The sequence below is a fragment of the Galleria mellonella genome, unplaced genomic scaffold, assembly GCF_026898425.1.
Source record: "Galleria mellonella isolate WM207_F2 unplaced genomic scaffold, CSIRO_AGI_GalMel_v1 utg150, whole genome shotgun sequence".
NCBI classification, from domain to species: domain Eukaryota; kingdom Metazoa; phylum Arthropoda; class Insecta; order Lepidoptera; family Pyralidae; genus Galleria; species Galleria mellonella.
In genome coordinates this window covers 2,574,354-2,646,442 of record NW_026442002.1, presented here as the reverse complement: position 1 = coordinate 2,646,442, position 72,089 = coordinate 2,574,354, and the positions used below count along the sequence as shown (strand labels likewise).

The following is a 72,089-nucleotide window of genomic DNA, read 5'->3' as shown; positions in this document are numbered from 1 at the left end:
TTAGTAACTATAGACAATACTGACAACTGATGGGAAAATATAACACACAATATCATTCTGTTTCTATTTCTGTAGTCTGAAATATCAATGATAATTTTCACAATCAACTGTAAATTTAAAATGACTACAGCTTCCATTATTTACTTAAACCAACAACACAAGTTCAAATTTAGAAAACTGCAATGACTATTTTTTTTTTTATTAAAGCATTTTAGACAGACAATATAGCAAAGTTTAAATATAGAACTTTAATTTTGTAATCAATCAATTATTTACAAATTCAAAATTAGAACAATCTTATAGACGATCCAACTACACATAGATTTATAACTCGACATTAACTTGTTTTTCACACATCAGTCTGATATTAAACTCCACATTGACAAATATATTCCTGTTTGAGCCATAAAGTTGTATATATTTTAATTTGTTTAGAATTGTAAATAGTAATGACTCAGAATGAATGGTCAAATGTTTAAATTTTCTAAGTTTTATTGTTTGCAGATTTATGAACTAATCAACTTTGATTTTTTATTGTCAATATTTTTAAAAGGAAATGAAGAGTACAGCCTGCTCATCTGCTGTAAGACATCACAAGACCACCTAAATTTCGGTAACCAACTAATAAACAAATTGACCAAAAAGTTGAGATTGTAAAAAAAAAACATAATAGATTTCTTGATACAATTACAATGTTTTTATTTTCATATATATTTTTTTTATTTATAGATTAATGTCACCAGCCTACTCACTAACAAAAAGATTAATTGCATGTATTAAAACCAGTTAAGACGTTAAGTTACTGACCCATAGTCCCTTACAGGAAACACACATCAATTTTATATTGTAAAAAGTAGTTAACTCCAATAAAAAATAAAACAAGCCTTAGTGAAACGGATAATTATTTTGGCGGGTAATATTTTGTCATTACGCATGCTTCACAAATGGAATGTGCTATAGCAAATATTGAGGTTATTTTTCCTAAGACATAATGAAAACTAAACATGACCTTTTATAATTAATTTAAAGCGATATAACGGGAATAAAAACCAAAATTAAGAAAATTCCCAAATGGACAAACAATAGAGAAAACTATACTTTGAAGTCATAATTGAAAAATTAAGTTAAAATAAACCACAAATTGATAATATAGTATTTCTTCGCCACTATGTTGATAATGAAACAAAAACAACCTAGCAAAATATAAAAATAAAAACCTTGGAAAATTACAAAATCCAACAAGTAAAAAGCAAAGTAAGCAATTAAAGTAAGGCAAAAATGGCCATTTTGTATATTTACTTTTTTTTTACCGATTTTTACGGCTTTAGAAACATTTTTTTGGAAACATTTCGTTTCCGATAGACATGTGCTAAATCGAAAAATAATTCGAAATAATAAATCGAGTTATTCGTGTAAAAATTGAAACATCTCAAATAAACAAATGAGATTATTTAAAATTATAGGTACTCTGTGTGTTGTAGCATGGTAAAGGTTATAAATAATATTTTAATTTTTACTGTAACGAACTACACTGATTACGATCTGTTGCATGGTCAAATAAGAAAATCATTTACTTGGAACAAATTTGAATAACACAGATTATAAAGACTATGTCCAAAAATGTAATTGAAAAGTTGAATGGCCTATGAGTGTACGTATTACGTAAAATAATGTTAGTAGACTTATGATTCACCTTTATTTGACTGTTAATTTTTGTCAGTGAATATACATACAATTTATATATATTATATATATGTATGTATATATATATACATACATACATATATATATATATATATATATATATATATATATATCCATCAATTTGTCTTTCGAATGCCATATCATTTTTATAATTGACATTTGTCGTTTTAGTAAAATCATATATGCGCCGGGCGAAGATTGAATCGATTTGGTTGCTCGTGAGTGTAGCTAAATATTTAGTTATTTAGATACGGTATTACTTATATGCTATACTTCCAAAACCCATACAATTGAAGTCAAAGGTAAAAACTAATTAAGTAATAAAACAATATCTACAAGAAGTTTAGAAGTGTCTTTAAGAAGACAGTAAATACACTACACAGACTACCTATAAAATTTGAATTTCATATATGTTATGGTATTTAATAAGGTCAAAATTTGAGGGATACGGATATAAGTACTGATCTCTTTTTTTGAATATCGCAGATACAGATTTGGATATCCGGCACATCACTGTTATATGATAAACCTAAGAACAAGGAATTACATAGAACGAACGATAAAATAAAAACTGTAAATCATATGGTTGCACTCTTTTGCAAATATAGTAAATAAAAAGAGAACGAAAGATATACCATCACTTTTCGCCATTTTCCTTAATTTATAGCAGGTTAGTATATAGAAAATGTTTGATATATCAATTATTTGTCAATAATTAATTTACCATTACTAGATTACGCGTTATTTTTTTCTTTTCTGTAATTATGAGTATTAATAAACAATTAAAAGTTTATGAATTAATAAATAAATATTTAAAATAAATTATATAAGTATTTAATTTTTTAATATACGTGTAGTTAGAAAAATAAAATTTATTTTTTCATAAAATCTAAATTTCTATATGTAATAAAATAACAAAAATTAATTACTTGTATTAACCAGTCAACAATATTTTTTCTGTTTTTTACTTAAAAGATTTGACTGTAATGATTACTTGCAGAAAACGATGATTTCAAATTTTTTAAATAAAAAATATTTAAAATCCTCACAACGCATTATCTATGTTTACATCAAAATATTTCTTTTCATTTAAACATTTTCATTGATACAACACGTAATCGTTAAATGTGTATGGAGATAGAAAAAGGCGGAAAATATTAAAATTGGCGGTATTCTTAAAAAGGAAACTGAAATTTAAATATTTGAAGCTGGCAGAAACGTTCGTAAAAATAACGACCGATTGCCATTGAAGAAAAGAAGAAGAAAAAATTAGTCAATAATATATATTACAAAATATTACTTAGCTTAAAAAGTACGCTTCTACAGCCGTATTCTCAATCTTCGCTCATTCATATGTCAAAATTATTGCTTCATTGAATTGAAAACTTTTGTTTTATATTAAATAAAATACTTGTTGTTTATCTTAATTTTTGACTGTACAACAACTTTTTATTCTCTAAATAACATTCAATTAGATTACTTTTACCATAATTTGCTCAATGACATACAAATAGTGACTATCATGGTGCTATGAAGTTTACACCATAACCAAATGTGTTCTATAAATTGCTATGAGTTAAAACCTATTGTTTAACTAATAATGCAAAAGAACTGTCACAGTAAATAACGTTCAATTTTATAACTTATTTCATGTAAGTATAATTCACTATAATGTAAATGAAATTTGCGTAATATGTTTGTCTTCATTTTGAGATATCAGAGTGGGAAAGAATAGAATAAATATAATATAAATGTATGACAAAATTGAGCAAATACAAAAATCAACAATTATTTTAGATCTGTGTCAACTCAAATTGAAGAATTATGGCCGTTTTATTGTTCATTTGAACTACAACCAACCAGTAATTTATATTTGTATGAAATTAAACTTATTTCTAACATAATATGTTTGTAAGTAGGTACTGAGTATCCTTAGATTTTAATAATTTTATATTTGTTCCATTCTATGTTAATTTTATAATTATTGGTGGTATTATTTTCATAATTAATTTAGAAATTAATTTATTATTTAATATAATAATAATTTATACAATTAATTAATTTCAAAATTTAATTTAGAAATAAATAGTGTTTAAATAAGTAAATATTGGGGTCAATTCTGTGATAGCATTTTTTAAACTATATCTAAAAAATTTCAGTTTGATACTGATGCAAAATCTTTATTCTATGGAACAATATATATATATATATATATATATATATATATATATATATATATATATATATATATATATATATGCCAATATTGTTAATTTTTAATAGATTTAATAGCCCCTTAACATCTTAATCATTATAACTATTGAATCAAAATATTAGCTTATGATAGACAGACAGACATTAAATTTATTTGCATTATTTACAGCACACAAATAACAACAAACATAGATAGACATGTACAAGATTTATAAGAGGTTTATTTATTTGATTTTATTTATTTGATGCACGTAACAGAAGTTTACAAATACAAACTTAAAACATAGATTGCAAATACATTAACACTAAACCTACCAAGTGTGGTTTCATGATCATTTTTGAAATTTTGTTTAAAATTTTTCATGTATAACGTTACTGTATCACCATGTAACTTATTGACTTTTCCTATAATATACATACAAGCCATTTTTCAATATTTACAACTTACTATTATTTACTTGTTTACTATCCAATTGGCTAAAATCTCTTTCTATATTAAGATACATACCTTTATTTTAAAATGGTCATTTGACTGCTCATGGTAGGATTAGGTAAATATGAAATGTCTATAGGTTTAGTGTTAATACATTGTTCAGGTAAACTTGAACAACATGATCCAGAGGGGGGGAAAGGGATTGTTAGTAATGTAGTCTGAAAATCCCATTGCTAGCAATATACCCAACCAGGTCAACCTCCTCGCGGTTCTCCCTGGAAACTATCATGGTTAATTCCTGACGAATTCATCATGATGGGCTAACTGGCCTGTTTTCATTCTCATCTAACCACCCTTCACTGGTGCTCCGCTAGCATATCCTGTTAGCGCAGGCAACAGTTACCATACCATTTTCACCCATAAAAAAATCATTTGACTACTAAGTTCATCCAACTAGCAGATAAAATTAGTAATTAATTACATATATTGTATAACTGAAGGTAGTTGACTTTTTTTGTTTCTCACTCAGTACAGGATTGGATACAGGGAAAGGACATTGTTCTGATCGGTTATTAGTTATATCATTCAAATATGAAAATTCACAGTGGTCAATATTATTTTTTTTTAATTTTTAGCTTTTTCCTGGGTTACAACATAATAAAAGTTGAGAAATAATGATGTAAAGATACTCAATGTTGGTTTAAATAATAAAATCATTTTTATTTTACTGTAATATGGCAAATATTTAAAACTAGTATAAAGGTGTATATATATATATATATATATATATATATATATATATATATATATATATATGCCCATGGTCACCCACAACACCTACGGCATTCCAGGTGCTATATATATAGCATATGCTCTTTTCTTAAAGGTTATGTTGTCATATCATTTCGGAAATATATATAATATTATTTCCTCTAAAAGTTTTAAGTAGTAAATAACAATAACAATAGAAAATATACAATAGTTTATCATCGCCATATCTGTTACTGTCCATTGTTGAACATAGATCTTTCCCCATAATTTTGCCAGTAGTTGCGACGCTTGTCAGACGGGTTAGCAACCGCCGTCAGGCTTTGGCCATGTTTTAAAAGGGGACGCCACTGCCCATTCATCGACCATTAAGTTCTCTTAGTCGCCTCTTACGACACCCACGGGGTAAGAATAATTCATATTTACATTTATTTATTAATATATTTTCCAGCCATTCTGCAACATAGAGTACAAATAAAAAAATGGAGGTAGTACAAAATCAAGGAACGAAAGTGAATAATGGCACAGAAACAAGACAGGATGCATTGAACAACGAAGTCTCCTCGACATCAAGCGACGAGCATTCCCATCGAGGTGTTGTGAGGAAATATAAAAACCTTCACAAGTCCCATTACGCGGAAACCGCTGTGTCGGACAACGAGATCTCCGGGCCCCAAAATAGGTTAGTACAGTCCAGGAGTCACTATAAAAGCATGGGGAACATCAACGATAACTACAGAACGAGAGATTACAACAAAAACATAAACAAGGTACAAAATAGTATAAGCACCATTGACCTCAGTCTACATAGGGAAGAAATTAAGAAATTCGAATCCTTACAAATACCAATAGTGGGTTACGAAGTGATGGAGGAAAGAGCCAAGTTTACAATATATAAACTCAAAGTGGAAGATGATAAAAGGGACCAGTCCTGGCTCGTATTTCGTAGATACACGGACTTTGTTAGACTTTACTCTAGGATAAAAAACGAATTGCCCACCATCATACTTCCTTTGCCTGGGAAGAGGTGGTTTAGGGATAATTTTGATACGGCCTTCTTAGAAGAAAGAGTACAAGGTTTACAGGTATTCGTGAATGCTATATTAAATAAACTGCCAAACCATCCGACCGTTAGGGAATTCTTTTGCTTAGACGAGCCGCCGCAGGTGTTCAGTTACCAGCCAGAGGTGCAAGCCGTGTACGGGGCCCTAGAGGACTCGATAACGACGTTAAAAATTAAATTGAAACAAAAAGATGCGACGATTGTTCATTTGCAAAATTACATAGCTCAGTTAGAGTTACAGGCGAAGAACTGTCCAAATTGTAGTACAAACTCTAATTCAAATCGTGTATAAGTAATTTGTGATAACAAATTGTAAATTTCTTTTTGTATATATAGGGAATTACACATTCTGATAAGAGGGTAGGTTACACAGGAATAACACCTGAGTACTCAGAAATGGCAACGCATATGGGTTATCATGGGTGCAACAGTATAGTCTGTTATGTGCATGGTACTGCTCATGTGTATAGGCGACGGTTACCACTTTCCATCAAGTGGACGGTCAGCTTGTTTGCCATTCTAAGTTGCATAGAAAAGGGCTTTCTCGCAACGTCCCGATCTCGTATTAAATTTTATTTATTTAGTTATTTAATCTTTATTGTATTGTACACATTGATAATTTGATGGAAAGTAAATGTACAAAGGTGAGCCTAACTTTCACCACAAAACTAGACATGGCCTGTTATATTAACGCTAAATATCCAAAGATTTGTTATTATTGAAATAGTATCATAATATGATAATGAAAAACTTCAAATTATGATACGAGATCTGGTCATTGCGAGATCGAATCTTTGACAAGGAACACATAAATGAGTTTAAAAGCAAATATTTTTATTCATAACTTATTTGTAAATAAGGAATCCGCAAAATGAGTCTCAGATTAGTAATTGACAAGTACCTGAAAGTTGAAAGCTGTAGCTACAATTTTTAGGTTATCGTTTATAATAGTCTCGTCTTTGGTCGGTATTAAAAAAAAAATTCTACAGAATTTTAAATACAGAATGACATTCTCTCTCTACAATTAATTCAAGATGGATTTCTTTATAGACATATATATATATATATATATATATATATATATATATATATATATATATATATATATGATATTGGCTTGAAAATGTTACGTTTTATTGACCAAAAATGTATATTTACTCTATTATTGATTAATTTTAAATATTTTTATTGCATAATGTAGTAATAAGTTTTAATATAAAAATTATATTAGATATAATGTATCTATATTTTATATTGGCAATAGATAAACAAGGTTTTGTATAGAAAAAAATAAATTACGTATTAGTTGATCAAGAATTGACATTATAACCCCCTTATCTACAAAAGCGTCTTAAAAACTTATTTTAGTTATTGTTTTGTTTTTCCTTTTGTGCTAAACTCTCAATATGAAAGAAAGTGACAAAACATTAGCTTTGTAGGTAGTTTTAATTCTTTTAAATAAGGGGTTTAAGATTAGATTAAGGCGTATTCTAATACCCATATCATAGACAGCCTCTCTCCCCATTAGAAGTGTTGATAAGCGCCCGGAATACTTGCTAACCTAATAGAAAATAACGTTGTCATAAGTGGAGAGTTAACCCTTCTTTGCATAATGGTGGAAATTTCCATAAAAATATTGAATGCCTAAAAATTATATAAAAGACCCAAGTTCACTTTAAGTTGATCGTGTCTGTATACCTTTTTAACGTCCATTGCAGAAAAAAAAAACATAGCTGTAAATTTTTTTTTACCATTTTTCCTTCAATTTTGAACATGAATATATATCTATCACCTTACACACTATGAATATATATATATATCACCTTGATTATATCACCAATAAAAAAAAACATGCAAAAAAGGGTTAAATATCTAACTCAATTTTTGTAGTTTCTAAATGTCATTTAATGACATTACAAAGTATCGAGAATGGCAACGCATGAGAGATATCATGGGCAACACAGTATACTTTATTAAGTCGATAGTACTGCTTATGTCTACAGGCGATGGTTACCACTTTCCATCAGATGGACCGTCAGATTGTCATTCTAAGTTGCATAAAAAAAAAGGGGTAGCCTGAGCTCTGAAATGAGGCACATATGTACTCTCAAACATATCTGCGAAATTCCATTTGCCCTTTCTTTACACCCCCCCCCCCCCCCCTCGTAAATAAGCCTATGTTTCTAGCAGTTTCCATTATGTACAAATTAGTCAGTCAATAAACTAGTTAGTCTCTATACATTTAATTAACCTGGGTGCTATCCATGTCACAGTTTTAGCATTTAAATGTAGGCAGATATACATTTACACGAGCTAGAGAAGATCAGTAGTCATATATAATTATAAAAAATTCCTTCTCTTTACATTTAAAATTAAACCTTGTCTTTAAAGGAACAAAAACTGTTATTTGTTTAGATCACTGATTGAAATAAATTCACATCTTGTAAGCCAGAATTTAGCTTTGACCACCCAATATGTTAGAACTCATAAACGTTAAGTATGTTATATATTTTAAAATAGTTTTATATTTAATTTTTTTTTCTGTCTGTACTAATATGAAATGTTTGTGTACCTGTAATGTTTTATAAAATCTTTCTCTGAACATTAAATGTATTCCTATATTTTTTATCATAATTGTCAGACTAGTATTTACACAGATCTAATTAAATTTATAATGTAATGGTGAAACCAATTTTCGAATAAGACAATTTATTGAGGAAAACACGTGTAGTTTATGCAGTTATCAAACACATAAAATTAATTGACCTAATAACAATAAAATTGACTTGAGATCAAACAAAATGCCTAAATTTTTCAAAAACATTTAACCCACAGATTAAGGACACTACGTTACCAAATACTTTTTCTGTGGCATGGTACAATTAATAGACAATCTTGTCATTTTTTAAAATATTGTATAAAAAAACAAGTAGCTATAACATAATGCATTTTTGTCGTTACATGAAAACATGTCATTACTTTTTTATAAATTACTATTAAACTAAAAAAGACATGCTAAAATTTTTTACTAAATATGCCTAGTATAATAAAAAATGTTTTAAAACTAGCTATTTTTATCGGAAATATATTATCGTAAGGTGAATAGATTTCAGATAATTTAACATAGAACCTGAGGTATGAATCGATTTTTATCCATGTACAATTTCATATATATTTAATGATATTTTGTACAAGCAATATCAAATGTGCCTTATTATACACAGTTGTAAACAGCGAGATAGAACAATGAAGTTGTTCTTGGGCAGATTGGATTTTTTTTTGGCGCTTAGTTTAAAAGCGTACAATCATAAAGTTATGGGCTCTGTAGACGATCAAGCATACAAATTATGCTGCATATAAAATAAAATGGAGCATCTTTATCTCTAAATTGGAAATTTTAAAATTGTCTGCAACCGTTTGACGGTTATCGGATACCTTTTTCAAAGATGAGTGTAGACGATATACCAAAAAGAATCCAATAGGCATCTATCAATTATTTTATAGTGAATATCTTTATATCTTTGAACAAATTTAGCCTATGGTACAATATAGCTATGACCTCACACTAGGCAAAGCCTGTCTCGTAGAAATCAAGTGTATGGAGGCAAAGGAATAAAAAATTTAGAAACCGCTGTTCTAACGGTTTCTTGTAAATGATTCAAACCCGAGTAATTCCATCTATCTATCTACAATAATTAGGTACAGATCATTATCGGACCCTTCTCCTTGGGGGGATTTGCCAGTAGTTGTCACTCTTGGCAGGCGGATTCGCAACCGCAATTGCCTTTGGAGATGTTTTAAGAGGGATGCTGTTTCTCATCCCTTGCCCTCCCTTAGTCGCCTCTTACTACACTCACGAGTAAGGAAGGGATGGCCTGTTCTATGCCGGGGCCACACAGCTACTATAGATGGTTGGGGGGAAAGGGATTGTTAGTAATGGAGACTGAGAATCCCATTGCTAACAATATACCCAACCAGGTCGACCTCCACGCGGTTCCCCCTGGAAACTATCATGGTTAATTCCTGATGAATTCATCATGATGAGCTAACTGGCCTGTTTTCATTCTCATCTATCACCCTTCACTGGTACTCCGCCAGCGTATCCCGTTAGCGCAGGCGGGGTTACCATACCATTTTCACTCATCAAAAAAAAAACTATAGATGGTTACTTCAAATCGATTAGAAAATCAGAATGGTTGAACTCGAAGCTTTTTAATGTGTTTAAAAAGTAAACTAACTGTCCATTGTAAACTTTAAAATTGTTCTATGTCGCTGTATTTTTATGCATTTATTTAAGTGATCCATTAAATAATATGTAATTAATTTGTTCGTTCCACGATTTCTAATTGGTAATTTCGTCATAGTCGTAGAATACTGACGGATCTGACGAATATTACGTATAAAGATCCGTCAGTATTCTACGACTATGACGATTTGTGATATTTACTTAAACATTTAATTTTTTTTTATTTTATCTCAATACATAGGCTATAAGTCTAAAATTGTATAAGTTTGTATTTTGTGATTTTATTCATTGTATTAAATTGGAATGCATTGATTTTTTTAAGTTTAATAATTTAGAAAATTTTTTGAAAAATTAAGCCTTAGATAGCTAAGTTGCACGCAGTGTATTGTACTCTTATAGATTATATGATTGATTATATGTTATAGACAAAACTCAGAGTAACGGTAACCACTTACCATCAGGTGGGCCGTATGCTTGTTTGCCACCTCAGTGGTATAAAAAAAAGAGTAGGGACTTAACGCGTAGAATTTTTTTTACAGGTAAATAGTACAAAACATACCTGCTTCTGTATTGTCGACGTTTCGACGTGGATTGCACCACGTCGTGTTCACGACAGGACGACAGGTTTACTTCGCTTCGTTTTATAGGTTTACACGCATGGGAAATCTGAGACTCCGCACTCCTTAGCTTCTTTCTACCTAAAGCATGCGAAAATTGTCTATGGGTACGTTCGTTTCCCACATGCCTAGGTACCTGATGTTTAGGCAAAATAAAAAAAAAAACTGGATCGTGCGTGGTGTTCCGACAAATAAGGAACCTTTTCAGTTCAGGGTACTATAGGATCCAGAGGATCCCAATATATAGGTAGAATCACGACGATGGGCTAACTGGCCTACCCTTTAATTCTCGCCTATCATCCCTCACCGATACTCTGCCAGTATATACGATTAGCTCAGACGGGATTTTTTTTTTAATAAGTGATAATGGAATGGTAAACCCGGCCGCGCATTGGGTATACACCGACGAGGCACCACTGGAAGGTAATAGGTATAGAATGAATGCAGGTCAGTTGGCTCACCATGATGAATTCGACAAGAATTAACTATGATGGTGTCTAGGGGAAACCGCGTGGAGGTCTACCTGAGAGGGTATATTGTTTGCAATGGGTTTTTTTTATACAACTTAGAATGGCAAACAAGCTGACGGCCCACATGATGGAAAATGTTAACCATCGCCTATAGACATGAGCAGTACCATGGACATAACAGAGTATACTGATTCGCCCATGATAGCCCCCATGCGTTGCCATTCCTAAGGACTCAGGTGTTATTCCTCAGTACCCTGTAAATTGACGCCATATCCCACCCTTCAAACCGAAATATAGCTATGTAAACAACTGCTTCACGGTAGAAACACGAATGGGACAGGTTGGGTACCTCGGTAGCAATCGACTTTTGTACAAAGTCTCCCTCTGGTCTCTAGACCTCATTACTAACAATCCCTTTCCCCCCGCGCAGGTGGGGTTACCATTCCATTAATCTTCCCATTACTAATAATCCCCCCACCCTCTTCCCTATAAATGACTATTGCTTAGCCACTTTCCCGTAGCTTTGCTTAATTTCCCTATTGTTGCAAAATTTACAAGCTCTAGAATTTTGTCTGTAACATATACAGTGGAACATGATATTAGGCTAAGATTAAGTGGATTTATAACACGCAATATGTCGTACCTATATCGAAATTTGTAAGCGTTATTAATAAAATATATGTTATTTTAAAATGTATTTTACTTTCACGATTTTTTTTTTAATATTAAATTAACAGATTTGTTTTTGCAACCTGAGTATGATTGTTTGATTTCTAAGATAGTGCTTAGTACTGGTAAGTTAGCTATTTTTTTATACAAGTTTTAAGGGACAATTTTTTTTTAATGGATGATAATGAAAGGGTAACCTCACCCGCGATATCGGTATACACCGGCGGGCCACCAGTAAGGGATGATAGGTAAGGAAGAAGCAGGTCAGTTAGCCCATCGTGACGAATTCAACAATAAACCAATCAAGATGGTTTCCAGGGGGAACCTCGAGGAGGTCGACCTGATAGAGTTTATTGCTAGCAATGGGATTGGTAATCCCCATTACTAACAACCCCTTCTCCCCCTTTAAGGGGCAGGTTAGCAAAAACTAAATGTTTTCAGACCATTCTGAATTGAAAACCAGTGTTTTTCCCTGTTTTATTCTTTCATTTATAATTATGTAATCTACGATATGTCATAATATAAAAAATAATAATAATATTTTATAAAGAAATACTATAAAATACCAAAAATCAGCAATGTAATATACTTGGGGTACCTCTGTCCCATTCGTGTTTCAACCGTAAAGCAGTTGTGTTTGCATGACTATGTTTCGGTTTGAACGGTGGAATATGGCGTGAATTTACAAGGTACAAAGGAATAACAACTGAGTCCTCTGGAATGGCAACGTATGGAGGGTATCATGAGCGAAACAAAGAAAAACTCTGTTAAATGTAAAGTGGTAACCGTCGCCTATAGACATGAGCAGTACCATGGACATAACAGAGTATACTGTTTCGCCCATGATACCTCCATGCGTTGTCATTCCTGAGGACTCAGGTGTTATTCCTCTGTACCCAGTAAATTCACGCCATATCCCACCCTTCAAACCGAAACGCAGACATGCAAACACAACTGCTTCACGGTTGAAACACGAATGGGACAGAGGTACCAAGCAATCGACTTTTATACAAAGTCTCCCTCTGGTGAGTAACTACCAACTAACTACTACCAATAACTACCAACCTTACATAAAGTGATAATCATCTTAAATAGATATGGACATCCTGCATGTATTATATTTTTTGGCCAATAAGCAATATAATGTGATACATCTTATTTTGTGGCATTTTTAAGAAATAAGAAATTACACCTTTCAACCCAGTAATTTTATTTTTTTTGTTAATGTTATATTTCACCTATTAAACCTAACATATTTTCAATCAAAACTCTTGACAGCAGAAACACGAAGCTGAACACCTGTCTATTAGTTCACGTATCTTCTGTCCACTAATAATATTGTAAGTACTGGCCAGTAAACGTACACAGATATAATAATGAAATAATTCGTTATTATATTGTCTGTGTAAACTAAAGATTTTTTTACTGTAAATATATAAAGATGAATAGAATACTAAAAGGTTTTTCTTATTTTGCAATATGTTGTTACAAATTAAAAAAAAAATGGCAGTATGAAGCAGAAGTCTTTGCTTGATTGTTGTTATATGCTGATAGTAACTTTGACGTTGAAAAAAAAAGCGCGGGAAACGTTTAAAAAAGCGGGAGTGTTTTTTGATCTTCTTTAAATTAATTTTATTTTTAATTATATAAGGATTAGTCTTATTTATATATTGTGTATTAGATTGTATATATAATTGTATATTTTGTAGTAATAGTGTTTGTTGCTGTAAATATTGGTAAGTAAATTACCTATATTAATTAGACATTATGGATCCACCTATAGACCCTGGGGGGACAACCCCCAGGTGTCTGCAAATATAACTATCCCATTTAATAATAGTTTTGATATATTGGGTGAATCTAGTATGGACACAGATGGTTCTAGCGTTGCAAGTTCTAAACGTAAGCGAGTACGTGGCGAACGTCGCATTTGCAAACATTGCAATAAAAAACGAAGGAGGCACACCAAAGGTCTCGAATCTAAAATTAAAGATAGTGATTGTCAATGTATTGAGGATGAGAATCAAACTCTAGTATCAATACCAGTTGTAAATAATACCGAGTCTGTTAAACCTGCTTCTCCACCCAGTACTTTAAGCAGAACTTTGTACAATGCCGAGGATGTAGCTCCTTATGTCGTTCATGTACAAAAAAATGAAACACATCCTAATGATAACACTACATTACATCCTATTGCATTTGGTCGCTTTTTACACACTAATAAGATAAATAATATAGTGAATGGTAGCCTCAAAAGAATAGGAAGAAACCGTTTATCGCTTTCTTTCTCAAATTTTGAAAATGCAAATGCATTTTTAAATAATAGTCACTTAGAAACACATAATTTTAAGGCATTTATACCTTCTTTCCATGTAACCCGTATGGGAATTGTGAGGGGTATTCCTAAAGATTGGACAGAAGAGGAAGTAATCCAAAATATATCAGTACCTATAGGTTGTGGGAGAATTCTAAAAACCAGAAGAATTAAGAAAAAGACCATTAATGAAGGACAACCAAGTTTTATTAATACTGAAACCATTGTTATTACTTTTGATGGACAAATATTACCAAAAAGAGTATTTATGTTTTACACATCATTAACTGTAGATTTGTACATTTACCCCACTATCCAATGCTATAACTGCTGTAGGTTCGGACATGTCAAGATGCAGTGTCGTTCAAATCCTCGGTGTTATAAATGCAGGCAAAATCATACAGGTGATAAATGTGAAGTAGATGAGGAAAATGTTTCTTGTATCTTGTGTAATGGTTCTCATTCAGCAATTAGTAAGAAATGTCCTGAATATGCACGTCAGAAAGCCATTAAAGAAACAATGGCCCACAGTTGTGTTTCTTATGCTGAAGCATCAAAATTTCATCCTCCCACTTCTAAACTATATTCAGATGTATTAACATCATCATCTCCGTCCAATAAATCTCATTTTCAATCTTCTTTCCTCAAAGAGAAATCATCATTACCACATATTCAATCATCACATAAAAAAACAGTTACGCTTAAACCACGCTCTCCTCAAAAAGCACAACAAGGATATGATCGTTCTGCCCATGAAGCCATAGTTAAGGAATATAATATTCCTGCTCCCTCTAATGGTTGTGCATTATCATCAAATAATATTGACAATAATCAATCCATCTTTGATATTATTCTCATGCTTATTAAAGTGTTATCGCAATCGAAAATGATACAAACAACTTTACCACCGTCCAACGATGCCATTTACAATGTATTTTCTCAATTATTAACTTCTCACAATGGATTACAAAGTCCTAATAATTCAGTGGAACTGTCGTAGCATAACAAACAAGAAATCAGACTTATTTTATTTGATTAATAAATATAATCCTTTTATAATAGCTCTCCAAGAGACTTGGTTAAAGCCAGGATATCCTTTTAGGATTTCAGGCTTTACAAGTCTCCGTGATGATAGAGCTGACGGATATGGCGGTGTTGCCATATTGGTCAAAAACTCCCTTCCTTTTTCTTCTTTTTCGCTTCCTGTATATAGCGGCATTAATGCAGCTGCTATAATTATAAATGGTATCTGTTTTGTTACTTTATATATTCCTGATCCTACATGCCAAATATATTCACAACTAGAACAATTATTTTCAATTTTACCTAAACCTTTTCTCGTAATGGGCGATTTTAATGCTCAACACCAATCGTGGGGCAGTTCTACTTCTAATTTTTATGGTGGAAAACTCCTGACGATAATTGACACTTACAACTTATGTATTATTAACTCAGATGTACCAACACGTAGAACTGCACCGAATGAAGGGTTTAGTGCTCCTGACATTTCAATATGTTCTTCTGATTTAGCTTCTTCACTGTCGTGGTATCCTCATTCCTCTACTTTCGGAAGCGATCACTTTCCCCTCATTCTTTCTTTTCCAATTTCCATTCCCTCAAGTCGAAAGAGTGGTCCTCGGCTTAAATATAATTTATCAAATGTAGACTGGAATATTTACAAACAATATTTAGATAATAAAATATCGGAGTTACCTATTGTTTACCATGGAAATGAACATCAATGTTGTAATGACTTGATGATAAATATGAAGGAGGTTGCTGATTTATTATTTCCTGTTAAAAATAGTGCTTCAGGGAAAATTCCCTCGCCACCTTGGTGGGACAAAGATTGTACGGAAGCAATTAAAAATCGTAAAGAGGCTGAAAAAAATTATAATAATTACATGACACCAGAAAATTTTGAAATTTACACCGCAGTTTCACGTTCTACTCGAAAACTACTGAAAAAAAAGAAATTAGAAGGCTGGAGAAGATTTTGTTCTTCTATCTGTCCAGAAGTTAATTCATCAGTCGTTTGGAATAATATTAAAAGATTCAGATCTGCCTTTAGTGATCATACATCACGTTCTGCACTCGATTTAACTTTAGCGAATAAATTTTTAGATCGTCTTGCTCCTAGTTATGTGCCGGAATGCCTTTACAATATTTCTCTATCCGTCTCTGACGAATTATTCGAACTTGACTCTCCTTTTACTCTAGTAGAACTTAAAGGTGTTCTAGCTTCTATTAAAGACTCTGCACCGGGAGAAGACGGTATACCGTATTCCTTTTTTAAAAATGCTAGCGATGCGACATTAATTTACTTTTTAAATATAATTAATTCCATAATTATTTCGGGAAATATACCTACTTCATGGAAGTCTCAGATTATTATACCATTTCTAAAGCCTCATAAACCACCTTCTGAACCATCTTCATACCGCCCTGTTGCACTTTCCTCTGTCTTACTAAAGCTAGCTGAACATTTAGTGAAAAACCGTCTAGAATGGTTTTTAGAAAGTAATAACTTACTATCCCCGAACCAGTTTGGTTTTAGGAAAGGTAAGAGCACCTTAGATAATGTGAGCATTCTTATTTCAGATATTCATATAGCTTTCTCACAAAATTTGTCAATCCTCTCAGCCTTTTTAGATATAAATTCTGCCTATGATAATGTAATAATTTCTATTTTAAAAACTAAATTACAAGCTCTAAATGTACCGGTAATGCTTTCTAATTTCATTATTAATATTTTATCAGAAAGAACAATATATATGAATTTAGATGAAGATACCAAATTATCTAGAACAGTATGGAAAGGCCTTCCACAAGGATCTGTTCTCAGTCCAATCTTATTTAACATATACACATACGATCTAGAATTATTCCTTGATAAATCCGTCAAAATTTTACAATATGCTGATGATCTTTTATTATATTTTATTGCGAAGTCCATAGAATCTGCTTCTGCCAAATTATCTGATTCATTAGATTTGTTAAAAACGTGGTTAGATGCAAATGGTCTTAATCTTTCTGTAACCAAGAGTAGTGTAGTTTTGTTTTCAAGAATGAGATCACCGCAACAAATTAAGGTGCTTTATGATAACTCATACATTCCTATAAAGACTGAAATTAAATTTTTAGGTATCGTGCTAGATAATAAATTAACAGGTCTGTCCCACTGTAATTATATTTCTACGAAATGTGAGCGTAACCTCAACATTCTTAGGTGCCTTGCTGGAGTTTGGTGGGGAGCACATCCCGTTTCACTAAAACTTGCTTATAATGGTCTTATAAGGAGTGTCATTGATTATGGAACTTTTTTGTTAGCTCCAGGAAGTTCATTTGCTTTTAAGAAATTGGATTTAATTCAATCAAAGGCCTTGAGGATTATCTCTGGAGCAATGAAATCAAGTCCAATCAATGCTTTACAGCTCGAAGTCGGTGATCCACCTTTGGTTTTAAGAAGACAATATCTATCTGATCGCTTCTTTTTTCGTTGTTTACAATTATCTGATCATCCGCTTATTCAAAAGTTATCTCAACTACATATCTTTATTTCGTCTTCATCTTATTGGAAACATAAAAAACCTCCATGTTTAATACAAAGTTATGAAAAATATAAATCCATAGAATCTCCCACTTTTACATCGTCCTGTTTTCCCATTTATAAATGCTCATATCAATCTTTAGTTTTATCTCCTAATATTAAATATGATTTTGGGTTATTAAAAAATGATTCAGAATTGAATGCCAAATTTATGTTTATAACTGACATTGAATGGAATGAATGGCACTACATCTTTACTGATGCATCAAAACCAGACAATAGCGGTTGTGTAGGTGTGGGTGTGTTTCATTCACAATTTAATATCGTTCAAAAAATTAAACTTCCACCGGAGTCTTCAGTTTTTACCGGGGAATGTTATGGTATTTTAAAAGCTGTAGAATATATACTTTTAATGAAATTACATAAGGCAATAGTTTTCACTGACTCTATGAGCTCTTTGCAAGCTCTAGCCAAATATCCGTTTAAATCAAAACCAGTTTATCCCATTATTTGTGACATAAGACAAAGTCTTTATCTTTGCATGTTGAGAGGTTATTCCGTTTCTTTTGCCTGGTTACCAGGACACAGTGGTATTAGCGGCAATGACAAAGCTGACCTTATTGCAAGAGAGGCTGTAACTTGTGGTGATATGTATCCGTATCATAATTACTGTAGTGACCTAGCTTGTCTCCCAAAAATATATTTAAGGTATGCCTGGAAGGAATATTGGGAAAAAACAAGTACAATAAAAGGAAGATTTTATCGCCTTATACAACCCGATATTCCTTTCAAACCATGGTTTTGTAAATTAAAGCTTGGAAAGACCGCAACAACTATTATAACTCGTATGCGTCTAGGTCACGTATGCACACCTTCTCATTTATACAAGCTTGGTATTGTACAAAGTTCGTCGTGTAATTGCGGTGCTGAAGTGGCGGACTTGAATCATATATTCTTCTCATGTTCTAAATTTGACCACACCTCCCTTTTTAATCATCTCCGATCCATCCGTGTTCCATTCCCAACTTCTATTCTTACTCTACTTTCTTCCAATGATCCTATTATCTATAAAATACTATCTTCATATATATATGATAACAATATTAAGATTTAGTTATATTACATGAATACATTTATAGTTGCATCAATTGCTTTTCCTATATATTTATAAGTATATTCTCATATGTACAAGTATATCCTTCATATCCTATAAATATCCTAGACCTAATCCTTATCCTTTCTAAATTCGTTTGTGTTAGGTATTTTTATTACTATTATCGTTTCCCCGTTTTGTTCTTGGCAAAATACCCTAATATCGGGGTGAACGCCACAAAAAAAGAAAAAAAAAAAAAAAAAAAACTTTGACGTTTGTGAAATGACATTTAAATTTTCTATTCGCCGAAAAAAAAAACAAACAAGACTATAAAAATATTATTCATAAAAAATATATATTATTTATACAAAAAATAAAATTTTGTAATATAAATGGAGCAAAGGATTTGTCCCATCTGTTTAAGCAATGACAGAGAATTGCAACAACCTACAAAAGCATTATGTATTACATTAAAAATGTTAACTCCAGGTTTGGTTAGTACAAAATTGTGTACAGTGTCTTTGTAATAAGCAGCAGAATATGCTGCTTTCATACTCTGAGATTTTTTTTGATGGATGAAAATGGAATGGTACCTTACCTGCGCTAACGGGATACGCTGGCGGAGCACCAGTGAAGGGTGATAGATGAGAATGAAAACAGGCCAGTTAGCCCATCATAATGAATTCATCAGGAATTAACCATGATAGTTTCCAGGAGGAACCGCGAGGAGGTCGACCTGGTTGGGTATATTGCTAGCAATGAGATTCTCAGCTTCATCACTAACAATCCCTTTCCCCCCCATACTCTGTGATTTCACTGCTATATCCCACCCTTCAAACTGAAACACTGCCCTCCAAGTACAGTTGCTTCATGCAGGAACGTGTGGATTAGAGGTACCTAAACATATGCCTTTTCTACAAAGTTTGCCTCTGAGATGAAAGAGATTGAAGTAGCTGGAGGTCTTAATATACACTGTATTGGGTCCCTCACAAGAGTTTATCTATTTATTGACATTTTATTACTCCATAAAAAAAATACAGTGATTTTAATGAGAAATGATACAAAAGGCGGCCTTATTGCTAAGCAAACTCTTTCAGACAGCCTATGAGTAGAGGGCATTAGGAAAAATTACAAAGGGTAGGTAGCACACTATTGTATAAATGCTAATAAAATATACAAACAGGGGAGGGAAAGGATTTTTAATAATGGTGGTTAGTAGCCCCATTGTTAGTATTATACCCTGTCAAGTCAACCTCCTCACGGTTCCCCCTGGAAACCATAGTGTTGTAATTCCAAATTAATTCGTCATGATGTGCTAACTGATGTGTCTTTTCATTCGCACCTATCATCCCTCACTGGTGTTCTGCCAGCATATACTGTTAGCACAGGTGGAGTTACCATTCCGTAATCATCCATTAAAAAAAATATGTACAAACATGTGTTACATATATTATTTGTTGTATGTAACATAACAACAAATAACAATCAACAAACAAAGGCTTTGAATAGAAATACATATACACACACACACACACATACTTAATAGCACACACATAACAGCAGAGAATAAAAATGGAAGATTAAAAGACAACACAGGAAAATAGTACTTATAATTTTTTTTTTAATTATGAACTAATCTCAGAGAGATGTAACATGTAGTGTAGTGGATACACAGCCTCACCTTCCATGGTTGCAGGTTCGGTCCCAGCTCAATACAAAACTTTCAAATGTTTCAGGACATACAAAGACTATGTTGGGAGTGTATGGCTCGTTTAAAACATGCAAACGTATTAATGTTCAATGCAGTAGAAGCTAAACATAATTTGGATGAATATACTAAGGTTGGTTTATTATTAAATATCATTTTTTTTTTTGATGGGTGAAAATGGTATGGTAGCCCCGCCTGCGCTAACGGGATACGCTGGTGGAGCACCAGTGAAGCGTGATAGATGAGAATGAAAACAGGCCAGTTAGCCCATCGTGATGAATTCATCAGGAATTAACCATGATAGTTTCCAGGGGGAACCGCGAGGACGTCGACCTGGTTGGGTATATTGCTAATCATCTTATAATCCAGCGATTGCAGGTTCAATTCCTGCACAATACTAACATTTGCAGTATAATATAATATAAACATGTATGTTTTTAAAAATATCTATCAGTTACCAGAGGGAGACTTTGTACAAAAGTCATTTACTTGGTACCTCTGTCCCATTCGTGTTTCAACCGTGAAGCAGTTGTGTTTACATGGCTGTGTTTTGGTTTGAATATGGCATGAATTTACAGGGTACAGAGGAATAACACCTGAGTCCTCAGGAATGGCAACGCATGGGGAGTATCATGGGCGAAACAGTATACTCTGTTATGTCCATGGTACTCTCCATCAGGTGGGCCGTCAGCTTGTTTACCATTCTAAGTTGTATAAAAAAAAAGGAATACTCCTGTAAAATGTTCCTAGTAAATGTTAACAAGCATTTTGAAACATTACAGGGACCTAACTACAGTAATGTAGGATTTAAATCAAATTTAAACTTTTCAAATATATTGACATTTTGTCTACCTGGTGAAAGCTTACAAATATGTGACATACATACAAATATTGTATCAAAATCCAAATTTACAAACTCTATAACACATATAAAGAAAGTACAACATTCAAGATTGAATGCTATTAAAATGTCAGATAATTGTGTAAAATTTTTAGAGAACAATAACATAAGAGAAAAGAGAAATATTACAGAGATAGAATTAGTGAAAGATAAAAAAAGAAATGTGATGCCTAAAAAGATAACGTGTAAACGAAGAAATAGGTTAAGGATGGCCAAAAATGAATATAAATGCAAGGAATGTAGTAAAATTTTTGAGTAAGTATAATATATGTATTTATTACTAGTATTTACTCACGACTTTGTCTGTATGATTGAGGTATTTTCACTGAATGGGAGAAAGTGTAACTTATTCATCTATCTCCAGAGGGAGACTTTGTACAAAAGTCGATTGCTTAGGTGCCTCTGTCCCATTCGCGTTTCTACTGTGAAGCAGTTGTGTTTGCATGGCTGTGTTTCGGTTTGATGGGTGGGATACGGCGTGAATTTACAGGGTACAGAGGAATAACATCTAAGTCCTCAGGAATGGCAACGCATGGGGGATATCATGGGTGTAACAGTATACTCTGTTATGTCCATGGTACTGCTCATGTTTATAGGCGACGATTACCACTTTCCATCAGGTGGGCCGTCAGCTTGTTTGCAATTCTAAGTTGTAGATAGATACTCGTTTATTGTTTCCTCCAAAAGATTACAATAGTAAACTTATTGTAGATACAAACAATTACAAGAAATAATCACAGTGAGAAAACAATGGGTGACCTTATCGCTGCGATCTCTTCCAGACAACCTTTGGATGGAAAGGAGTAATTATAAACAGTTTAATCGAAGGCACGATGATATTTCTATTAATTCTCAATATGGAGATGTAATAATGTAAATATATATCCCGGGCGAAAGGGGTTATTAGTAATGGAGACTAAAAATCCCATTGCTAGCAATATACCCAACCAGGTCGACCTCATCGCGGTTCCCCCTGGAAACTATCATGGTTAATTCCTGATGAATTCATCATGATGGGCTAACTGGCCTGTTTTCATTCTCATCTATCACCCTTCACTGGTGCTCCGCCAGCGTATACCGTTAGCGTAGGCGAGATTACAATACCATTTTCATCCATCAAAAAAATATTTTTAACAAATCTATATTTCTAATTTTAAAAGTAAATAATTATTAAGTATTGACAACGACTGTTTACAACGCAGAAGCCGAGGTAAATATGAGTATCACAGACAGAAGCACCGCGGCGGGGCGCAGTGTCCAACATGCTCGTGCGTGCTCGCGAGCAACGCAGCGCTCGTCGCGCATCGCCGGGCGAAGCATGCACGGTTACCACAGCGCGAGGATGCCAAGTTTGTATTAATTCAATTCTATTCAATTTATTCTATAACAGTGTTTCCCAAATCTTTTTTGTGTCATGCCCCATTTGAACATTTCTAAAATTTTTACGCCCCCATACATAATTTTTCCCGATAAAGTTTACTTGACGACTCTAATCGCCCAGTTGATATTTCGGTAACGTCAAACTATTTTTAATTTACTTTTTGTTTTTTTGTTAAATTTGGCACCGATATCTACTCGTAGCATTGCATTTAAATGGGCCGGGGCAAGAGGGTTAAAATCGCTCCGAATCCATTTTTTAATTGCCCCTCCTTAACTGTCAAATTGCCCCCCTGTGGGGCGTGGGCCCCACGATGGGAAACACCGTTCTATAGGGGGCAAAGGGATTGTTAGCCCAACCAGGTCGACCTCCTCGCGGTTCTCCCTGGAAAAAGGTATATTGCTAGCAATGGGATTCTCAGTCTCCATTACTAACAATCCCTTTCCCCCGGAAACAGTATATTAACTATGCTATGTGTAAAGTTAGAATATGACGTAATGTTATTTATTAATATTATTATATTTGCCATGTGGTCCCAGCGTAGAATAGGCTACCCCTTCCTTTCCCGTGGATGTCTTAAGAGGCGAGTAAGGGAGGGCGAGGGATGGGCAGCAGTGTCCCTCTAAAAACACCTCCAAAGCCTAACTGATTTTACCAATCCGCCTGCCAAACGTGACAAATACTAGCAAACCCCCCCAAGGGGGAGGCTTATGTTCAGCAGTGGACGGTTAAAGGATGGTATGATGGTGATGAATATATCAGCCTTTAACTGTTCACTGCTGAACATAAGCCTTCCCCTTGGGGGGGTTTGCCAGTAGTTGCCACACGTGGCAGGTGGACTGGCAACTTATGCTACTTCCCTCTGTGGAAACTGGCCTGCTGCCATCTTCTATCGTCTCTCATTAGTGCGCTGTCAGTAGTGTCATTGTTAGTAATGATGTTTAACAGACCCACTGCTAACACCCTATCAGGTCGACCTCCACGCGGTGCCCCCTGGAAACCATAGTGACTAATTTTTGATCAATTGGTCACTATGGGCCAACTGACCTGACTTCATCCTCACCTGTTACCCTTCACTGGTGCCCCGCCAGCGTATACCGAGTTCCCTTAGTCGCCTATTACGACATCTAGAAAGGAAGGGGGTGGCCCGTTCTATGGCGGGACTAGATGGCACACAAGGAAGGGATTGTTAGTAATGCACTATTGCTAGCTATATACATTATCAGGTCGACCTCCACGTGTTCCCCCCTGGAAACCATCGTGCTGAATTCCAGGTGTATTTATCACGATGAGCTAACTGGCCTGCCTTTTCATTCTCACCTATCATCCCTCACTGGTGCCCCGCCAACGTATACCGATAGCGCAGGCGGAGTTACCAATCCATCTACACCCATAAAGAAATATCCATTAATATATAATCGTGCAGTGTACTTATGTGAATTTTTTTTTTATTTCAGTTTTTATTGTCAACCGTGCGGGAAATTTTTCAAAACAAGCTGCAGTTATAGGAAACACCAGCGCACAGCTAACAAACATCTCGACGTTAGCACGTTGAAGTAAGTTTTATGTATATTTTACAGTACATTTGATTATATAGATATGTTAAATTGAAAATGTTTGAATCTTGAATTGTGTCTAGTGTATTTTTCTATGCCATATGCACGCCTCGCCCAATCCCCAAACTCGGGTTTCTCGAAACCTATGTTTACGCAAATAATTTTTTTTTTAATGGATGATAATGAAATGGTAACCCCACCCGCGCTATCGGTATACACCGGCGGGGCACCAGTAAAGTATGATAGGTGAGAGTGAAGCAGGTCAGTTAGCACATCGTGACGAATTCAACAATAAACCAATCAAGATGGTTTCCAGGGGGAACCGCGAGGAGGTCGACCTGATAGAGTTTATTGCTAGCAATGGTATTGGTAATACCCATTGCTAACAATCCCTTCCCCCCCCTGCAAATAAATTATTGACTGTATTTAAGTTGAATGATGATGATGGTATTAGCTGTTAACTGTCCACTGCTGGATATAGGTCTGCCCCATAACCAAACCTCCCGGTCATTAGTTGCCACGCTTGGCAGGTGGGTTGGCAAACACAGGCTTTTGCTGATGTTTTAAGGGGGATACTGCTGCCTATCCCTCGACCATTTAGTACCCTTAGTCGCCTCTTCCGATACCCACGGGAAAGGAAAGGGCCCATTCTATGCCGGGACCATACGGTAAATTGAAGTTAAATAAATTTACCAGAGGGAGACTTTGTACAAAAGTCGTTTGCTTGGGTACCTCTGTCTCATTCGTGTTTCAACCGTGAAGCAGTTGTGTTTGCATGGCTGTGTTTCGGTTTGAAGGGTGGGATATGGCAGTGAATTTACAGGGTACAGAGGAATAACACCTGAGTCCTCAGGAATGGCAACGCATGGTGGCGTATCATGGGTGAAACAGTATACTCTGTTATGTCCACGGTACTGCTCATGTCTATAGGCGACGGTTCCATTTTCCATCAGGTGGGCCGTCAGCTTGTTTGCCATTCTAAGTTGCATTAAAAATCATTTTATGGTCGATGACTGAAAATCGACGTCAATATGACGAATAATTGATACCTGGACTAGGAGTCTGTCTGATTGGGTTCCTATATTTTCTAAAATTCAGATGGTTAGTAAATAAATAATTTTAGGTACCCATGTCCTAACTGCGACAAGCGTTTCACGAGCACCTTAAAAGCGAAGCTCCACAACGAGACAGTACATCTACGTATGAATTTGTTCATGTGTGAAGTTTGCAACAAGCGGTACTGCAGCGAGCGAGCACTGAGCGGACACAAACGACGCAAGCATTCGACCGACACGCGCACTAGATGTTTCATTTGTGAGACCTGCGGGAGTAGACTCAAGGTATGTTTTTTATTTGATAGGTGATAATGGTATGGTAACCCCGCCTGCGCTAAATGGAATACGCTGGCGAGGCACCAGTGAAGGGTGATAGATGAGAATGAAAACAGGCCAGTTAGCCCATCATGATGAATTCATCAGGAATTAACCATGATAGTTTCCAGGGGGAACCGCGAGGAGGTCGACTTGGTTGGGTATATTGCTAGCAATGGGATTCTCAGTCTCCATTGCTAACAATCCCTTTCTCCCCAGTTGTTTATAGTTAAAAATTGTAAAACACTTGACCTCATTTTTTATCACAAACTAGTTATTTTAACTGTAACAAAACTGCTAAATCGTTTTTGATGAAATTTCTATGGTACCGATCTGTAAGTATTTCCTTTCAGATAAAACAATAATTTTCCTAATAAATTTGAAACTAACAGAGTTATTAGGTAACAAGGATAAAGAAATTCAAGTGAATTGAGTACCTTCTTTTTTTAAGTCGGATGAAAATTGGCAAACTTCATTCGCATCAGCATTTCTCCTTAATCCTTTGTTGTTTATTTTTTGTAATATTTTAATATTTATTTGTTACAGACGTACCAAATACTGAAGCGCCATCTACAGACACATCTCAAAGAGCAAGACAAAAGTAAAGGACTAAATAAAATATGATGTCGAAATTCTTTTTTTTTATTTGTACTATAACCAAAATTACATGACCAAAAAATGATATTTTTTTTTTATACAACTTAGAATGGAAAACAAGCTGACGGCCCACCTGATGGAAAGTGGTAACTGTCGCCTATATACATGAGCAGTACCATGTTCATAACAGAATATACTGTTTCGTCCATGATACCCCCATGCGTTGCCATTCCTGAGGACTGGCAACGAGGGAGGGAGGGAGGTTGATTTTGGAGGAGATACAATTTTATTTAGAGACAAGGGTAAATGACATCAACACGACAAAGATTTCTTTGGCATTTTTAAGTAAATATGAGTAAAAATCAACGGCACTAAAGGGGCTAAAATAAAAAAGGGATTTCATGTCATAAGTATGAATGAAATTATTAAAAAAAAAAACTTCATTGCATGTAAATGGTCCTTATAACTAACAAAAAAATAAAAAAATCCAATTTAATTTAATACAATACATTTTATTTATATAATAATAAATTTATTTTAAATAATACAAATTAAAAATAGCTTAATTTAGTACAGATTTTTTACAATACAATATTTACACTAAGACACTAAGGTGATTTTGTAAACGCAATTGTTTGTCGCCATTGTGGTTATGTCTTGCGGTAACGTAAGACAGAGGAGAGGGGGGGGGGGAAGGGAGTGTTAGTAATGCGAACTGCCAGTCCCATTGCCAGCAATATGCCCTGGGAGCATAGCCTCCACGTGGTCCCCCTGGGAACTTGTGCTGAATTCCAGGTGTATTCGTCACAATGGGCTAACTGATCTGTCTTTTCATTCTCACCTATCACTCCTGACTGGTGCCCCGCCAGCGTATACCAGCGTATAGCGCAGGCGGGGTTACCATTCCATTATCATCCACAATAAAAACCGCCTATGCTATCGACGTACGCTGACGGGGCACCAGTGAGGAATGATAGGTGAAGATGGAAACAGATTGTCCTATCTTGACGAATTTAATAATAAATTAACCAAGATGGTTTCCAGTGGGAACCGCGTGGAGGTCGACTTGGCAAGTCGATGTCTGTCCCCCCCCCCACCGCAAGCAGCGTTACCATTACACGAGTCCCATTATTGTTCTTGTTTTGCGGTATCCATAAACTCGATAACGCGTTTGGCCGGAAACACTTTGTGGACCCGTTTCCGATGCGTATACAGCGACGCCTTCTGTTTGAATGTCTGTTGGCAGATGTCGCATGATAGAGGGCGCTCGCCGGAGTGAATAACCTCGTGCTGGTTTAGAGCTTTCTTGTCCTGGGAAACAGGAAATTTATATCAAATTGTGATCGCGGCGAAAATATTTTATATTATATAGTTAATTTGGAAATATAACTAAATATATTTACACGCTAGGCATGAGTAATATGGATACCGATCCAATATCTATTATTGGGTTACTCTTGTCTATGATGGCGGAAAAAGATATTATTGGGGAAACAAAATAAAGGAGAACATAACTGTCGATAGTTTCTGATCCTCAATATATTTTACTTATGTGTGTATGTATATGTATGAATGTATATGGATAAATGTGTGTGTGTGTGTGTGTGTGTGTGTGTGTGTGTGTGTGTGTGTGTGTGTGTGTGTGTGCGTGTGCGTGTGCGTGCGCGCGTGCGTGCGCGCGTGCGTGTGCGCGTGCGCGTGCGTGTGTTTTAATTGGTATATTTGAGAAATAATTCTTGTAAGAAGCAATTTACAGTGGCACCCTGCACTTTGGTTATGCGCTTCATCGTGAACAATTCTTGTTGAATTCGTCATGATGTGCTAACTGAGCTGCTTCATCCTCACCTATCATCCTTCACTGGGGCCCCGCCGATGTATACCGATAGCACGGGTGGGGTTACGATTCTATTATCACCCATTAAAAAAATAGTTTAACACATATAATAACCCAATGGTTGACTGGTAGAGAACACCGTCCGCCATATGTTAATTCATGCCATTAAGTCCGCCATATGTACATAGAATTTTACTGCGCGTTAAAGTTTAAATAAATAAATATACTGGTACATGTGGGTAAAATGACCCGTATGGTCCCGGCATAGAATAGGCCACCGCTTCCGTTCCCGTGGGTGTCGTAGCAGGCGACTAAGGGAGGGCGAGGGATGGACAGCAGAGTACCTCTTATAACATGTCTAAAAACTTAAATGCGGTTGCCAACCCGCCTGCCAAACGTAGCAACTACTGACAAAATTCCCCTTATGAGGGAGACTTACGTCCAGCAGTGATTTTTTTTTAATAAAACTTAGAATGGCAAACAAGCTGACAGCCCACGTGATGGAAAGTGGTAACCGTCGCCTTTAGACATGTGCAGTACCATGGACATAACAGAGTATACTGTTTCGCCCATGATACCCCCTATGCGTTGCCATTCCTGAGGACTCAGGTGTTATTCCTCTGTACCCAGTAAATTCACGCCATATCCCACCCTTCAAACCGAAACACAGCCATGCAAACACAACTGCTTCAAGGTTGAAACACGAATGGGACAGAGGAGCCCAAGCAACCGACTTTTGTACAAAGTCTCCCTCTGGTAAGTAGGTAATTAACGGCTGAAATAATGCGAGTAAAGCCGCAAGTAACAGCTAGTAAAGAATACACACCGTGAACGCCTTCCCACAAGTCTGGCACACGTGGTTCCTCGGCTTCTCCTTCTTCTCAGAGTGGACACGCATCATATGTTTCTCCACATATGCTCGGGACGCGATCGGCTGAAATCGGGGAAAATAATAATTTTATGCTTGGGTACTTATGTCCCACTCATGTAATTACTGAAACGACACTAAACAAACACACAAAAACATTTAACACTAGACTCCGAGTAGAGATCTAATAATTTGCCTGAAGATGCTTCGTTCAGAGGTGAAACACGTGTCACAAAATGTGCGTGGACGAAATGGCAGTCGGAGATTAACAATATGGAAGGTTGTGGACCATTAAATGAAGTTTAATTAGTGAAACTAATACGAAATTGATTATAATGGCAATTTTAGATAAATAGATAGATATATACTCTTTATTGTTTCCTCCGAAAGATTACAATAGTAAACTTATTATAAATATAAACAATTACAAGAAATAATCACAGTGAGAAAACAATGGGCGACCTTATCGCTAAAAGCGATCTCTTGCAGCCAACCTTTGGATGGAGAGGAGTAATTATAAACAATTTGATACTGCTCATGTCTATAGGCGACGGTTACCACTTTACAACAGGTGGGCTGTCAGCTTGTTTGCCATTAAAATACAGGGGTTGATCGTAAATTGATGAAAATTTAAAGTTGTATGTATTTTTCAATGCTAAATCATATTTAAAACACAATTAAAAATTTTGTCAAAGAAATATAAAAAAAAATTTTAGGGGTGGGTCACCCTATATATATATATATATATATATATATATATATATATATTAACCCCTGTGTGGGTGTAGTCGCATATTTCTGTAGTATAAAGTTTCTTTCTCTCTCTCTGTCTCTCTTTCTTTCTAATAAAATAAAACGCTTCTAGACAGCTTACCTTCTCACATATCGGACACTTGTGCGCCGTTTTCCCTAGATGCTGATAGTTGAAATGGTCCTGCATAGCCTCCTTTGTGGGGTACCCTTTGTTGCACATGGGGCATGGGAATCTGTGAAAGAGATACCATAGTTACTCTGGGGTATTGTTCGGATTGATACCTGAGGGCCTACCATGAAATAGATAGATAATTTATTTACATTGCTTACAGAACACAAATTTCAATAAAAAAATATTATTATTAAGCTCCATTTACTGAGTCGATTTAAGTACGAACAAAAACACGAAATTGAGCGCGAAAATTCGGAATTTCATCTCATGGTAGGTGCTGCCCCCTGTTGCTGACTTTCACCGTCGCACAACCCGTCACAAACTAAAGTTCCATCCCAACCATGTGGATTAGTGGCGATTCTCCACCAGGCGTTTTACAAGGTATTTTGGTGATGTTTTGAGAGGGACGCTGTTGCCCATTCTTCGACCATAAGCTCCCTTAGTCACCTGGCAAGACTAAAGGAGGAGGCCAGTGTTCAGCATTGGATAGTTGAAAGCTGATATGATAGCGGTACTCACTTGAAAACCAGGGGAAAGGGATTGTTAGTAACGTGGTCTAATAGCTCCATTGCTAGCAATATACTCTCTCAGGACCTCCACGCGGTTCCTTCTGGACACTATCATGGTTAATTCTTGTCCAAGTGATCATGGTGGACCAACTGACCTGCATTCATTCTCAAAAGGGGGGTAAAGAGGTTTCTTCAGGGTCGGCAACGCGTGTGTAATACCTCTGGTATTGCAGGTGTTCGTAGGCTACGCTAACCGCTTACCATCAGGTGGGCCGTATGCTTGTTTGCCACCTCAGTGGTATAAAAAAAATCATTCTCAGCTATCATCTTCCACTGGTGCCTCGTCAGTGTATACTAATAGCGCGGGCGGGGTTACCCCATTTTCACCCTTTAAAAAAACTCACTTGAAAACTTGGTCGGACGCATGCGCTCTGCTGAACTTGAGGTGCGCCTGGTACGTGGTGAGGTGGGAGAACACCTTGTCGCAGTCGGTACACTTGTATCGGCTCTTGTTCTCGTGTCTCCTTATGTGGTACTTGAGCTGGATCACGCGGACCATCTTGTGGCAGATGGGACACTCGGACCGCGGCAGGGGACCCTCGTGTAACCTGGAAATAAGGTGGAATTATTAGTAATGCGGAGTACCAGTCTCATTGCTAGCAATATACCTTGTCAGGTCGACCTCCACGTTGGTCCGCCCTGGAAACCATCGTGCTGAATTCTAGGTGTATTCATCGTTATTATTTTGCGGTCAATTATATGATCACCAACCTCAGATGCGTGGCGAGCGTGGTACGATTCACGAAGCGTTTCTTACAGTGGTCGCACTGCAGACCTTCGCGGTGGAACCTCGCCACGTGATTCTTGCGCGATCGGGAGTTTCTGGAGCAAAAACAAAACATTACTCAATTGTACCGTCGAATGTACTTAATAATTCCTTGCCGTGTGGCACTAGTCCAGACATAGAATAGGCCACCCCCTTCCTTTCCCGTAGGCGTCGTAAGAGGCGACTAAGGGAAATTAATGGGCGAGGAATGGGCAGCAGCGTCCCTCTTAAAATATTACGAAAGCCTAACCGAGTGGTCAGTGTAATAGTTGCCCAAGTGTCCGAGTGTCCAGTGGTCCGATGTCTGAATATCCAGTGTTCCAGGATCTGAGTGTCCGATGTTCTTGTGTCTGAGTGTCCATTGTCCGAGCGTCCAAGCATCCAAGTGGACAGTGTGCGAATGTTCAAAGATACAAATGTCAAGTGTTCAAGAGTCCAGTGTCCAATGTCTGAGTGTCCGAGAGTCCAGAATCGCAATGTCCGAGTGTCCAGTGTCCTAGTATCTGAATATCCAATGTTCCAGGCCCTGAGTGTCCAATGTTCTCGTGTCCGAGTGCCCAGTGTCCGATTGTCCAAGCGTCCGAGTGAACACTCACCGAGAGTCCAAGCGTCCAAGTCGGATAGTGTTCGAGTGTCAAGTGTCACATAGAAATCTCATCAAAATTGGTTCAACAGTTTAGTTTTTTAACCATAACCCCTGGCTTTGAAGTCGTTTTTTTATGAAACACAACCTTATCATATGACATTAAGGTCGCCATTTGTACAAAGTTTTATTGTGCAATAAATAATAAATAAATAAATCTTAAACTTTCATCGCTAAAAGAACTACTCACTTATATTCGCATATGGGGTCAGCTAAGCTGTTGCACGTGGACCCATTGAGATCTTTTGTGCTTCCCCCTGCCTTATACCATCATTTCATAGATCCTTTGTGTTACCTTGACGATATCCCGCGGTTTAAGATATCTGTAGTCCCCTGGTTCTGGATAAGCCGTTCCCAGTAGACTCATACGCATACTTGCCAACGAATCGCAGTTGCACATCAAGTGTTCCATGGATTCCGATTTCTCCCCGCACAGTCTGCACAGTGTGTCCGAAGATAGACCCATCTTGTGTAGTATATGCCTTATTGGCATATGTCCATACTGAGTCTTGCCTGTTGTCTGCCACCGCTGTAGATAAGCTTATCCCATCCTTTAACATTGTCATTTAACTACTCACTTGAAGAACATGTCGCATTCCAAACACTGGTATCCCTCTATCGTAGTCTTTGATAGGAGCTTCCTCAAGTCCTTAGGAGGCGTCTTCCCTTTAGAGTCCTTCTTCTTCCGACCCTGAAAAGAAACTAGAATTAACGGATTTTTTTAAACTGACACATACCACCATAGCCTTAGGGAATGGCAACGCGTGAGGAGTCCCATGAGCGTCACAGTGTGTTCTGTGATGTGATAGGCGACAGCTACCCCTATAGGTGTAAAGGTGACCAGCGGCCCTGTTGCTTGCAATTTACCCTATCAGGACGACCTCCACGCGGTTGTCGCTGGAAACTATCGCGATTAATCCTTATAAACTCGTCACGATGTGTTAACTGATCTGCTTTCGTCCTCACTGGTGTGCTGCCAGGGTATACCGATAGAGCAGGCCAAGGGTTACCATTCTATTATCACCCATTAAAAAGTTATAATTTTTTGTCATTTTCCGTCCATTGCTGGACATAGGTCTCCCCCCAGACTGCTATAATGAACGATCCTGAGCCACCTGCATCAAGTAACTCCCTGCAATGCATTCGAGGTCGTCACTCCCTCTAGTTGGGGCTGATCCAACACTCAAGATCCCCCCAGGGAGAGACTTATGTTCAATAAATTTTTTTTATACAACTTAGAATGCCAAACAAGCTGACGATCCACCTGATGGAAAGTAGTAACCGTCGCCTATAGACACGAGCAGTATCATGTACATAACAGAGTATACTGTTTCGTCCATGATACCCCCCAAGCGTTGCCATTCCTGAGGACTCAGGTGTTATTCCTCTGTACCCAGTAAATTAATGGATAGGTAAAAGCAGATACGATACAAAATGAAATAAAAAAAAAACAGTTTTAATTTCTAAAAAGCGACTAAGCCGCCACCCACCTTCCCGGTCGCGGCGAGGGGAGCCGAGTCGCCAATCTTGATGACGGTACTTGGCAACTGCTTGGTGGCGTGCTTGTACTGTATGTGCATCTGCATGAGCCTCTTGCTGTACTCCCTGTGGCCGCAGAGGCAGCAGGTGCGGCGGAAGTAATGCTCGTCCACGTGACTTGGTAATTTCGCCTCCTCCACGTACACGTAACACACTTTGCACGCGACGCGACCCGGTTTCTGGAATGTTTTATTGTATTATTTTTAATCAATCTATAGTTTATTTTAAAAAATAGTATAGTAAAAATTGTTTATTAGTAAAAAATGGTAATAGATAAAATTTTGTCTCAAAAAAGAATTGCTTTTTTTTTTACAAAAGTACTAATATTTCACCAGAGGGAGACTTTGTACAAAAGTCGATTGCTTGGGTACCTCTGTCCCATTCGTGTTTCAACCGTGAAGCAGTTGTGTTTGCATGGCTGTGTTTCGGTTTGAAGGGTGGGATATGGCGTGAATTTACTGGGTACAGAGGAATAACACCTGAGTCCTCAGGAACGTCAACGCACGGGGGGTATCGTGGGCGAAACAGTATACTCTGTTATGTCCATGGTACTGCTCATGTGTATAGGCGACGGTTACCACTTTCAATAAGGTGGATCGTCAGCTTGTTTGCCATTCTAAGTTGTATAAAAAAAAATTACTAACATGGGACAGATAAAGGAAACACTAGGTCTCATGTCGTATAAGGAGATCAAGGATATGGCCTGGGATAGAGCTGGCTGGAAGAAGATGCATGAATTAGTTGCACCGACAAGAGGAAGCTCTCAAATGAAAAGAGAGAATTAAATTTGTACAAATAGAGAGTTTACATCTATATTTTACTTTACATCTATACTTTACCAGCTTATATTATGAAAAACAAAATTTTCCAAATAAAAAAAAAACCGCACAGTACAAGGTGTATCATCATCTTCATCACCACTTTAGCCGTTAACTGTCCACTGCTGAACATAAGCTTTAACCAAGAAGGGCCTTGCCAACAGTTGGCAACCGCTATACGGCTTTGGTGACGTTTTAAGATTGACGCTGCTGCCAATCCCTCAATCTTTAAGTTCCCTTAGTCGCCTCTTATGACACTTACGGGAGCGGAAGGGGTGGCCTATTCTATGCCGGGACCACCCTGCAAAATTGGGTCAATAAACTTACTTAAATAAACTAACGATCCGTCCCGGCTTCGCACGGGTGCACATTACATTACATCATATTAGAAACCTCTAAATTTATCAGTGTTTCTCTACAATATTATGCATGTATTATACATATAAACCTTCCTCTTGAATCACTCTATCTATTAAAAGAAACCGCATCAAAATCCGTTGCGTAGTTTTAAAGATCTAAGCATACATAGGGACAGACAGACAGCGGGACGACTTTGTTTTATACTAGGGGTTTCCAAACTTATTTTGTCTACTGCCCACTTCGAGAATAAATTATTTTTTAACGCCCCCATTTTTCCACCTACATTAAAACCACTATTGCTTTAAGATCAACAAATCACCTCCCAAGCCTCTACACAATGCCCCATTGTTTTTTTGGGTCTCTTACCGGCCCCCTTTAGGCCTGCAGCGCCCACAAGGGGGCGTTATCGCGCACTTTGGGAAAGGCTGTTTTATACTATGTAGTAATACTGATAATAGGGGGGGAAAGGGATTGTTAGTAATGGAGACTGAGAATCCCATTGCTAGCATTATACCCAACCAGGTCGACCTCCTCGCGGTTCCCCCTGGAAACTATCATGGTTAATTCCTGATGAATTCATCATGATGGGCTAACTGGCCTGTTTTCATTCTCATCTATCACCTTACACTGGTGCTCCGCCAGCGTATCCCGTTAGCGCAGGCGGGGTTACCATACAATTTTCACCCATCAAAAAAAAAATAGTGATAATAAATGCCAAGTTACCGCTCTGTGAGCGCTCACGAAATGATCCTCCACCTGCTGCTCTGTATAGAATCCAATTATGCACAGCTCACATTTGTACACGGAACTTGCATATTGCACTTTCTGCTTGGCCTCCTCTCTGCAAGAATAATTAAACATTGTAAACGACAAAAAACCGACTTCAAATTTAGTAAAATCAGTTTTTTTTTTTTATACAACTTAGAATGGCAAACAAGCTGACGGTCCACCTGATGGAAAGTGGTAACCGTCGCCTATAGACATGAGAAGTACCATGGACATAACAGAGTATACTGTTTCGCCCATGATACCCCCCATGCGTTGCCATTCCTGAGGACTCGGGTGTTATTCCTCTGTACCCAGTAAATTCACGCCATATCCCATCCTTCAAACCGAAACACAGCCATGCAAACACAACTGCTTCAGGGTAGAAACACGAATGGGACAGAGGTACCCAAGCAATCAATTTTGATTTGAAGTACAACACCATAGCCTTCAGGAATAGCAACCTATTTTTTTTAATAGACATTCAGAAACTAACCTGTACGCTAACATTTCCGCTTCCGTCATATACTCTGTTATGTATCCCGACTTCGCTTCGCTCTCGTTGCTTGTAGGCGATTTGCGACAGACTGCAATCATCGACTGGATCTTGGGTGATGTAATTGTTCTGTAACGAATGGTAACATTACTAGTACCGCATTCGAGTATTCTGACACTTCCCTATGGCTGATTGGGAGATAATGCTTTTAGCATTAAGTCCGCCATGTACACATATGTGTACTAATGAATATATATATAGATAGATACTTAGTATATATACTAGCTGACTCGGCAAACGTTGTTTTACCATATACATTATTTCTAGAAATATACATGAAAATATATCGTACTACAATTATTATATTCGATTGCCATCTTGCAACCCTATTGCGGTATATAAAAATCGCGATTAAAAAACAGGGGTTGATCGTAAAAGCGTGAAAATTTGAATTTGTATGTATTTTTCAATGCTAAATCATAATAAAATAAAAATAAAAAAATAAAAAAAAAATTAGGTGTGGGTCACCCTCATCATTGAGGGGTATGAAAAGTAGATGTTGGCCGATTCTCAGACCTATCCGATATGCACACAAAACTTTATAAAAATCGGTATAGCAGTTTCGGAGGAGTTTGGTAACAAACACAGCGACACGAGAATTTTATATATTTTTTTTATGCAACTTAGATTGTCAAACAAATTGACGGCCCACTTGATGGAAAGTGGTAACCGTCACCTGTAGACATGAGCAGTACCGTGAACATAACAGAGTATACTGTTTCGCCCATGATACCACCCATGCGTTGCCATTCCTGAGGACTCGGGCGTTATTCCTCTGTACCCTGTAAACTCACTGCCACATCCCACCCTTCAAACCGAAACACAACCATGCAAACACAACTGCTTCACGGTAGAAACACGAATGGGACAGAGGTGGCCAAGCAAACGACTTTTGTACAAAGTCTCCCTCTGGTAATATCTTTGGCAGGCTACTACTAAAAACAAAAATATATGTTTGTAATATTATTCAATAACTGTACTTCACGAGTTAACCCTTAAATACCTGAAGTTTCAAATTTGATACCGCGGTTTGCATTGTTTCATTGTTAAATAAATTTAAATGTTTCGATTACCGTAATGCCTAAAGTATCAAAAAAGATACCAAATGTTTTTTCAAAATAAATATATAAAAATATATCGTTTTGATTTTTTTTTTTACAATTTTTCCCCGTTAGTAAACACATTAAAGGATACACTTATATATTTTTTAATTTGATTTAAAAAAATCAGGCTTTTCAGGTTTTTTTTTAATGGATGATAATAGAATGGTAACCCCGCCTGCGCTAACGGTATACGCTGGCGGGGCACCAGTGATAGATGATAGGTGAGGATGAAAAGGCAGGTCAGTTAGTCCATCGTGATGAATACACTTGGAATTCAGCACGATGGTTTCCAGGGTAGACCACGGGGAGGTCGACCTGTTAGGGTATATTATTAGCAATGGAACTGATAATCCGCATTACTAACAATCCCTTCTCCCCCGGCTTTTGAGGGTTAAGGGAGCGTGCTGGAGTAGGATACTTCTGATTGACGGTTTTTTATGAAAATGAAGGGTTCGCTCACTCCACAACCATCGAGGTGTCATCCTTCTTGCACGCATCCGGCCGGGAGACCAGCGCGTCCGTTCCGACCACTATGTGGGACATCACCCCCGTCACCGGGTTCTCTAGGACTATCTCTGGCACTGAAACATCACAGAAAGAAGTCTTACCATAAATAATGTTAAGGAAGGTTGTCAGTTTTTTTTTTATTGGATGAAAATGGAATGGTAACCCCGCCTGCGCTAAGGGGATACGCTGGCGGAGCACCAGTGACGGGTGATAGATGAGAATGAAAACAGGCCAGTTCCCATCATGATGAATTCATCAGAAAGGTTGTCAGTTACAAATACCCTATAGATCGATCTCCATGTGGTTTCCTCTGGACACTACCACGGTTAATTGTTGTGGAATTTGTCATGATGGGCTAACTGTCTTGCTTCATCCTCACTTATCATCTTTCACTGGTCACCCAGCAGAGTATATCGATAGCGGAGGTGGGACATCACGTGGTTGTCGTAGACTGGTAATCTGTATTACTAACAACCCTCCCCCCTATTGGGAAGTTTTTTTTAATGGATGATAATGGAATGGTAACCCCGCCAGTGCTATCGGTATACGCTGGCGGGGCACCAGTAAGGGACGATAGGTGGATAATGAAAAAGCAGGTCAGTCAGCCCACCGTGATGAATACACCTGGAGTTCAGCACGATGGTTTCCAGGGGGGACCACGTGGAAGTCTACCTGACAGGGTATATTGCTAGCAATGGAACTGGTAGCCCCCTGTTGGGATGTTTTTTTTTTATACAACTTAGAATGGCAAACAAGCTGACGGCCTACCTGATGGAAAGTGGTAACCGTCGCCTATAGACATGAGCAGTACCGTGGACATAACAGAGTATACTGTTTCGCCAATGAATGGAATGGCAACGCACGGGGGGGTACCGTGCATTGCCATTCCTGAGGACTCAGGTGTTATTCCTCCGTACCCAGTAAATTCACGCCATAATCCACCCTTCAAACCGAAACACAGTCATGCAAACACAACTGCTTCACGGTTGAAACACGAACGGGACAGAGGTACCCAAGCAATCGACTTTTGTACAAATAAACATACCTTCCAACATATGATCGTCCATATCCAAATTTATGTTGTCCCTAACAGCTTGGGCCACCACAAACTGCTCGCTCTTGACATTGTGCACCGTTGCTATGGTCATGAAGTCTTGAGGCCAATCAGTCTCTTGCGTATAATCGAAGTATATTTTATCGTAATCCACTTTGGTAGACATCTCGAGCGAGGACAGGGACTGAGACATGTATGTGTGGTCCATACTCTGAAAATAAATTAATTATAAAAAAAAAAGTTTTTTAATAAAAAATAAAAATCTTTATCTATAGGTCCTACAAAATATGAAAACTATTGAGGCCAGAACAGATCAGAGAAGGTTCCATGTTGTCCTGACATAGATTAGGCCACCCCTTCCTTTCCCATGGTTGTCGTAAGAGGCCACTAAGGGAGAGCGATGGATGGGCAACAGCATTATCAACATCTCCAATAGCCTAATTGCGGTTGCCAATCCGCTTGCCAAGCGTGGCAAATACTGGCAATAACCCTTATGGGAAAGACCCATTTCTAGTTCAGTTGTGGACAGTTAATCACTGATATAATAATATTAATAAAATATTAACCAGATGGAGACTTTGTACAAAAGTCGATTGCTTGGGTACCTCTGTCCCATTCGTGTTTCAACCGTGAAGCAATTGCGTTTGCATGGCTGTGTTTCGGTTTGAAGAGTGGAATATGGCGTAAATTTACTGAGTACAGAGGAATAACACCCGAGTTCTCAGGAATGGCAACGCATGGGGGGTATCATGGGCGAAACGGTATACTCTGTTATATCCATGGGACTGCTCATGTCTATAGGCGACGGTTACCACTTTCCATCAGGTGGGCCGTCAGCTTGTTTGCCATTCTAAGTTGCATAAAAATATATATATATATATAAATATATAAAATTTTGACAAATATCTCTCAAATACAAATTATTTTAATTGTTTCTCATTTTATTAATTGTTTTACTAAATTTATTGTCAATCATGTTATGTTAATAGTATTTAAACGTTATGACATTTATATAATTGCTAGCTAATAACTTGTTCTTAAATTGTTGCATGCCAATAGTTAGCAATAAAATTCTATTCTATTCTATTCAAAATAATGATGGGGACAATAATAATAATATACTTTATTATTCAGACTACAGTTTGGTCCATTTTGTTAGTAACAATTTTCTTAAAAACTATGTTAGTAAAAAAAGAAAGCAAATTAATTAAAGCAGTTCACTCTGTTGTGAGCCAGCCGACTAGAACAGCATCTGAATGAAATGCTCAATTATAGGCGAGTTATATTTATCGCCTATTACTTTTAGAATGCTGTTGGTGCTTGTCCTAACCCTGTTTAGCAATGATGCAGTCCTCTTTCTCCTTATAGCGTAGTAGTCATCTACGCGAGATTGAGCAAACATACTGGAGGCGCTACAAAAGCGAGGTAGCCCCAACAGCACTCTAAAACTATTATTGTACTGAATAGCGGGTCATTGTCCATTAAACAAACATTAATACACAATAGGAGCCACAGACAGATCGGCGAAGTCGACTTCGGAAAAAGTGGCTGCTCACGTAATCCTGGAATATGAAGCTGTGGCCCATCAACTTTTAGAAATCCTCGGAATGGTGAGATCGCTCCATGAGACCTGTGAAGATCCCGGGAAGCTTCTGTGCTTCTGGGCAGAGCTAGGTTGGCTGTACTAGCCACGACTCATACGCACAACGGCCCAAATGAGAGGCTTAGCGTGGAAAATAGAGTCCTATTCACATTTCTATTCAAAATGTAATTTTTGAAAATATTTTATTGTTCAATAAAAATGAGAATACCTCTTGTGTGCTGCTCAAGGCCAGGACTCTTAGATGTTCCTGAGCATTATGCACCTGCTTCTTGAAACGGGCAAACTTTTTAAGAATGGCGAGACACTCCCAGCACACAAGCTGCTTCACGTCTGCCATAGCCTCGTTATACTGGAAATTAGATACAGAACTTTAATAAAAAAAATATCTGTGAGCCCACATTTTAACTATTGTTATTTTTTTTAATATGAAAGGAAGTATCTTGGTATGTTTTAAACTTTTTCTTTTTTTAATGGGTGATAATAGAATGGTAACTTGGCCTGCACTATCCATATATGCCGGCGGAGCACCAGTGAGGGATGGATGATAGGGGACAATGAAATCAGGTCAGTTTGCCCATCATGACAAATTCCACTAAAATAAACAATGATGGTTTCGTAAAGGGGAATGAGAGGGGGAATCACATGGAGGTCAACCTGATAGACTAGCAATGGGTTAGCTAGACTCCATTACTAACAAACCCTTACCCCTCCTGTTTACCTTTTAACACATTAACACCTTAACCAATCACTATGAAATTTTATAAAAATATGCTATATGGGAAGTAGAAGGAGAACTGTGCATGGCTTTACATACATGGATAATTTTTGAAAATAATATGTATCATATACAAATATATATAAGTATCTGTAACAGACATATATGAATAAAGATGATAGAATATATGAATACCATATATTACTAACTGATAATGTAGCTTTCTATGAAATAGTTGAGTTTATATATATATATAACCACATCTTTCCTGTTTATAATATTAGTATACAGATGGGCATAACAATTAACAGCCATAATTTAAAAAAAAAATAGTAATTTTGATGTTACTGTTATAAACAATAATAATTATTAAACAATATTGGTTCTGTAATAACGTTTAAAGATGGACCCTATTCTAATATTTTTTCTTATTTCAATAAAAAGTTGAAATATTTTTTAAATAATAATTTATTGTATTATAGATTTTATGGTAAGAATAAAATTTTTATACTTTCCAATATTTAATGAGTAAAACGTTCTTGGGGTGTGATTCGTTTAAGAAAAAAAATAAAAAAATATGCTATTAGTGGAAGTTCAACGACCTCATTCTCTACTTCACACAGTAAATGATTTATACATCAAATCAATTCGTAACTTTTGATTACTCACCCGGTCTCCCGCAAAATCATACATAAGCAGCCTGAACATTTCATAAACTGGTTGTAAATTACATATAGAAAATAAATTACGATCACTACTTAAGCAAGCACTGCAGATACTTATATACCCATTATCGACATCTTGCTCCATTTTCTATGAATTAGTTTGACGATAATACTACTTTCAAAACTTGTTTATTGTTTTGATTGGTTTCGAAACCACAACAAAAAGTAATACTTCCATGTAAAATAGACGAAATTTAATAAAGAACAATCAACCCAACTACGACACCATAAAATGGCTGCTTTACCCAGTGTTGCAATACTAGAAATAATTTACTATTTATTTACCTTTTTATTATCAGACATTATTTTTATTACAACATTTATATTTAGTTATACGAATAAATAAATTTTAATAACACAGTTGTTAATAGTTACTTATTTTTATCATAGAGTGTCATAGACATATAAAACATGTGATGATTGTGCCTACGAGATAAATAAAAAATAAAGAGGAGAAAAGGTAGAACAAAATAACAGTCAGTGGTTTTTTCTTGCTCATGTATCCTTACTAATATTATAAATGTAAAGTGTTTATTTGTTATCTATTAATACTTTACCAATTTAATCAATTTTTATAAAATCTGGTATATGGGATGGGACGGAAATAATAAATAATAAACTCTTTATTTACTTTACTCTTTATTTATTTTATATAATTACAAAAGAGATATATACTGGGAGTATTTATACAGAATATGTATATAGACAAAGACAGCCTTGTCGTTAAAATCAATCTCTTACAAACAACCTAGATGGTACTATATGGAATGAAAAAAGTTATAGGCTACTCTTTGTCCAGGTCAGTGAACATATCTGTAAAAGCTAGTTATTGATAAAATATAATAATTATAAAAAATAAGTTTTAATTTAGTTAAGAAATATATTTATTATCGACATAAAATAAATTTTTTTTGTACTTTATATAAGATTTATATATTAAAATATAATGATGATTGATGAATGTGGAAGAAGCGAAAGAGGTTTGTTTGAATCGAAGCATTTGGAGTTCCATTGTTTCTGCTTACCCTAATGGGTGACAGGCATGACAAATATGTATGTATGTAAAACATACAAATAGTTGTCGCGTTTTATTGGTTTCTTTATTTAGTTGTAAAAATTATTATGTAGAAATTAAACACATGAATAAAATAAAAAAGTTTTTAACAGTTTGATTAATTACATCATATATTGTTTATTATCTATTTAATATCATAATAATCGTTTAATTGCTGACTTTGTACACATAATATTATTTTATAAAATCCTCATAGTAAGTATTTATGTGAACTGCCTACTAACATGTCTTAATGTAAAAATATAATTATTTTCTATAAATTTTTTTTATATTAACTATACTGGTAGAATAAGATATTTTGTGGTTATAAACACCGGATGCAGGAGCTGTCAAATCACTGTCAACTGTCAAGTCGATATGTCAATCATGTGTTTTAAAAATGGCGGCGATTTGTTTTCAGTGTTTTGTTTTTATTACTGAGGAGAAACTGAACTAATAATTTATTTTTATCAATGAACATATAATTTTAAAATAATAAATTTTATATGTCTATACTATGTATTTAGTATAATGACAAAAGCGTGGTCTCATTTTTTTTTTTTATTAAATAAAGAATGTTTCTTGACGTCCTTTGCTGATTGCAATTTGAAGAGTTAGTTTTAATAATAAATAAACAAATGCTCTACTTTCCATTTGATAATAAATAAGTGATATTATTTAAAGTCATTACTTTTATTAAGTATGTCTGTTCTTTTTAATTTTCAATGAAATGAATTGATACAATAAAATAATGGAGATGAAAGAAGATATTGCATGCAAACTGCTATGCATGTCTTGTTTATGTTTTGGTCGGACGTTAAAACCGGTTACAGAGGAGAAACTAAAGAAATATTATGTGGATATACTGAACGAGATACCTGTAAGTAATAAAAAAATATAGTTATGCAATTTCGAACACGCTGATGCCATTACAGTGGTAGATTTACATATTTATAAACATATATATCAGCTGTAGGCTACTAAAATTTATCATAATTCACAATTATAGTAATTAAATTTTTTTTTGTAATTAGTAATAATTTTTCATATTTATAAAACAGTCTATTTTGTTCTTAATTTGCCACCCCCTAAAATCTGCCTCTCAACCTGTTGATGAATCCGCCTTTACAACAATAATTATAATAATATATTTATTTATTTACAAGAAACATATTTTTAGTTTATAAATGTTACAAAAGTATAAGTCCTCATATTTTGACATAATTAGGCATGCAAATATTAAAACTTAAAAAGTATAAATGTTAAAATTCGAATTTTAATGACTTCTAAAATTTTAAATGATATAAATAAAAAAAATACATCAAAAATGTCAGACACTTGTCAACAATATATATAGATATATTATATTCTTTATTGTTTCCTTCAAAAGGTTACAGTAGTAAACTTCTTATAAAAAAATATATAAACAATTACAAGAAAAGATTATACTAAGAAAATAATGGACACCCTAATCGCTAAGAGAGATCTCTTCCAGACAACCTTTGGATGGAGAAAAGTAATTATAAACAGTTTAGCAATTTGGCATGGTTCTGCACAGTGCTATTTTTTTTTAAAGAAAATACAAGTCATTTCACTGATCTGGCTTTCTGTGAGTGAAGGAACTTTAAATCAATGTGTACACAACCCAGAACATTCAGGCCAGAGCCAATTTAAAAAAAAAATAACTTTTTCTAAATCTGTGTGGCCAGGAATCAAATCTGGTGCCTCATCTATATGTATAGAAAGATGTGCTCATAATTGTATCACAGAGGTCATTGAAATAAGTATTAATTTAATTTACAGCTATACGACACACAAATAACATGTCCAAATTTGTGTATAGACTGCAGAGCTTTACTCAAAAAGGCTGTGTCATTTAAGGAGCAAGTACAAGACTCATTTAGGGTACTACAAACATATACTAATGAGGTAATTGTACATTTCATGTTTTTTTTTTTATGGATTACTGTTATAAATTTTGTTTCCTTTTTTACTTAATTAACCTAAATGATTAATTAAGAATAGACCAAATACTAAAAACCTAGCCCTCTATGTGGAGGCTGTTAGACGCAGAAGAAATGGCTGTTCACATAATCCTGGAATGTCAAGCTGTGGCCCCTCAATGTTTTTCATTTTTTAATAGATGTAAATGGAATGGTAATCCCACCTGCGCTATCAGTATACACCAACGAAGCACCAGTGGAAGATAATAGGTGAGAATGAATGCAGGTCAATTGGCCCACCATGATGAATTCGACAAGAATTAAACATGATGGTTTCCAAGGGGAATCGCATGGAGGTCAGTGTATACCGATAGCGCGGGCGGAGTTACCATTCCATTTTCACCCATTAAAAAAAACCTCATATATTTGTAATGTTAGTAAAAATAATACAATTTTAGAGCTTGAACGAGTGCTTACTGACAGAGGTGACACGGCAGCCCCGTCTTCGAGTCCACCACGTAGACCCCATAAGCATATCTCCCATCGAAGATGAGTGTACCGATATCCATGATGTACAGTTAGTGTGTGTTAAGGATGAAGTGAAGAAGGAATGGAATGATAAAGGTATTTTGTTTTCTATTACATTTTTTTTTAAATATTTTTTATACATCTTAGAATGGCAAATAAACTGACGGCCCACCTCTTGGAAAATGGTAACCGTCGCCTATAGAAATGAGCAGTACCATGCATACAACAGAGTATACTGTTTCGCTTATGATACCCTCCATGCATTGCCATTCCTGAGGACTCAGGTGTTATTCCTCTGTACCCTGTAAATTCACGCCGTATCCCACCCTTAAACCTGAAACACGGTCATGCAAACATAACTGTTTCATGGTTGAAACATGAATGAGACAGAGGTACCCAAGCAAACGACTTTTTGTACTAAGTTCGCGTCGATTGTACCTGGGTTCATCTATTTTATTATGCTCTGTGGGCAAGTGACGCACCAGAAACGCTACAGAGCAGAGTGCAATTATCCCGTTTGCCGAGCGAACCCGTCGCGCGCGCGCATCGCAGTGAAAAATATATTATACAGTTTTGTGTTGAACAAATCAAGTTAAAAACTATTCCGTGCTATTCTGCCCAGCGAACCCACCCAAAAACAGCATAGAAGACAAGGAGCTGTACTGAGGTGGTTAGGTCATCCACTTAGGCACACCAGCGCTGTACTCGTGAGTTGCAGCTATCGAAGGTACCCATAACTTCCGCCTTTCGCCTTGTCCAGTTTTTTTTTTTAATAACATCCTAATAATTTCACTTCTAGATTTAGAGGACACCGTTCACTCTGAATGCCCCTTATCAGAAACGGAGGATATAAAAGATATCGATGCGGAATTGGAAACTTTACTAAGAACGGTGAAGAAGGATAAGAAGAGAAAGAGAAAAGAGGACAGCAAGGAGAGGAAAGCGAGGAAGATCGTGAAGAGTTTACAAGTGAACAGTAATAAGGTACAAGGGTCGATTCTGGGGCGTCAATTCTTTAAACGAAAGATTCCTAAACTATTTTGGGCTTGAGACCTCTGTTTCAAAATGAACTGACCTAACCTAACTGAAATGTACATGGTGATTGTTAGAAATACGGACTATCAGTCCCATTGCTAGCAAAATACCCTGTCAGTTCGACCTCCACCTGTTCCCCCTGGAAACCATCGTGCTGAACTCCAGGTGGGCGTAGGCGGGGTTACCATCCCATTTTCACTCATAAAAAAAAGTAATATACACTTACAGATCGACTTGCACGCAGTTCCTCCCTGGAAACTCCCTGGAAATATAAACAACTGGGGGGAAAGGGATTGTTGGTAATGGAAGCTGAGAATCCCATTGCTAGCAATATACCCAACCATGTGGACCTCCTCGCGGTTCTCCCTGGAAACTATCATGGTTAATTCCCGATGAATTCATCATGATGCGCTAACTGGCCTGTTTTCATTCTCATCTATCACCCTTCACTGGTGCTCCGCCAGCGTATCCCGTTAGCGCAGGCGGGGTTACCATACCATTTTCACCCATCAAAAAACTGAAATATCCGGGGGAAGGGATTGTTAGTAATACGAACTACCAGTCCCATTGCTATCAATATACCCTGTCAAGTCGACTTTCACGTGTTCCCCCCTGGAAACCATCGTGCTGAATTCCAGGTGTATTCATCACGACTCTCTAACTGATCTGCCTTTTCATTCTCACCCATCATCGCTCACTGGTGCCCCGCCAGTGTATACCGTTTTTTTAATGGTTGATAATGGAATGGTAGCCTCGCCTCGCAGGTCAGCCCATCGTGATGAATACACCTGGAATTCACCACGATGGTTTCCAGGGGGGGCCACGTGGAGGTCGACCTGATAGGGTATATTGTTAGTAATGGGACTGATAGTCCACATTATAAACAATCCCCCCCCCCCCCAGCGTATACCGTTAGCGCAGGCTGCCACTATTTACACCCATTAAAAAAAAACATGTGAAAAGTATTTTTTTGTTTTCAGGAATTAAACAATTCAAAAGGGACAAACGATCAGAAAATCATAACAATAGAACTGACCTACGAGGAGATGTTGTTAGAAAGGGATAGCGAATCGAAAAGGGAGAGTTACGTACGCTCGGAGTACAAGTGCGAATCGTGTTTGGTCGGCTTTAATTATAGCAAGAGTTATAAGAGACACGTGACCAGCAAACATTCACCTGTGAGTATATATCATCATCGTCGTCATCATCATCATCATCTTCAGCCGTTAACTGTCCACTGGTGAACATTTTTTTATACAGCTTTGAATGGCAAACAAGCTGATGGCCCACCTGATGGAAAGTGGTAACCGTCGCCTATAGACATGAGCAGTACCATGGACATAACAGAGTATACTGTTTCGCCCATAATACCCCTCATGCGTTGCCATCCCTCTAATTTCAAAACCCTCTCCGAGGCTGAAACATACCGGTATCTGGGCATGTCACAAAACATCGATGTGAGGGAGGCGGATATGAAACAGTCAGTCCGCGAGGAATTTTTGCGCGCCTTACAAGAATACTGAAAAGTTCCTTGTCGGGCGCCAATAAAGTCCGAGCTTATAACGGCTGGGTCATACCCGTACTCCTTTACACTTTTGGCGTGCTCAGATGGTCTCAAACCGATCTCGAAGCCCTGGATCGGAAAGTCCACACAACTATGACCCTCCATAGAATGCATCACCCGAAATCGTCAGTCATGAGACTGTATATCCCGCGGAAGGCTGGTGGTCGAGGCTTGTTAAGCGTTAAGACCATGCACAACCGCGAGATCGACAGCGTCAGGACATATTTTCTACAAAAAAGAGACGAGGGTATGCATAGAGAAGTCATAGAATGTGACAAAGGATTCACCTCTCTTTCCCTTGCTAAAGAGGACTGGCATAAACTCGAAGTCCTGGGTACCTCTCAGCGGGAGGCCGTATGGAAAGAGAAGGAGTTGCACGGAAGGTTCTTCAAAGCCCTTCACGGGCCGAACGTCAACGCGAACGCGAAGACCTCCGCGCACTGGCTACAATTCGGCGATCTCTTCGGAGAGACCGAGGGTTTTGTCTGTGTCAATACAGGATCAGGTGGTTAAGACGAACAATTACCGAAAGCACATTCTGAAGGATGGCACAGAGGACATCTGTCGGGCGTGTCGCCATCCCGGAGAGTCACTCAGACATGTGCTTTCGGGTTGTTCAGCTCTTGCCAACACTGAGTACTTGCACAGACACAACCAGGTAGCCAAAATACTCCATCAAGAGTTAGCTCTGAAGTACGGCTTCGCGAATGAGAGGTTACCGTACTAACAATCCCTCCCCCCCATACCCCCATAGAATAAGATTAGATCGCCCATTGTTTTCTCACTGTGATTATTTCTTGTAATTGTTTGTATCTATAATAAAGTTTACTATTGTAATCTTTTGGAGGAAACAATAAACGAGTATCTATCTAATAAAATAAAGCTAGCTTTTACCCGCTAATTCGTCTGCTTGACCGGGATACAGGTACGGCTAGTGCGGGTTCCAAGGTACTCACGTTGTATATTTCTTGTGTTTAATTAATAAATAAATAAAATATATAGCATCGAGTATATAGCAATAATGATAATAGTTAGTTGCCATCTCCTCTCCTTAAGAGGGGAGATGAGAATTTTGTAAAGTTTAATAAAATAATAATAATGTGGTAAGAGAAAAAGAGAAAATATCTCGACCTGGCTCACGAGGTGACCGAAATGTGGGGGATGGCGTCCACCGAAATCATTCCAATCGTTATGTCGGTGAACGGTCTTATCCCAACCAGTCTAAAACAACATCTCAGACGGTTGGGATTCCGAGGCGGCTCACTCCCGGAAAAGATGCAGAAAGCGGTGCTCTTAGATTCTGTCCGCATTGTACGCCGGTTTCTCTCCCTGGGGCCCTGAACCGCGGCCGACTGTGCTTCTGCCGGGGGTTAGTTTACCATCTCCTCTCCTTAAGAGGGGAGATGTGAATTTTGTACAATAAATAAATAAATAAAAATGTATTGTTTCAGGAACTAGGCGACTATAGTTGTCCTATATGTAAAACTGTTATAGCCTCAGTGGAGTCCTTCACGGCGCATTACAAGAGACATATGAGAAGGTATATTTTTAATCTATACTTATAATAAATCTGTAGAGAGGTCAATTCTGTACATGAAATATATTTCCAAAATAACGTATCAGGCGGTGATTAGTGATCGATACTGATGCCAAAAATGCAATCAGTAAAATTTTTGTCTGTCTGTCTGTCTGTATGTTCGTTATAGAAACAAAAACTACTCGACGGATTTTAACGAAACTTGGTACAATTATTCTTCATACACTTGGGCAGGTTATAGTATACTTTTCATCGCGCTACGGTCAATAGGAGCAGAGCAGTGAAGGGAAATGTGTTTGTTACATTAAAACGACTGAACCGTAAGGCTACTTATTTTACGAAAAATGAAGGAAACGCGGACGAAGTCGCGGGCAACAGCTAGTATAAAATATTATAAAGCCTATCCGTGTGGTCCCGGCATAGTATGGCCACTCCTTCCTTTCCCGTGGGTGTCTTTTTTTTATGGATGATAACGGAATGGTAACCTTGCCTTTGTTAACGGTATACGCTGACGGGGCACCAGTGAAGGGTGATAGATGAGAATGAAAACAGGCCAGTTAGCCCATCATGATGAATTCATCAGGAATTAACTATGATAGTTAACAGGTGGAACCACGTGGAGGTCGACCTGGTTGGTTATATTGCTAGCAATGGAATTCCTAGTCCATTACTAACAATCCCTTTCCCCCCTCCCGTGATTGTTGTGAGAGGCGACTAAGGGAAACTTATTGTTGCTAAAGCGGTAACAGGCTGGTCGCATAGCTCGAAGAACAGACAACAGAAGGGGAAAAAAGGCTTCTTGAGTGGCGGCTCCGTACGTGCAAACGTAGTGTAGGACGATTCCCACATTAGATGGAGTGGCAACCTCTAGTGCATTGCAAAGATTCAGTGGAAGCAGGTGGCTCAGGATCGTATCTTATGGTAGTTTATGGGGAAGTTTATTTTCAGAAATGGCAGATAGCTTTTACCAGTAGTTGCTATGCTTGGCAGACGAGTTGGCAACTGTAGTTAGGCTTTGGTGATGGTGGTGGGACACTGCTGTCTATCCCTTGACTCCCATAGTCGCTCACGGCACTCACGGAAAAAGAAGGGGTGGCCCATGCTATGGCGAGTCCACATTGCATAATGAACTAATAAGTCGTTTGCTTGGGTACCTCTGTACCATTCCTATTTCAATTGTGAAGCAATTGTGTTTGCATGGCTGTGTTTCTGTTTGAAGGGTGGGATATAGCAGTAAATTTACAGGGTACAGTGGAATAACACCTGAGTCCTCAGGAATGGCAACGCATGGGGGGTATCATGGGCGTAACGGTATAGTCTGTTATGTCCACGGTACTGCTCATGTCTATAGGCGACGGTTATCACTTTCCATCAGGTGGGCCGTCAGCTTGTTTGCCATTCTAAGTTGTTATGGTATTGTACTCCAGGTACGAATGCAGCATCTGCCAGAAACGGACCCAGGACATGAAGGTGATGCAGCAGCACTACTTTAGTACGCACGATATATCGCTCAAGAGGTACAAGTGTGATCTGTGCGGGAAATTGTCCAAGTAAGTGGTTCAAATACTAGTTTCTACTCGCGACTTCGCTCGACCGAGATGTGTATAGTACACGTCCTCTATTCTAACTCTAGCGTAGCGTACATTTTAGTTTTTTTTTTTATACCACTGAGGTGGCAAACAAACACACTGCCTACCCGATGGCAAGCGCTCACCGTAGCCTATGAACACCTGCAATACCAGAGTTATTACGCGTGCGTTGCCGACCCTGAAGAAAGCTGGTGGAAAGTGGTAACCGTCGTAATGAGTCGACTTGCCTGCTGTTATCCTTACATATCTACCCTCATTGGTGCCCCGTCAGTGTATACTGTTAACGCAGGCGGGGTTATCATTCCATTTTCATCCCATCCAAAATCAATGTACCCTCCACGTATTAAAATGTACATTGCTTGTTTCAGTTCCATAGACACGCATCGGTACCACAAAGACACACACAAGGCGCGCGTGCAGTGCTCAGAATGCGATAAAACTTTCACGCATCGGGCTGGCCTCATGAACCATAGACTGTAAGATGTTTTTTTTAATAGGTTCATTTTATTTGAAGATTAAATAAAATCAATACATATAATAAAATCAAAACTGGTTGCTGTCTGTACATGGAAGGTATATAAGAGAAACTATTGTAGGCTTTATGAACGCAATAGAACCAAAAACAAAGATTTTTAGAAATTTTGTCTGTTTGTCTGTACGTTTGTACACGCTAATCTCAGAAACGGCTTAACTGATCATCACATCACATCAATTCAAATCGCATTACATCATATCATATCACATCACATCGAGTCATATCACATCATATCATATAATATCACATCACATCGCATCATATGATATCATATAATATCACATCATGTCATATCATATTACACCATATCATATTTTAGTTTTTTTTATTTTATTTTATTGGCACATAAAACAGATCACAACCATAAAAAACTTAAATAATAATTACATTTGTGATTCGGCTAGGTTATAATCCAATCACATTATGTGCACAGCTTGAGTAATTCATTAAAAGCAAACACATAATATAAAAAGAAGTAAATAAAATGTTATATAAATATATAAAAATAAAACTATATAAAAAAAAACATATTTTCAATCATATTCTACAAAATAGAAAACAAGTTCTTCCTAAAAATCAAATATCACAGCATATCATATCGTATCGCATCGCATCACATCACATCATATCGTATCGTTTCGTTTAATGCCATATCGTCGCTTGTTGCAGCGCAGTGCACGAGTTCCACAACGCGTTCCCGTGCACGGTGTGTGACAAGGTGTTCCGCTGGAAGACCAGCCTCAAGCGCCACCTGGAGAAACACGCCGCCGAGGTGGTGACTATACTATTATACTGGCTTTGTCTGTGTAACTGCCATGAGCAAATAGGTGATAATGGAATGGTAACCCCGCCTGCACTATTGGGATACGCTGGCGGGGCACCAGTGACGGATGATTAATGAGGTAGAAAAGACAGGTCGGTTGGTGCATCATGATGAATTTACCTGGAATTAAACATGATAATCGCTATGTAAGTCCCAGCGTAGAATAGGCCATCCCTTTCTTTGCCGTGGATGTCATAAGAAGCGACTAAGGGAGCTTTATGGTCGAGGGATGGGCATCTACAAGTTTTAACTGCTATTGCTAACTCGCCTGAATTTACAGGGTACAGAGAAATAACACCTGAGTCCTCAGGATTGGCAACGCATGGGGGGTATCATGAGCGAAACAGTATACTCTGTTATGTCCATGGTACTGCTCATGTCTATAGGCGACAGTAACCACTTTCCATCAGGTGGGCCGTCAGCTTGTTTGCCATTGTAAGTTGCATAAAAAAAAGAAATACTGCAGGGCAAGAGCACCACGGCGGCCGCCTTCTGTTCCACGTGTGGTGTGAGCTTCTCATCCGTCTGCTCTTACCAGCGTCATATGAAGAACAGCCTCAAGCACGTCAGCCATGAACAACTCAGGTATGTTTATTAGAACTGCTTTTATGTGGAGCAATATCTGAATAAATGAAGTCACCAGAGGGAGACTTTGTACAAAAGTCGATTGCTTGGGTACCTCTGCCCTTATTCGTGTTTCAATCGTGAAGCAGTTGTGTTTGCATGGCTGTGTTTCGGTTTGAAGGGTGGGATATGGCGTGAATTTACTGGGTACAGAGGAATAATACCTGAGTCCTCAGGAATGGCAACGCATGCGGGGTATCATGGGCGAAATGCCCATGGGTGACGGTTACCACTTTCCATCAGGTGGGCCGTCAGCTTGTTTGCCATTATAAGTAGCATAAAAAAAAATGAAGTGAATGTAACAAATGAAATAAATGAAAAGAATAAATGAAATGACTAGTGTATTGAGTTTTTTAAAATGTAATGGAGCAAATAAAGGATTAAATTAACACTGACATATTGAAATAACATAATAAATTAATGTAAATAAAAATAATATGAAGATATGTAAATATTTTTTTTAATGGGTGAAAATGGTATGGTAACCCCGCCTGCGCTAACGGGATACGCTGGCGGAGCACCAGTGAAGGGTGATAGATGAGAATGAAAACAGGCCAGTTAGCCCATCATGATGAATTCGTCAGGAATTAACCATGATAGTTTCCAGGGAGAACCGAGAGCAGATCGACCTGGTTGGGTATATTGTTAGCAATGGGATCCTCAGTCTGCATTACTAACAATCCCTTTACCCCCGGTATGTAAATATTAGATATATTTACATGCATATATAGCGTAGACGCGTGCACTTATGATTTTTATATGTAAAACCTTGTATTTCGTGTTTCAAATGAACGATAAATAATGTAATGAAATGAACGAAATTAAGGAAATAAAAAAAGAGAATGAAATTAATGAAATGAATGAAATTAATGGGATTATTGAAATGAGTGAAATGAATGGAATTAATGAAATGAATAGAATTAATGCAATGAGTGAAATGAATAGAATTAATGAAATGAGTGAAATGAATGGAATTAATGAATAAGTGAAATGAATGGAATTAATGAATAAGTGAAATGAATGGAATTAATGAAATGAATAGAATTAATGAAATAAGTGAAATGAATGGAATTAATGAAATGAGTAGATTGAATGAAATGAATAGAATTAATAAAATGAATGGAAATAATGAAGTGAGTAGAATTAATTAAATGAATAGAATGAATGAAATGAGTAGAATGAATGAAATGAATAGAATGAATGAAATGAATAGAATGAATGAAATGAATAGAATGAATGAAATGAATAGATCTAATGAAATGAGTGAAATTAATGAAATAAATGGATTGTGTAGTTTTTCTGAGTCACAGATGCGATAAATGAATTAGACGAATGGCATAAATGAAATTAAATTTTAATTTACTGCTTCTCGTATGAAATTTGCGGGGCGTGTTATAGGTTTATATGCGACCACTGCAACCGGCGGTTTGCGGACAAAACGAAGCTGCGCGACCACATCGAGGAGAAACATCTGCACAAAACGTACCAGTGTCACATTTGCCTCAAGGTATATGAGTTATAGCCGTGTGGTCCCGGCATAGAATGGTCCACTCCTTCCTTTACCGTGGGTGTCCTAAGAGGCGACTAAAGGAGGGCGAGGGATGGGCAGCAGCGTTCCTCTTAAAACATCTCCAAAGCCTAACTACGGTTGCCAATCCGCCTGCCAAGCGTGGCAACTACTGGCAAAACTTCTTTATGGGAGGCTTATGTTCAGCTGTGGACAGTTTTTTTTAATGGGTAATAATGGAATGGTAACAAGCAGGTCAGTTAGCCCATGATGACGTAATGTAATGGTGTTATTTGACCTCATTACTAACAATCCCTTTTCCCCCCAGCAGTGGACAGTTAACTGCTGATATAATAATAATAATTAATAATATTATAAATGTGAAAGCAAGTTTGTTTGTTTGTTAACTTATAGTGCCTTAACAGCTTAACCAATCATTATGAAATTCAGTATATACGTACTATGTGGGATTGGGAAGGATATAGGTTTTTTATCCTGGTCAGTAAAGCTATCCTGGTGACGTGAACGAAGTCCCTGATGAAGACTAGTTTTTTTTTTTCTTTCTTTTTCTAGTCTGCTAATTGGCAATCTGTTCCTTATAGAACAATAATCCAATCTGCTGTTTGATTGTCAGGTTGATTGTCAATAAATGATGAGGCCAATCCATTAACCAGCTCTCAGTCTCTGCCTGTAATCAATCGGTGAAGACTAGTAAATGAGAATTCTGTTTCCACAGCCGTCCAAGAACCGCATGGGACTCGATCAGCACATTAGGAACGTGCACCGTGGAAGGCCAAACAACAAGATATGCCATCACTGTGGCAAAGGGTTCCCGGTTAGTGTATTTTTTTTAATAGTTGATAATGGAGTGGTAGCCACGCCTGCGCTATCGGTATACGCTGGCGGGGCACCAGTGAGTTGTTAAATATAAAAAAAAAATCAACTTTTTCCCACACACCTATCATCTCTCACTGCCCCGGGTGCCCCGGCACCAGTGAGAGATGATAGGTGAGATTGAAAGGGCAGGTCAGTTAGTCCATCGTGATGAATACACCTGGAATTCAGCACGATGCTTTCCAGAGGTTACCGCGTGGAGGTTGACCTGACAGGGTATATTGCCAGCAATGAGACTGGTAGTTCGCATTACTAACAATGTGGATGTCGTAAGAGGCGACTGAGGGAACTTATTGATCGAGACAGGGGCAGCAGCGTCCGTCTTGAAACATCACCAAAGCCTAATTGAAGTTGCCAACTTAGTATGGCAACTACTGGGTAACACTACTGGGTAAAAAGCCCCTTTATGGAAAAGACCTATGTTCAACAGTGGACAGTGGAAAGGCTGATATATTGGTGATTATTATTAATTACTACCTGACCCCGTAAACGTTGTTTTACCACTTATTGCGAAATATAAAAATCACGATTAAAATACAGAGGTTGATCGTAAAACGATGAAAATTTTAAGTTGTATGTATTTTTCAATGCTAAATCATAATAAAATAAAAATGGAAAAATTTGTCAAAAAAAAATATTTTGGGGAGGGTCACCTTTATCATTGACGGGTATGAAAAATAGATGTTGGCCGATTCTCAGACCTACTGGATATGCACACAAAATTTTATAAAAATCGGTTAAACCGTTTCGGAGGAGTTTGGTAACAAACACCGCGACACGAGAATTTTATATATAAGATATAATTAAAAAAAAAAAACTTGGTAACATATAATTTGAAGGTGTCCATTCTTTTTAACTGAAATTGTTTGAAAATAACTTAAAAAATGCTTACATTAAAGTTTATTTGTAGAAAACATATTCATATCAAAGTAAATAAGTTTTTTTATACAACTCGGAATGGCAAACAAGCTGACGGCCCACCTGATGAAAGGTGGTAACCGTCGCCTATAGACATGGGCAGTACCATGGACATAAAAGAGTATACTCTTTCATCCATGATACCCCCCATGCGTTGTCATCCCTGAGGACTCGAGTGTTATTCCTCTGTACCCTGTAAATTCACTGCCATATACCACCCTTCAAACCGAAACACAGCCATGCAAACACAACTGCTTCACGGTAGAAACACGAATGGGACAGAGGTGCCCAAGCAAACGACTTTTGTACAAAGTCTCCCTCCGGTTTAATAAATAAATAATATTTATTTCTATTGTCCAGACGAAGGTACAGTTGGAGTCGCACATAAGGACCCATACAGGCGAGAGGCCGTTCATATGCGAGTATTGTCCCACCACATTCTCGCAGCAGTCCAACTTGTACAAGCACAATCGACAGGTGAGTCGAGCGATTCTCAAGATTGATGACTGATTGGGCGAATAAAGGAATGGATTAGTGATAGATTGAATGAAATATTGATTGGTTGGATGGTTGATTGGAATAATGATTATTTGGTTAAGCGATTGAAAAAATGAATAATATATTGTATAATTTGATAATATTGATTGGTTGGATGGTTGATTGGAATAATGATTATTTGGTTAAGCGATTGAAAAAATGAATAATATATTGTATAATTTGATAATATTGATTGGTTGGATGGTTGATTGGAATAATGATTATTTGGTTAAGCGATTGAAAAAATGAATAATATATTGTATAATTTTATAATATTGATTGGTTCGATGGTTGATTGGAATAATGATAATTTTGATTTACGATTGAAAAGATGAATAATCGATTGCATAATTTGATAGATTGGATGAAGATCTTAGATCACACACATCAAGATTGTCAATAATGGGCCAAAAGACAGTCAAACGTCACTGTACACGCGTTAGAGCGACGTCAATTATATATATGACTTCATAGGTCATTTTTAGCTTACTTTTTTATTTTACACCTTATTATTTTCTTTTAAAACAAAAGAAGTGCACGGCATTTTTTATATTTTTTTTTGAACAACTTATTCTATCATTATTCCAATCAATCAGTAAAAGTAATCATCTATTCAATTAATCTAACCAATGTATTGTTAATCCAATCAACTAATCATTTAACCAATCGACCATTCAATCAATATTTATTTTTCCAGGTACATCTTAACATAAAGTCTAAAAGGTATTCAGTGTGCAAGAAGAAACAGGACGTGTCAGCCGAACCGCTGCCACCTCAGACCCAGCCGGACCCTTACAAGCCGGTGGCGGTGTTGCATTACACTCTACCAGATAGGGGCTTCCTTATATGATCATCATCATCGTAATCATCATCTCATCATCGTTTTTATAATATGTTGTCCACTGCTACCGCTCGTATGAGTATAGCGCCCTCTGATGTCAAGAGTTATTAAGTAATTCGTACGCGATTGAAAAATAATAACAAAATTGAGTTACCCATATTAACTTAATAGTTTAAGGTCGTTCCAATAGGGAGGCTATGGGGAGGGGATTGCTAGTATTCTAGAGAGAGATGGGTTCTAGTGATCCTATTTTTTTTATTGGATGAATATGGAATTGTAACCCCTGCGCTATCGATATGCACTCGCGGGGAACTAGTGAGGTTTTTGGTAATGAATGGTAGTGGAATGGTAACCCTGTCTGCGCTGTCGGTATTCACTGTCGGAGAATCAGTGAAGGATGATAGGTGAAGCAGAAGCAGGTCAACCCTCTGGAAACCATCATTCTGAATTCTAGGTGTATTCATCACGGTTGTCTGTCCACTGCTGGACATAAGCCTTCCCTATAAGGGGAGTTTTGCCAATAGTTGCCACGCTTGGCATGTGAATTGGCGACCGCAGTTAGGCTTTCGTGATGTTATAGAAGGGACGCTGCTGACCATCTCTCGCCTTCCTTTAGTCATCTCTTATAACACCCATGGTAAAGGAAGGGGTGGCCCATTCTATGCTGGGACCACAGGGCAATACATGGGAGATGTTTAAGAAAAAATAATTTGAGAGGTCTGAATAGAACCAGTAGGAGCTGAAACATAATTTTTAGATATTTTTGTCTGGCTCTCTGTACATATTTTTCCCAAGTGTGTCAAAAAAATTACTGCACAAAATTGGATGCAGTTTTCATGGTTTTATTTCTATAAGTCTGTCTTAATAACTGATGTTAATTTTATCTTGATATGTCATCTAGTATTGTCTATTTCATGGAAGGATCCTATTTTAAGACCAATTAAGTCGCAAGCAAAAAGGAAGTTAAAAGTAAGGTATTTTAATATAGTTGTAAGTTTACCAGAGGGAGACTTTGTACAAAAGTCGTTTGTCCCATTCGTGTTTCTACCGTGAAGCAGTTGTGTTTGCATGGCTGTGTTTCGGTTTGAAGGGTGAAATGTGGCAGTGAATTTACAGGGTACAGGGGAATAACACCTGAGTCCTCAGGAATGGTAACGCACGGGGGGTATCATGGACGAAACAGTATACTCTGTTATGTCTATACTATTGTTCATGTCCATAGGCGACGGTTACCACTTACCATCAGGTGGGCCGTCAGCTTGTTTGCCTTTCTAAGTTGTATAAAAAAAGTATGTAATAAATAAAGCCAATTGTATTATGTGCAATAAATATTTATTCAAATGAATAATTTTTTTTATTATCTCCACTCGAATCTACCAGATGGAGCCACTTAACTTTGTCTTGTCTCATTCTAGCAAAAATTGCAATTGTACTGTTTGTTTTGATGGATGATAATGGAATGGTGATCCCGCCTGTGCTATCGGTTTACGCTGCCGGGGCACCAGTGAGGGGTGATTGGTGAGGATAAAAAAGCAGGTCAGTTAGCCTATCGTGACGAATTCCACTAGAAATAACCACGATGGTTTCCAGGGGGAACCGCGTGGAGGTCGACCTGATTTTAAAATATTGGTATTGAGTTATATGATATTGGTTGGTTCGAAGGGCGCATATATTATTAATAAACGCAATCAGTACAGAAAATAAAACACCAGCTCTTTGAACTTTCTGTTATAGTGTAAATACTTCTCGATAGTTAGTTTGTTTTATTGTACCTGTCTGTTACTGAATTGTTACCTTAATAAAATTATCTTGCTACTAAAAACATCACTCGATTCCTATTATTTGTTGTTCTCTGATATTTAGCCCAAACTCTATATGTATAAAAGGTTATGGGCCCAGCACGCTTCCACTGCGCAATAATGATAATAATTTTCCAATGACAACTCTATGTTTTAAATTATCTACATTCTAATAGTTTACAGATGGCCAGTACGAAGTTTAACATTGATGGGGGTGTATTGCTAACCCATTGTGATTGTATAGCAATGGGTCATTACGGACAATCCTTTCCCCCCTGCAACGCACTGTTAGTGTGGGGCACTTGTTTAATATTAAAAAAAAATCAACTTTTTCCCCACACACCGAAATTATTTGTTTAAAATTTTCTTTTATACACAGCTAATAGTACACTTTCACTAATTTGAAGGTTCACTTTGATTCGCGACGCGTAAAACAATTGGTTCAGGGTTTTATTGAACCTGGATGATAATCATCCAGGTTCAGTATAATCATCATCATTTATTGACTAGATCGGCGAGCAGAAACCAGGTTCGTAGCTGACCAGCAATTTGGCTAGCCAAATTACGAATGGCTGATTTAGATATTGTATGAATTTATATAGGCATAATACTGCTGATGTGAATGGAAATAAATGGTATTGCTGGTCAGCAATAATATGTCTACATGCTAGGGCTGTAACAGCACGTACACACACAAGGCACACGCACACACATACACACACGCACACGGCACACGCACACACATACACACACACACGGCACACGCGCGCACACACACACACACACACACGGCACACGCGCGCACACACACACACACACACACGGCACACGCGCGCGCACACACACACACACACACACACACGGCACACATACACACACACACACACACACACGACACATATACATACACACGCCACACGCACACACGCGCGCGCACACACACACATATTATTGCTAGACTGCTGGAGTAGTTTTGTAAATATATATTTTTTATTCATATTTTTTTTATTATAACCCCTGTGTGGGTTTTGTTGTATGTTTCTTTCTTTTTTTTCTTATTATCCCGCTGGTACTTACCCCAGTGTTCACCAGCGCTTGCAGGTTTTTTTAATGGATGATAATGGAATGGTAATCTTACCAGCGCTAACGATATACATTTCATCTTCACCTATCACCTCTCACTGGTGCCCCGCCAGGTGGCCACTGGCGGAACACCAGATGACAGGTGAGGATGATGTCAGGTCAATTAGCCCATCGCGACGAATTCAACGATAAATCATTCACGATGGTTTCCAGGGGGAACCGCGTGTAGGTCGATCTGATAGGGTATATTTATAACTTTCCCATTACTAACAACCGTTCCATAATTATTTATTCATCAATCTTGTCGACTCATCGGTTTTTACATCTTTGAAATACATCTCGATTTCCTGCAACGTCTTGTCCTTCGTCTCCGGCATGTATTTGTACAATAAATACGTCAATATAGTAACAGCCAGAGCATAAAACAGAAACGCACCGTGTGTACCAAATTCCTTGAATAAGTATGGAGATATTTTCAATACAGTCGACAGTGTGAGGTTAAACGTCAATCCGTTCACGATAATGCCGGCCATCTTGAATCTTATAGGTAATATTTCGCCCGATATGGACGTCGAAAATATGACAGGACCACAGCTTAAAAATATATTCAAAATGGCCAGTAACATCACTGATACTACTTTGTTTTCTGTAATAAAATTGCATTTAACCAAATACAAATATAGAGAGATGATATATAAAAATATATTGGCCATAAGCGACGAAGTTAAATACATATGTCTCCTTTTAAAAAACTTCGACAATACACAGCCCACGTACATACTGAACACAGTGAATCCGTCCAAAATCAACATTCCCATGTACGCTGTCTCTTCACTGGCTGTTATTTTCTTTATAACCTCTAAAGCGTAAATACTACAGACGAATTTTCCAGAAAAATGGTACTGTAAAATCATAAATATAGATAAGAGAATAGGTTTGTAGAACTCTTTTAAAACGACAGCTCGTCTAAAAGTGACAGGTTTCGCTTTATTTTTTTGTGATGCAATCAAATTTGCCAGTTCTTTCTCCGATTCCGAGTCTTGGCCTTTCAACTGTCGATGCGAGGCTGTACAATCATCGAATCGACCTTTACTAGCCAACCAGACGGGAGATTCGGTCCAGAAAACAGCTGATAATGGATAAAGAGAGCAGACTACGCCAATTATGGCGATATTTCTCCAATGACAGTAAGTTCCTATTGCGTTCGACACCCATACACCCCAGAAGCCGGACGCGGATTTGATTGCCAAAAATATGCCCCGATATTTTGGTGAAGTGTATTCCGTTACGATTAAAATGCAAATGGTCGTGCCGTATCCTAAAGCACTGCTGTACATTATTTCGTAAATCAATAGTTGAATAGAACTCTTGCTTGTATAGAAAATGATGAACGATGTAACGAAAAAGACACTGCCGATTAAGATCGGTTTTTTTCTACCGAATTTTTCTGTCACCACTCCGACTGCGACGACCCATGGTATTGCGCTGTAGCCGAAGACAGAGTCTGGAATGTAAATGATTACATAGATAGAGAATCGAGCCTCAAAAACGAGTCAACTATTTGTCAGCTAATTACAACAGTACTCTATATATTTACGCATAAAATGTATCTTGACATATTATTTATTAAATAAAATGAATGTTTACGCATTAAAAAGATGTAGAATTTATAAGACAAAATATAATAGATGTTATAAAGGAATTACTCATAACTATTTTACACGCAAAATTGTATGAAAAAGTTGACCCGTTTTTCTCAAAGTATTTCTATGGAGACACTCTACCTACATAATCTAAGTATAAATCTTAATAATATAATTAAATTGTGTGTGACAAAAAAACGGACTTAAATTGTGACAAAATCAGTTATTTTGAATTAAACAAAAAAAAAATTGAAATAAACAAAATTAAAAAAAAAAAACTAAACTACCAATATTGATAAATATTTTATGTGACCAATCTGTAATGTCTGCATGTATGTATGTCCTTTCAGTTAAAAAAAAAAAAGAAATTTCTTAATATTTTTTTTTTTAAATAAAAGAAAGATTATATAGAGAAAGAAACTTGAAATCTGTTGTATGAATCATAACCTTAGGGTTCATCTTGAAACACTATTTATATGTGTGTTTCGTTAGTTTTACTTCTGAACTCCCAAAGGCTAATATAATATCGTGTTATTGTTACTACCAATCCCATTGCTACCCGTATATTCTGTCAAGTCGGGGGCGGGAAAAGGGATGGTTTAGAAATGGTTTAAAACGACCCCATTGCTATCAATACCCGCCATATCCCACCCTTCAAATTGAAACGCCCACTGAATTGCCCCCTGTGTTTTAAAAAAGAAATCCTTGAGAATCCGAAAGGAAAAGGTATTGGAATTATAAATGGAATGATAACTCCGCTTGGCTACCGGTATAAGCTGGTGGAACATCAGTGAGGGATGATAGGTGAGAATGAAAAGGCAGGTCAGTTAGCCCAACGTGAAGACCAGAGGGAGACTTTGTACTAAAGTCGATTGCTTGGGTACCTCTGTCCCATTCGTGTTTCAACCGTGAAGCAGCTGTGTTTGCATAGCTGTGTTTAGGTTTGAAGGGTGGGATATGGCGTGAATATACTGGGTACAGAGAAATAACACCTGAGTCCTCAGAAATGGCAACGCACGGGGGGTATCATGGGCGAAACAGTATACTCTGTTATGTCCATGGTACTGCTCATGTCTATAGGCGACGGTTACCACTTTCCATCAGGTGGGCCGTCAGCTTGATTGCCATTCTGAGTTGTATAAAAAAATACCTAATATCTATACTATAAGTAAATGTACAAAAGCGTATAAATAAATAAATAAAATACTCACATAACCACGCGACGATGTTCGGACTCGTGTCAAAAGTAGAGTTACTTTCCTTCTTGATTTGTGCCATATAGACAGTAGGAGCACCCAAACCTAAGCCGGATATGAAATATATTGTCCAGACGGTGCTAGCTACGGATAACTGCGAACAAAATTGATTATATTAACCGACTTCAAAGGGGGGAAAGGGATTGTTAGTAATGGAGACTGAGAATCCCATTGCTAACAATATACCCAACCAGGTCGACCTCCTCGCGGTTCCCCCTGGAAACTGTCATGGTTAATGAATTAATTCATCATGATGGGCTAACTGGCCTGTTTTAATTCTCATCTATCACCCTTCACTGGTGCTCCGCCAGCGTATCCCGTTAGCGCAGGCGGGGTTACCATACCATTTTCACCCATCAAAAAAAACCGACTTCAAAAAAGGAGGTCCTCAATTAGATTGTAATTTTTTGTGGTTTGCCACCTCAAAACTTTTTCGTTTATGAACCGATTCGGAAAATCCTTTTGTTTGAAAGGATATCATTTAGATACATCATCGTCACCGTGTCAGTTGCGAGCGTGCAGTGCGTGTTTTTTTTAATGGATGATAATGAAGTGGTAACCCCGCCTGCGCTAACGATATACGCTGGCAGAAATTCAGCAAGATGGTTTTCAGGGGGGGGGGGGCATGGGGAGGTCGACCTGGTTGGGTATATTGCTAGCAATAGGGTCCTTAGTCTCCATTACTAACAATCCCTGAATGATGATGATGGGCCAACTGGCCTGTTTTCATTCTCATCTACCACCCTTCACTGGTGCTCCGACAGCGTATCCCGTTAGCGCAGGCGGGGTTACCATACCATTTTCACCCATTGAAAAAAAAAGCACTGGTATAGTATTATTTTATCTGTGCTAAAACTAACCTGTCTCATAAATGGTTTCCCAGCCATATTTCTATGCTTGTCTCTCGCGCCTAATACAGTACCACCTTCCATAACTGTAGAATAAGTTTTAAGACTCAATACCTGTTAACTGTGGTTGTAAACAAATTTGACACAAGTGTATAATATATGTCATATATTTATATGATATGTCACAAGTAAATAAGGATAATTAGGAATTTCGTGAAATACCTAGAGATATTGCAAATTTGACGGCGCTCATTGGACATGGCGATAGAGTAGACTATATATTTATTTATTTACTAGTATATATTTATTTATTTATTCTTTATTGCACAATAAAATATTTGTACAAGTGGCGAGCTTAATGCCATATGGCATTCTCTACCAGCTGACCATTGGGTAAAAACAGAAAGCGTATGAAGGGCAGATGTGGTGACAATTATAGTATATATATATATATATATATATATACCCTTCCTTTTGAGGACACGACAGACTATACAAATAAGTGCAGTCTTTGTTATATTTAAAAATATTTAGTTTAACTATAACTTAACTAATACGCATGCGCGTATTTAACAATAAAATCACGTTTGTACAAGTGTAGTTTGTTATAATAGAATTCGCAATTTGCAGTTTATATATTGTTATAAATATATAACAAACAAAACGATTTTATCACGGCTTCGACGGTATTAAAAGTGTAAAAATATTTTCTTGAAATTGTTTGTATTTATAATAAGTTTTTACTATTGTAATTTTATAAAGGAAACAATAAAGATTATCTATCTATTTATCTATTTACATAGTGGGTTTGGTTTTAAAACACATCTTTGTTGTTATATACCTAAAGTTATTTATACATATATAATAATTTCTTTAAAGACATGGTAATGAAATTTGTCTAAAAAGGAAAACAATTCAAAAAGGAACTCTTTGAAATAAAGAAAGAAAGAAAGAAGTATTTTTATTGAGGTAAACTTAGATTTAAGTATTTTTGTATAGTAATTTTTTTAAATACTTTTCAAAGTTGTGCCCCTAGACCGGTGTTTCGCAACGTGGGGCCCCGTGGGGCCGTGGGAAACACTGCCCTAGACATACTGTTACAACTCTAGCATGTAGATTATATTATTGCTGAATTACAATATCACACATTACCATTCAAATAAGCAGTATTATTCCTATATAAACTCATACAACATGCCGTGTGGTTCCGCAATAGAATGGACCGCCCTTTCTGTCCCGTGAGTGTCGTAAGAGGCGACTAAGGGAACAGAATGGGCTAGGGACCGGCAGCAGCGTTCCTTTTAAAACATCACCAAAGCCTAACTAAGATTGCCGACTAGCTCGCCAACCGTGGTAACTAATAGCAATGTATAATCCGTATTAAATTAAATGCTGTAACCATAGAAACAACAGAAATACTCCTCACGTTGACCACTAGATGGTACCGTTATTTTAGTATCTGTGTCCTACAACGCGATATTAAAATTTCTGGCATGTCTATATAAGCTCAAAAATATATTGAATAATAATAATAAATCTCAACTGGTACAGTTCAAGGGTGTATTTATTCATTGAAACCTAAATTAAACGGACCTATACTCAGGGATGTGAATAAGGGTTGTTCAGGCATAACCCCTTTTATGGGGGAGTCTTATGTTCAGCCATGGACAGTAATTGACAGATATGATGTTTAAATATTTAGGTAAACTGGGAACACTATTCTCATGGATATAATATCTTTAAATTTAAAATAATAGCTTTAAAAGTAAATACCATAAGACTAAGACAATCTCTTTCAACCGGTCTGGCCAGTAAACTAGTTGGCTGTCCAGGCTCAATACACCCTGAACTAAGGGTCTCGAACATCACGAGTCGTGGGGAAAGGGATTGTTAGTATTGAAGATCTACTAACAGCCCCTAATTGCTAGAATACCTTGTTAGTCCGATCTCGCCGTGGTCCAGCCTGGAAACCATCGTGCTTAATTCCAGGTATATTCGTCACGACGACTGACCTGCCTTTTCATCCCTTAATGGTACCCCTCCAGCTTGTACAGTTACCACAGGCGGGAATATCATTCCATTGTCTTCCATTAGCACTTATTATTAATAATATTTCTTAACACTTTTTTGAGTTTTACATAACATTTTACCAAAAGGAGACTGTACAAAAGTCGTTTGCTTAGGCACCTCTGTCTCATTCGTGTTTCAACCGTGAAGCAGTTGTGTTTGCATGGCTGTGTTTCGGTTTGAAGGGTGGGATATGGCAGTGAATTTACAGGGTACAGAGGCATAACACCTGAATCCTCAGGAATGGCAACGCATGGGGGGTATCATGGGCGAAACAGTATACTCTGCTATGTCCACGGTACTGCTCATGTCTATAGGCGACGGTTACCACTTTCCATCAGGTGGGCCGTCAGGTTGTTTGCCATTCTAAGTTGCATAAAAAAATTGTTGTAAAATAGAGCAACTACAATTACAGCTACAGCAGAATTGAATAAAACAACTTTAAACAAACATTAGATATATTTATTTACTATTCTTGTTAACATCTTTGAAATAGTCTTCGATTTCTTGTAACGTCTTATCTTTAGTTTCTGGTAGATATTTGTACAATAGAAACCAACATGTAGTCATTGATACACCGAAAAACAAAAACATACCGTGCATTTTGAAATATTTAAAAATGAACGGTGCATTTTTCAATAGCGACGATTGTAGGAATATAAAAAATAATGATATTAACACGGTAGCTTCGCGTTTGTGTTTCATAGGCACTAATTCGCCATATAAAGAAACAGACATTATGACTGGGCCACAACTAACTGATATAGAAAAACCTACTAGCAGCAAAATTGATACAATTTTGTTTTCGTTAAAAATTGATATGTTCACTAAATACAAATATATTGATAATGCAAAAAGAAATATTATAGAAATAGATGAAGACCAAAATAACAATGTACGCCTTCGTAACAATTTAATGAGTAAACAACCAAAATACATACTGAATACTGTTACACCGTCCAATATTAACATTGCTACGTACGCCGTAGATTCGCTGTCCGATATTTTTTTTATAATTTCAATGGCGTAAATGCTGCAAATTATCTTTCCAGACAAATTGTACATTGCTATTGAAAGGAACGAAACTAAGAGCGGACGGTAAAATGATTTCTTTATTAACGTTTTAAAGAATTTCAACGCCAATTTGTTACCATTTGTTTCTTCTCCCAAAGACTCCGCTTTACTGTAAGTGCTAATCAAATTCTCAAGCTCTATCTCGGCTATTTTACCTGTACCTTTTAACCATCTATGGGATATTTTGCACTCCTCAAACCTCCCTTTGCTGGCCAGCCATAAAGGTGATTCGGGCCATAGGAAAACAGTCAAATTGTACAACGAACACACAAAACCAAATACAGGTATGTACTTCCAATGAAAGAATGTGCCAATGGCGTTAGATACCCAAATACCCCAATACAGTGTTGCAACTTTTAAACCCAAAAATATGCCTCTATATTTAGGAGATGCGTATTCTGCTAAAATTGTAATGGACACAGTCAAAGCAGCTGAATATGGTGCTCCTAATGATATTTGAAATATTAATAAATGTTTTGGTGTATTACAAAAGTAGAAAGCGATTGATATTACAGTGATGTATACGAAAGTGGAGGCCGACGTGTATTTACGTCCGAACACTGAGACGGCCGCTGAGTGAATGAAGACCCACGGCAGTGCACCGTAACTGCATCCAGATGCTGAAAGAGTGAAAGTTAAGTTTCAATTAAGGATTGTTAAGAACTTCATCGCCATGTGCTCCCAGTATAGAGACCAGAGGTATACTTTGTACAAAAGTCGATTGCTTGGGTACCTCTGTCACATTCGTGTTTCAACCGTGAAGCAATTGTGTTTGCATGGCTGTGTTTCGGTTTGAAGGGTGGGATATGGCGTGAATTTACTGGGTACATAGGAATAACACCTGAGTCCTCAGGAATGGCAATGCATGGGGGGTATCATGGGCGAAACAGTATACTCTGTTATGTGCATGGTACATTTTAAGTATATACTGGGATGGTAATTTTAGTAATTTATGTTTGATGAAAATATATGATTAAGCCCTTCATCATTACCTACTCTTCATCATATCAGCCTTTCACTGTGTACTGCTGAACAAAACCCTCTACCTTGAGAGATTCAGTAGCTGCCACGCTTGGTAGGCGGATTAGCAACCGTAGTTAAAGAGGTGAGATGTTCTTAAAGAGGTGCGCTGCTGCCCATCCCTCCCTTAGGCGCACAACACCCACGGGAAAGGAAAGAGTGGTATTTTTTTTTATACAACTTAGAATGGCAAACAAGCTAACGGCCCACCTGATGGAAAGTGGTAACCGTCGCCTATAGACACGAGCAGTACCATGGACATAACAGAGTATACTGTTTCGCCCATGATACCTCCCATGCATTGCCATTCCTGAGGACTCGGGTGTTATTCCTCTGTACCCTGTAAACTTACTGTCATATCCCACCCTTCAGACCGAAACGCAGCCATGCAAACACAACTGCTTCACGATTATTTTACCATGTCACGTTAATGTACTATATTTTTAGCAATAAATTCATTTATTCATTCATTAATTGAAAAATTTGTAAATATAATATTTCCTGATACTCACAGATCCAAGAAGCCATCTCGTCAGTGATTACTGTAGAATTGGGCTCCTTGCGAAGCTGTGGCAGGTATACAGTTGGCGCGCCCATGTACAAACCACATATGAAGTACACTGTACATGTTCCACTCACCACAAGGATCTTGAAAGCGAATTTAAAAATTAAGTCACGTTCAAGTAGGTAATTTTTTAATGGTAAACGATTGTTTGCCATTTTTATTGCCATTCTAGCGGGCCGTTAAAGATGACGGCCCACCTGATAGAAAGTTTTCTTTATTTTTTTGCGCAACTTAGAATGACAAGCCGATGGCCCACCTGATGGAAAGCGGTAACCATCGCCTATAGACATGAGCAGTACCATGGACATAATAGAGAGCTGTTTCGCCCATGATACCCTCATGCGTTGCCATTCCTGAGGAAAAAGACTCCATTTTCCGCGCTTAGTCTCTCACTTGGGCCATTGTGCGTATGAGTCGTGGCTAGTGCAGCCAACCTAGCTCCGCCCAGAAGTGCAGAAGCTTCCTGGGTTCTTCACAGGTCTCACGAGGCGACCTCACCGTTCCGAGGATTTCTAAACGTTGATGGGCTACAGCCTCACATTCCAGGATTACGTGAGCAGCCGTTTCTTCGGCGTCGAAACAGCCTCGACATAGAGAGCTGTCTGTGTACCATTCGTATTTCAACCGTGAAGCAGTTGTGTTTGCATGGCTGTGTTTCGGTTTGAAGGGTGGGATATGGCGTGAATTTACTGGGTACAGAGGAATAACATCTGAGTCCTCAAGAATGGCAACCCATGGGAGGTATCATGGGCGAAACAGTATACTCTGTTATGTCCATGGTACTGCTCATGTCTATAGGCGACGGTTACCACTTTCCATCAGGTGGGCCATCAGCTTGTTTGCCATTCTAAGTTGTATAAAACTAAAAACAAAACAGACTTTTCTTACTGTAGTGCCACAGAGGTAACAAATTACGCAGAAATGCATTTTTAATATTTATTTTATATGGCATAATTCGATTTTTTACATTTTTCCAATATTATATTATTATAATGTTTGATTTTTTTAAGTTTTTGGTGAATGCATTTGTAAACCTCTAAAACTCACCAAAAATAAATATTGGAATGGTACCCCGCCCGCGCTATCGATATACGCTGGCGGGGCATCAGTGAGGGATGATAGGTTTCTTTTAATGAGTGATAATGTAATGATAACCCCGCCTGCGCTATCGAGATATACTGGCGGAGCACCATTGAAGAATGATAGGTGAGGATGAAGCAGGCAACTGACCTGCTTTTTTTTTAATGTATGATACTGGAATGGTAACCCCACCCGCGCTATCGGTATACACCGGCGGGGCACCAGTGAAGAATGATAGGTGAGGATGAAGCAGGTCAGTTGGCCCATCGTGACGAATTCAACAAGAATTGTTCACGATGGTTTCCAGGGGGAACCACGTGGAGGTCGACCTAATATTGCTAGCAATGGGGCTGTAAAATTCCATTGCTAAAACTCCCTTTCCCCCGGGATGATAGGTTAGGATGAAAATGATGTATTACCTGTCTTAAAAACGGTTTCCAGGAACAGCTGTCTTCTTGATAATTAAGAGAGACATCATCACCGATCACCTCCTTGGTGTTAACTTGCTTGTATTCGCAAGCCGCCATGTTTATTTCAGATCCATTCGCAAATTATCATAATAAGTGATAAAATAAACTGGTTTTTTTTGGTCTGTAATTAGTAAAAGTAGAAAGTTTTGAATAAAATTTAGGCAAATTTTTTAATATATTTTAATAAATTACTTTGTTTTGTACCACTGAGGTGGCCAATAAGCATACGGCCAATCTGATGGTAAGCGGTTACCGTAGCCTATAAACGCCTGCAATACCAGAGGTATTACGCGCGCGTCGCCGACCCTGAAGAAATCTCTTTACCCCTCTTTTGAAGAACCCCATGCTGTAGTCTCTTGGGAAAACCTCGGCAGGGAGCTCATTCCACAACCTGAGTGTTCGTGGGAGGAAACATCTCTGAAACCGCGTTGTACGCGACTATTTAGGCTGTAGGGTGTGAGGGTAAACTCCCTGTCGATAGCGAGTTGTACGATGATGGAAAGTGGCCGTGGGCATCCTTCTTATAACATCAAAGGCGTAACTGCGGTTGCCAACCCACCTGATAAGGGGGGGAAAGTGATTGTTAGTAATGAGAACTATTAGTCCCATTGTTAGCAATATACCCTATCAGGTCGACCTCCACGTGGTCCCCTCTGGAAATCGTCATGCTGAATTCTAGGTGTATTCATCACGATGGGCTAACTGACCTATCTTTTCATCCTCACCTATCATCTCTCACTGGTGCCCCTGCCAGCGTATACCGATAGCGCTGGCGAGGTTACCATTCCATTATTACCCATTAAAAAAGATCCCACCTGATAAGCATGACAACTACTGGCAGAACCCCTCTTTTATGGTAGCCTATGTTTTGCAATGGACAGAAAACAGCTGACGTGTAATGTCTGTCCGTTATTTTTTTTCTTAACTTACCATAGACACTATTTATTTCTTTTTTCAATCCGCACTTTTTTAAACTGTGATGTCGAACGTGTGACACAACAGCGAGAATTTTATCTTTATTACTAACTACATGCTCGTTTACATATCTAGTAATAAATTAAGACCTCGTAGGCTTAGTTTATTTGTACTGCCATATAATACAATGCGATGTACAGTCAGCGCCGTATTTTTAATAATAATAATCATACTTTATTATTCAGACTTAAATTTAGTCCATTTTGTTAGTAACAATTTCCTTAAAAACTACCTGCGTCGACACGGTGGCGCCGTCTCACCTTCCAAGTACATCCAAGA

The 72,089-nt window shown here is 37.3% G+C and overlaps 6 protein-coding genes across 8 annotated transcripts; 3 read left to right on the top strand and 3 right to left on the bottom strand.

Annotated features, from left to right (window-relative positions):
* Positions 1–3,060: 3,060 nt before the first annotated feature.
* LOC113513607 (sorting nexin-16) lies at positions 3,061–7,250 on the top strand. The gene is made up of 2 exons (XM_026897600.3): positions 3,061–3,356; positions 5,571–7,250. The coding sequence occupies exon 2, from the start codon at positions 5,602–5,604 to the stop codon at positions 6,472–6,474; it is 873 nt and encodes a 290-aa protein (XP_026753401.1). The 5' UTR covers positions 3,061–3,356; positions 5,571–5,601; the 3' UTR covers positions 6,475–7,250.
* A 12,199-nt stretch (positions 7,251–19,449) lies between these two features.
* LOC113522204 (zinc finger protein 91-like) lies at positions 19,450–26,686 on the top strand. Its single transcript, XM_052892311.1, has 7 exons — positions 19,450–19,635; positions 20,878–20,982; positions 21,632–22,005; positions 22,953–23,099; positions 24,586–24,684; positions 25,808–26,024; positions 26,601–26,686. The coding sequence occupies exons 1-7, from the start codon at positions 19,534–19,536 to the stop codon at positions 26,676–26,678; spliced, it is 1,122 nt and encodes a 373-aa protein (XP_052748271.1). The 5' UTR covers positions 19,450–19,533; the 3' UTR covers positions 26,679–26,686.
* Positions 26,687–27,756: 1,070 nt separating this feature from the next.
* Positions 27,757–42,257, bottom strand: LOC113511342 (zinc finger protein 233-like). The gene is made up of 13 exons (XM_052892288.1): positions 41,946–42,257; positions 40,770–40,910; positions 38,950–39,169; positions 37,858–37,978; positions 36,235–36,363; positions 35,697–35,814; positions 33,747–33,974; positions 32,835–32,947; positions 31,559–31,669; positions 31,192–31,395; positions 30,228–30,339; positions 29,312–29,419; positions 27,757–27,962 (listed from the first exon to the last, which is right to left on the bottom strand). The coding sequence occupies exons 1-13, from the start codon at positions 42,084–42,086 to the stop codon at positions 27,780–27,782; spliced, it is 1,929 nt and encodes a 642-aa protein (XP_052748248.1). The 5' UTR covers positions 42,087–42,257; the 3' UTR covers positions 27,757–27,779.
* A 1,184-nt stretch (positions 42,258–43,441) lies between these two features.
* LOC113513843 (zinc finger protein 782-like) lies at positions 43,442–59,278 on the top strand. Of its 2 annotated transcripts, XM_052892292.1 has the most exons (14): positions 43,443–43,935; positions 44,859–44,984; positions 45,457–45,622; positions 46,326–46,510; positions 47,542–47,739; positions 49,577–49,665; positions 51,090–51,212; positions 51,620–51,727; positions 52,456–52,558; positions 53,076–53,194; positions 54,632–54,740; positions 55,477–55,575; positions 56,913–57,029; positions 57,787–59,278. In XM_052892292.1, the coding sequence occupies exons 1-14, from the start codon at positions 43,807–43,809 to the stop codon at positions 57,937–57,939; spliced, it is 1,824 nt and encodes a 607-aa protein (XP_052748252.1). In that variant the 5' UTR covers positions 43,443–43,806; the 3' UTR covers positions 57,940–59,278. The 2 variants fall into 2 exon arrangements, with proteins under 2 accessions (XP_052748253.1, XP_052748252.1); XM_052892293.1 differs by lacking the exon at positions 51,090–51,212 and having other exon boundaries at positions 43,442–43,935.
* Positions 59,279–61,079: 1,801 nt separating this feature from the next.
* LOC113519171 (facilitated trehalose transporter Tret1-like) lies at positions 61,080–64,708 on the bottom strand. Its single transcript, XM_052892310.1, has 3 exons — positions 64,572–64,708; positions 63,667–63,805; positions 61,080–62,316 (listed from the first exon to the last, which is right to left on the bottom strand). The coding sequence occupies exons 1-3, from the start codon at positions 64,641–64,643 to the stop codon at positions 61,097–61,099; spliced, it is 1,431 nt and encodes a 476-aa protein (XP_052748270.1). The 5' UTR covers positions 64,644–64,708; the 3' UTR covers positions 61,080–61,096.
* A 2,358-nt stretch (positions 64,709–67,066) lies between these two features.
* On the bottom strand, positions 67,067–71,869 carry LOC113520199 (facilitated trehalose transporter Tret1-like). Of its 2 annotated transcripts, XM_052892308.1 has the most exons (4): positions 71,766–71,869; positions 70,785–70,956; positions 69,233–69,368; positions 67,067–68,320 (listed from the first exon to the last, which is right to left on the bottom strand). In XM_052892308.1, the coding sequence occupies exons 2-4, from the start codon at positions 70,890–70,892 to the stop codon at positions 67,089–67,091; spliced, it is 1,476 nt and encodes a 491-aa protein (XP_052748268.1). In that variant the 5' UTR covers positions 70,893–70,956; positions 71,766–71,869; the 3' UTR covers positions 67,067–67,088. The 2 variants fall into 2 exon arrangements, with proteins under 2 accessions (XP_052748268.1, XP_052748269.1); XM_052892309.1 differs by lacking the exon at positions 70,785–70,956 and having other exon boundaries at positions 71,766–71,859.
* Between the last annotated feature and the right edge of the window lie 220 nt (positions 71,870–72,089).

Excerpts from the sequence above, each read along its gene's own strand:
- LOC113513607 (XM_026897600.3), top strand. The coding sequence starts at position 5,602 with ATGGAGGTAGTACAAAATCAAGGAACGAAAGTGAATAATGGCACAGAA.
- LOC113522204 (XM_052892311.1), top strand. The coding sequence starts at position 19,534 with ATGGAGCAAAGGATTTGTCCCATCTGTTTAAGCAATGACAGAGAATTG. Across the intron at positions 24,685-25,807 it reads CTCGACGTTAGCACGTTGAA|GTACCCATGTCCTAACTGCG; the intron begins GTAAGTTTTATG and ends AAATAATTTTAG. Across the intron at positions 26,025-26,600 it reads CCTGCGGGAGTAGACTCAAG|ACGTACCAAATACTGAAGCG; the intron begins GTATGTTTTTTA and ends TATTTGTTACAG.
- LOC113511342 (XM_052892288.1), bottom strand. The coding sequence starts at position 42,086 with ATGGAGCAAGATGTCGATAATGGGTATATAAGTATCTGCAGTGCTTGC. Across the intron at positions 39,170-40,769 it reads CCTTGAGCAGCACACAAGAG|AGTATGGACCACACATACAT; the intron begins GTATTCTCATTT and ends ATTTATTTTCAG. Across the intron at positions 30,340-31,191 it reads GCGTCCGACCAAGTTTTCAA|ATTCCCATGCCCCATGTGCA; the intron begins GTGAGTTTTTTT and ends TCTCTTTCACAG.
- LOC113513843 (XM_052892292.1), top strand. The coding sequence starts at position 43,807 with ATGGAGATGAAAGAAGATATTGCATGCAAACTGCTATGCATGTCTTGT. Across the intron at positions 43,936-44,858 it reads ATATACTGAACGAGATACCT|CTATACGACACACAAATAAC; the intron begins GTAAGTAATAAA and ends TTTAATTTACAG. Across the intron at positions 57,030-57,786 it reads TGTACAAGCACAATCGACAG|GTACATCTTAACATAAAGTC; the intron begins GTGAGTCGAGCG and ends TTATTTTTCCAG.
- LOC113519171 (XM_052892310.1), bottom strand. The coding sequence starts at position 64,643 with ATGGAAGGTGGTACTGTATTAGGCGCGAGAGACAAGCATAGAAATATG. Across the intron at positions 63,806-64,571 it reads GGAAACCATTTATGAGACAG|TTATCCGTAGCTAGCACCGT; the intron begins GTTAGTTTTAGC and ends TTTTGTTCGCAG. Across the intron at positions 62,317-63,666 it reads GAACATCGTCGCGTGGTTAT|ACTCTGTCTTCGGCTACAGC; the intron begins GTGAGTATTTTA and ends TTTACATTCCAG.
- LOC113520199 (XM_052892308.1), bottom strand. The coding sequence starts at position 70,892 with ATGGCGGCTTGCGAATACAAGCAAGTTAACACCAAGGAGGTGATCGGT. Across the intron at positions 69,369-70,784 it reads GGAAACCGTTTTTAAGACAG|ATCCTTGTGGTGAGTGGAAC; the intron begins GTAATACATCAT and ends TTCGCTTTCAAG. Across the intron at positions 68,321-69,232 it reads CGAGATGGCTTCTTGGATCT|CATCTGGATGCAGTTACGGT; the intron begins GTGAGTATCAGG and ends TCACTCTTTCAG.